Source organism: Excalfactoria chinensis, chromosome 15, assembly GCF_039878825.1.
Source record: "Excalfactoria chinensis isolate bCotChi1 chromosome 15, bCotChi1.hap2, whole genome shotgun sequence".
NCBI classification, from domain to species: domain Eukaryota; kingdom Metazoa; phylum Chordata; class Aves; order Galliformes; family Phasianidae; genus Excalfactoria; species Excalfactoria chinensis.
The window spans coordinates 12,807,329-12,877,198 of NC_092839.1; the positions used below are offsets into that span (position 1 = coordinate 12,807,329).

General features: G+C 49.4%; 3 protein-coding genes across 5 annotated transcripts in view; 2 read left to right on the plus strand and 1 right to left on the minus strand.

The window, feature by feature from the left end:
- The first annotated feature begins 4,267 nt into the window (after nucleotides 1-4,267).
- On the plus strand, nucleotides 4,268-19,929 carry PEDS1 (plasmanylethanolamine desaturase 1). The gene is made up of 6 exons (XM_072350450.1): nucleotides 4,268-5,046; nucleotides 7,873-7,992; nucleotides 14,633-14,724; nucleotides 15,353-15,497; nucleotides 16,097-16,309; nucleotides 18,286-19,929. The coding sequence occupies exons 1-6, from the start codon at nucleotides 4,467-4,469 to the stop codon at nucleotides 18,405-18,407; spliced, it is 1,272 nt and encodes a 423-aa protein (XP_072206551.1). The 5' UTR covers nucleotides 4,268-4,466; the 3' UTR covers nucleotides 18,408-19,929.
- A 2,995-nt stretch (nucleotides 19,930-22,924) lies between these two features.
- Nucleotides 22,925-34,330, plus strand: UBE2V1 (ubiquitin conjugating enzyme E2 V1). 3 transcript variants are annotated; one of them, XM_072350452.1, is made up of 4 exons: nucleotides 22,925-23,032; nucleotides 27,015-27,163; nucleotides 30,287-30,412; nucleotides 30,789-34,330. In XM_072350452.1, the coding sequence occupies exons 1-4, from the start codon at nucleotides 23,011-23,013 to the stop codon at nucleotides 30,933-30,935; spliced, it is 444 nt and encodes a 147-aa protein (XP_072206553.1). In that variant the 5' UTR covers nucleotides 22,925-23,010; the 3' UTR covers nucleotides 30,936-34,330. The 3 variants fall into 3 exon arrangements, with proteins under 3 accessions (XP_072206553.1, XP_072206554.1, XP_072206556.1); XM_072350453.1 differs by having other exon boundaries at nucleotides 22,971-23,026; XM_072350455.1 differs by lacking the exon at nucleotides 22,925-23,032 and adding an exon at nucleotides 26,256-26,382.
- Nucleotides 34,331-69,587: 35,257 nt separating this feature from the next.
- The window catches only part of SNAI1 (snail family transcriptional repressor 1), a 3,345-nt gene continuing 3,062 nt past the window's right edge, over nucleotides 69,588-69,870 (minus strand). The window contains exon 3 of the mRNA XM_072350288.1: nucleotides 69,588-69,870. This exon is cut by the window's right edge and continues 807 nt beyond it. The gene's annotated coding sequence lies outside the window, so the exon portion shown is untranslated.

Sequence of the window (69,870 nt, forward strand, 5' to 3'; positions counted from 1 at the left end):
CCACCTCCCTGCTCTGCTGAGATCTCTTTAAACTTCCTCCAGTTCACCTCAGATCCCAGCATCCACAATCATGGAGCTCTCAGCTTCTCATGGGAATCTTGTTGGCGGGACTAACCACTTATCCAAAGCCCTACCATTCAGCAAGCAGGTTTTGAGCTAACTCTGGTCTCTTTTAAATTGTTTCTGCACTTGTCAAAACAAATGCATGGCCAGAAATGGGGCTTTTGAAATGGAAACGGGTGTAGAGCAAAGCTGGCAGCACAGAGAGTTGGGTGGAGGTCTTGGCACACAGAGCACCATCCCTGTCAGTGCCACAGCTCAGCCCAGCCTGGCCTGATGTGCAGAGGCTGCAAATAGTCCTGGAGAGTCTTCTCCATAGAGAGATAGGAAAAGAAATGCGGGTGTTCCTGGTGAAGGGATCACTCAATGGAAAACTCGGGGGCATCAGCAATTGGTCCCGTAACAGTTCTCCTGGCAGCACGTTTCAGCAGAAAGGCAGCGTTTCTCTGGAAAGCACCTTCTTTGTGGTGATTTCATGACTTAATTTTTCAGCTGGGGAAGGAGACAGCATTGTTCACAAATTACTTAGTGAGAACATCTACATTCCCCCCAAAATCCAACGCAACAAAATCCAGATTCCTCTTTCTTCATGTGTGAAAGAATACAGATAGTGGAGGGGTAAGACAAGGATGTGGGAAGGGGGAAAAAGCGGAGGGAAGAATCTCATCTTCACCACTCTTTTCTGTCATGAATTAAATTCTGCTCTCCATTTTTCTTTATATCTTGTAGAAAGACACAGTTTTCCAGCTGCAGGCTCAGACCTATGATAAGACATTGCAGAGACATATTATTCCTGAAAATTATCTTCTTATCTTATTTTCCAGTCTTTCTAGCAGGCTCTCCAGTTCCCATGCTGCAGGTCTATAGCAGCTGTCCTGGAAGGACACTAGCTTTGGGGAGATGCTATTAATGTAGTGGTCACAGATCAAACACTGAAGCTTTTTTAAGAAGATCTGTGGGCTGAGGGTTTGTACTGTAGGAAAAGGCTGCCTATAATTTTAGATGCTTCTTGCTGAAGACTTGTCTTACGTGTTGTTTGTCTTGCAGTATCTCCTGGCAGATCAGTGAGATCAGAGGTGCATCATGCTAAACACTATGTGGACACAGCTCCTCACTGCAGCCCAATGCAAAGCGTGGAAAGGCAGAAGAGGGGCAAAGATTAAAGAAGATAATGCCAGAAGTCAACAGTTGCATCAGTGAATAAGGCGCTGCTGGTAGTGTGCTGGAGGTGAGTTGGGGAGGAGAATGAGAGCAGTGGTGTCCGTGAGTGCGGACAGGCTGGGGGAGCACAGGGCTGCTATGGGGGACCTTGGGGTGAGATGTGACTTTACCTGAACATTTGACGTAAGTGGAGCAATGTTGCAATGAAGGCTGTGAAATAGAGAAGTAAAATTGAAATTTATTTCTGAGCATGTTTCTGTGCTCTGTTTTCTCCTTGTTTCCAGCCCCAGGTCCCTCTTCCTACAGCTGTGCACCTTACACAAGCACCAACTCGTGAGTTGTACCTGGCAGAGGTTAGATTCCGATCTACTTTCCACGTGCTGTTCTTCACTGTTAGAAATAAGTAAATAATAAAAGACACAGAATTCATGAAATGTCAGGCAGGGACAGAGCGAGGTTGACCGGGACAGTGTTCAACTCAGAGACTGACTCTCCTTCCATCTCTCCCAGCTCTTAGACCAGACTAGAGACTTTGCCTCATTTTAACATTAAAATAATAATAATAATAAAAAGAAACCAAACTATTGCCACACTATTTCCTCTCTTAAGCTGCAGTTGTGAGACTCTGCATCTCAGTCCCCTGTGTCAGAGACCTCCCATGCAAGTTGCAGGCCGACTCCTGGCCTCCTTGGGTTCTTTTGTTACAGAGCAGAGCCCTCCCCCTCCCACAGGGCTCCCTCACCCCTCATTCCCTTGTGACATGGGGATGCTCGGGTGGTTGTTGGTTGTCTGCTGATTTTCTGCTCACCTCTGACCTAGCACGCTTAGCCTTTGCAGTGCCAGGTTGCTCAATCCCCGCTTTATCTCCGTGTTGCTCTTTGCCCTACCCAGCGCTGCAGAGGCGACACCTGGAGATGGCACCCCTGCCTCCAGCCAGTGGGGGCTGCGTGAACAAAATACCTTCCCCTGCTGCGCAGAAAATTTTCCAGAGTGAATTAGAGGTCAGAGCAAATTGAAATGGAGCAATGTTGCAATGAAGGCTACCAAAGAAAGAAAAGGAGAGAGTGTCTGGGTGCACATAGATGCTGGTGGAAAAGCAGAAGCTGTAGGCTCCAGCCCCATGTCGCAATGTGCACGCTGAAGCCATCTGACCAGGAAGATGTGGGCTTTATTTTTGGGCAGTTTTATGAGTATCCTGTTGAAAAACAGAGAGAGAAGTTGCTGTCCACTGGCTTTCCAGAAGTTCTCCGCAGTCATCTGACATTTCCTACGTAACTGTATATCCTAGCTTGATGAACTTGTTACAAGTGCTCTAACTTAGGGTTGGGAGAACAGGAATCCGACCCTTTCAAGGAACCCAGACAAGTGCCAAGAGTTCCCAGGAACAGACTTATTAAGGTTTTAAAGGTTATTGATTTTGGAAATTTATGGACAAGAAGAACTCTTCATCGGTCCTGAAGCTGGGGCCAGAGAGCTGGAACTTACTGCTGTGTACTGCCAGGGATAACAGAAACTGAAGGCTGCCCTAGAGAGGTTGGCAGAATGGGCCATGGTGAAGAATTACAAGATTCTTCATTAGAAGCTTTAAAAGCCGCGTGCTTGGCTTTACAGTTAGTTTTTATTCAGCTGCTCTCATCCTGCACTGAGCACCATGGGAAGCAGTTAGGACATGTTGGTGGTGAGCACTGGCATGTGAGCACAGCTCCTGAGTCTGTGTCATCCGGCAGCCAGCTGTGATGGCCCTGGCACCGGGTGGGATGGGCATGGTGTGCTGTCCTCCCCACACACCACTTCTGGTCCCATCATCTCCCTGTCTCTGTGTATGGCTTTGGAAGGAGCCCTTGGAGTGGCTGTTCCAGCTCTCCCACCCACTGATACTTTCCCATGCCAGACAGAGTCCAGTGAAGGAACTGCAGCCAGTTCTGCTTCTTGCCTCGCAGATCAGGAAGATTGCACAAGAATGGGTAAGAGGCGAGATGAGCGACTCCGGCTTCTGGATGTCCTGAACTGCGAGCCTTGTGCAGTGCTGCACAAAGGAGCTGCCGTAGCACGGACCTGTGTTCAAAAACGTCTCCAAATCCTTCTGTAGGCTTCCCTCAGGTGCAGATGGGGAAGTGCATAGAGAGGAGGCAAAATGGTCGTTGTGTCACCGCAGGGCAGTGTGGCAGCGGGACCTCTAGGTGGTACGTGCAATGAATTCATGGCCATCCCTTAACCGCAGTGGAGAGGACAGTCCGCTCCGTCCCTGCTGAGTGAAGCCGTGCTGTGAAGGTGACGTTCTGCCGCAGCCAGGGGGCAAACTGCCGCCCCGCTGCCCTTCTGCGCCAGCGCCGCCAGGCGGTGCTACGGGCGGCTCCGGCCGTGCCCGGGTTCGTGGCGCCACCTGCTGGCGGTGCCGGCATCGCGGCGGGCGCAGCCCCTCCGTGCGGGGGGACGGCGATAAGGGCTGCTGAATTGAGCGTGCGAGTCCACTTAGTTATTAATCATCCTGTGATCCCCCGAGCGGGAGGGCAGACTGTGGAAGATACACGGCATGTCTTTGGCTTAAGAAGCGCGCTAATTTCGGCGCGCTGTTATGGAGAGCCGTCCCGATCGGTGGGTTTGTACGGACTGTGCGGCTCAGGGCTCGGTGCGGGGGGCGCCTCCAGCGCTCTGCAGGGGGCTCAGGTGTCCCGAAGGAACAGAACGGCGTTTTGCACGTGATTTGCTGTCACGGCCTCAGGTCTGGGTTGTGCTTCCCCATCGCTTCGTTCCCCACCGTGCTGTGTTTGCAATTTACTCATTTTTAGCACTTCTAATTTCAGTGCCATTTTATTTGACCTTGAAAAATGTTCACAACATAATTAATAGACGTTCATTATCTCGGCTGGGGCTTTTTCCCTTATTTTCTGTGCCGGAGCGGGCGGCCCGGGGCGCAGCTCTTAAACGGGGCCGTCGCGGAGCCGAACGAAACGCTGCGGGAATCCGACGAGCCCGGCACGGCCGCCGCGGGGAGCGGAGGGATTCCAGAGGCGCAGGGCGGGAAGGCGCCGCCAGGGGGCGGGCGATACCCGGCAGGGAACGGCGGAGCGCGGACTGCGGGGCGGCTCCCACCGCGCGGCCGGCTGCCACGGCCCGGTCTGCGGCGCGGACGGAGCCCACGTGGGGGCGCGGCGGGGGGCTGCGCGGCCGGCGGACCCGGATGGGCCTCGGAGCAGCGGGACACGAGGGCGACGGGAAGAGCGCGGCCGGACACGGGACTGAGGATGCGGGGACTAAAGAAACACGCGGGGACTAAAGAAACACGCGGGGCTGAGGACGCGGGCACGGCGGCGTGGAGGTCACATGGAGGCGGCGCGCTCCCGGCGGCAGCTGTGCTGGCGGCGCGCCTCCAGCTGTGGCCCCGCCCCTCCCGCCCCGCCATTGGCCGCGCCGCCGCCTCTCCCCATTGGCCGGAGGTCGCGCGGCCGTGCCGACGAGGGGCGCGTAGCGCTGGGGGCGCGTCCAGCCGCGCCCGCGTCCCCGCCTTCCTGCTCCTTCCTCCTCCTTCCTCCTCCTCCACCGCCCGGCCCGGCCCGGCCCGGCCCCGTTTCTCGATGCTGCCGCGGGCCGCGGAGCTGCCGCCGGGCGCCTCGGCGGGCCCCGGGCGCCCCTCGTCGCCGCCCGCGGGCACGGAGGAGGAGCGGCCGGGCCCGGAGCCGCGCGGCCGGGCCATGGAGAGCCTCCCGCCGCGGGAGGAGGCTGCGGGGCCGGACGGCGAGGCCTCGGAAGAGCCCGAGAGCGGCGGCCGGCGCTGGGGAGCGCAGCACGCCGGGGCCCGCGAGTTGGCCGAGCTCTACTCGCCAGGTGGGGGCCGTGAGGGCGGCGGCGGCTCCTCGGGACGGGAGGGGGGGGCTCTGCGTGGCGCCGCTCGGTGCTCCTCCGGGGCGGACCGGGCCCACGCGCGGCGCTGAGCGGCGCGGCCCCGCCCGGTGTCGGCTCTTGCAGCCCCGCTCTCAGCGCGCCGTGCTGGCTGCAGGGGCTGCCGGTGGCTGGAGGTGTCTGTGCGCCGCGGCTCAGCGCGGTGCCTCCGCCCGGGCGGTGCTGCCGGACGGCGCTGCGCTGCCGGTGCGCTCGGCGGGTCTTGGCGCGGTCCCTGCGGGTAACGCTGTGTTAAGTCACGGCCGCCCCCGCTGTGCGCGATGCCGCCCCGCAGGGCTCCGGCGGTGCCGAGATCCGTGTTCGGTGCCGTGACCCGCACGCGGAGACTCGGTGACGTTCGTAGGGCGCTTTGAGCCCAGCCTCGGCCGTCGGGGAGGTGTCGGTATGAAGCGCAGCTGTTTTCCGCACTGCTGAGCGCCGGTTCTGCTCCTGGGGAGGCTCCATAGCGGAATCTGCCCAGCTTCCTGGAGAAAACCTTTCTGTCTAGAAGCAGATACAGGACTTTGCTCACTAAGTGGGCTGCTGTACGGCAGCGTTTGGTGAACTGCCGCTAGATGCCCAACCCCTCAGGAAGGTGAGCGGGGCGGGCAGGCTGTTTTGCTCTGCTCATCCTCACAAGTCTTGCTGTGTGTCAGCGGCCGATGAAGCGACAACAGACAGTGTGCAGCTCTTTGCAGCTTGCAGCCTGAGCAGCACAAGGTGTTCCTGTGCTTCACGGTGACTTCGTGCGCATGTGAAGGCTCACAAAGGGGCAGACGTGTAACAGCAATCCGTGCTATGTTCTTGCAGTTTCTAGGATCTCAGCGTGGCATTCAGGGCCCTACATGGAGATGTTCCTGCTTGCACAGGGCCAGGTTGTGGTTTAAAAAAACACAACAAAAGACACTCACGGGCCTGTCGATTTCCTATAGTGTTTGGGCACGTCTGTGCTTATTACAGCTTGTGTTGGTCATCTCAACGTGTCAGGGAAGAAGAAGCTGTTGGGAGTGAAGGATTCCTGTACTTCACAGGAAAACAGTTGTCAACGTGTTACCTGTGCTATCACTTACATAGAGAAGGTTTTCCTCCAAGTCCAGCTTTCTGTCCTTATCTGCAGACAGGTGCTCCTGGGAGGTCTGCACAGCAATGTGTCTGTCTGGCAGCAGTGAGTTGCAGTGATGTTTTAGACATGCAGATTTCTCTTGTCATTACATAATTAACACATAAGTAGCATCAGAATGTGTTTTGGTATAAGCATGCTATGCTGGACTGCTGAATTCTTAATGACGTGAGGTACAGCTGTATAGAGCGAATGTGACCCTCCAGTACTTCCTCAGTTTCTTTAAGTGAATCCCTATCTTTCCATGTGTATTGAAACGTGCTTTTCAAACATGAGCTCTTGGTATTGGCTTCCTGTCCTTCAGCTGCTTGCTCTCCTGATCTGCCCAGCGCTGGACCTGGGGGTCCCTAGGGCAGCCCTGGGGGTCCCTAGGGCAGCCCTGGGGGTCCCTAGGGCAGCCCTGGGGGTCCCTAGGGCAGCCCTGGGGGTCCCTAGAGCAGCCCTGGGGGTCCCTAGAGCAGCCCTGGGGGTCCCTAGAGCAGCCCTGGGGTCCCGCACTCAGAGTGGCAGCAGCATTTACACAGGCTGAGCACGTGGAGCTCCCTGGTTGCTAATTGATCCACGAGGACCTACCTATTTAGGCCCTCTAATCAGGGTGTGGCTTTCTTAAACAGGGAACAAGCGTTAATTAACACTTACTTTTGTTACTCCAGGGATCTCTTTATAGAATCTCCCATGTTGTGATCTGGTGCTATATTGAAATACGCTTGTTCTTGTGTCTTAATTTAATGTTAGGGCTGAGGCAGTTGTGCTGGGCCTGGAGGAGGTGAGGGCTGACCTGGCTGGGTTGGGGTGGCGACCCAGATCTGCCTCTGGCAATTACTTATTAAAGTTCCTGATGCCTTAATCCATGTGATCTCGCTTTGAGCATTGCCTTCCTTGCAGCATCAGTGCCCTGTGAGAGTCTAGCAGTGATTAGCAGCAGAAAGCCTCTCAGCCCCAGTGTAAAAAAGGTTACTGTAACCTGGTGTCTGTGTGAGTGGGTTTTTTCTTTTGGGGTTACTGTGGAGGCACTAAGTAGTACAGATAGGTACAAAAGAGAGTTTATGCTCACGTTTCTCTTTCCTTATTCAGCCTCTTGCCATATCGGGGTGGCTGGGAGGTTACGGCTTTCTGCTTGGGAGCAGGAAGACAAAGATAAAGCTGCAGCAGTTGTGCGTTCAATAAATAAGCCCCAGACTTACCACGTTCAGAAAGCAACTCTGGGGCCACCAACAAGCAGGATGGTGCTTTTTCCTGTTTACAAGCTCTGAGGCTGTTACGGCTCAAAAGGTGGCTTAACTGTGGGACATCTGAGGCCAGGCATTTGTTCCCAGATTCAGCTGTACCTGCAGCACTGAATATTGAGTGCTGTGCAGATTTGACATGAAATAAAAAGGCATTCCCATGGGGAAGAGGAAAGCAGGACAATATGAGCTGATGTCTGCTCTGCGTCTGTTACTCTGGCTGTGGGAGAGGGAAGGGTCAGTAATGGCTCAGGGAGGAGCAGCGTCATTTCACAAAATATGCATGCGGCCATGAATAAGTTTCTGTTTCACTTTCCTGTCAGACAAATGAAGCAGTCATCCGGGCAGCAGAATAGTCTGTATTATTTCAGGCTTCTTTTTGTCCTCTGGGATAAAAGTAAAATGTTTTTCTTTCTTTTCCAACAGGAAAGAGACTACAGGAGTGGATCTCTGTCATCTTATGCTTCTCTCTGATCTGTTTCAATTTTTACAATCTTCTCTTCTACTTGCGACTTGAACACACGCCCTCCATTATTGTTGGGATATGTAAGTAAGAAGTGTTTGCTGACAAGAACAAGGCAAGACTGTCTCTTGTAATGCTGGAAACAAATGTGCTGTCTTTTACTCTTGGCATTGTTACTAAGAAGGGAGAAAAATGGCACGTGTGTAACTGCCTTAGTGACTCTGAAACCGATACGGTCTGCGAAAGCTGCAGATTGAGTGATCTCATTTACTTCCATTTTCATATCTTTGCCTCAGATGTGCAGAAGTATTTACATTTGCTGCACCTTGGCAGTATGGAGCTGGTCTTTCTTGAGTAACCCTTCAAATACGGTGTGAGTTGCAAATGCTTGGCTTTCTTGCAATGAGCAGAGGAGTTTTGGTACGATGAAATGTTGCTGTTCTTTGGTTTTTAGTTGGTGGGTAGAGTTGCACTTTGCTTTTTGACTTGAGGTGAAAAGATTGGAAGTCAGTTCCACAGTGCTTCTCTGGTTATTTTCTGGTAAACTTCCAGTTTATTCCAAAGGAAGGAGAAGAATAATAGTTAGGCATTGCACTGCACTTCTTGTGTGTTGCTGGTGCATAACCAATGCCCAATTCATTTCTGGTTGGGGGTGTATGGTGTTTACATGATTTTTTGAGTTACGTCATTGAAAAGATGGTTCAGTCTCTATAAGCAGCCTGACCCACTGATCGGGTATCTGGGGAAAGGACCTGGTCAGCCCTGGAAGCACAGGTGAAGGCAGTTCAGCTGTGTGACTGGAAGGGGTGGAACCTGGCTACACCTCTCTTAGACCCTTTTTAAGGGCTGACTGCACTGGGGAAGGACCTCTGGTTGAAGATCCTTCCCTTGTGGAGGCTTTCCTGTGAGCTGAGATCTTTGAGGCAGGTGAGAACCTTTACTTTTCCTTCAGAATGCCATCATATCTGTGCTGGTCCCTTTGCTGTTACGCTCCTATATTGCCCTTCCACTGCATTAATCTTCCTGACTGTAACAGCTGCTTACATGTGTTTGGCTTCTGTACTTTGTGATTAAAGCATTTTTCTTAATGAACTGTGAGGTGTTTTATGTCTCAGAAGAATTATACCTGTTCATCACAGTTGTGAATCACCACTGATTCAAAAAACCCAGCAAACTCAGTGATAAGTAATATCATCATTACCAGCCTTGTAAGCCATTGACAGTGCCATGAATTTTTGCAGAAGTACCTTCTGTCTGTTGTGGGGTTGCTGTCTTTTTGGGTAGCAGTGTCCTCCTGCTGGGAGTCCTACCGGCTCCCTTCCTGCTCTCAGCCAACAGGGCAGCAGTGCTGAAAGGAAGGAGGAGGAACTGCTCTGCAGTGATTGGAGCAGATACAGGAGGGAATCGGTAATGATCCGAGCCTGTAGGGCAATCTGTTTGCAACTGGCTTTCATCTCAAAATTAATACTGATAAAAGCTTAAGTTCTCTGATATCCTGGTTACCGGTTTAACTGATAAAGCAGCCAATTCACTGATAATGTTATTTAAGTAGTAGTGAATGATTAAAGAGGCAGAATCTGGATTCTGTGCAAATAAAGTAGTGTGGAAATTACTGATAGCATGCACAAAAATGGGTGCAATAAAATAATAAGTATGTGTTATCTTGTATTTGTTCAAGTAAGATGTGGGCAGTGTCTGACAGCAGTAATTAGTTTTTGTGAAGTTTGGTAAAACCCATCTGCCTGAATGTGCTGTTTCCTAAATTCTAGATGCAGTACAGCAGGCAAGATAAGGGAAGGTGGTCGCAAACTTTGTCTAACGTGTCCCTGTCCAAAGCTTTCTTGACGCTTAGATTAGAATATTGACCTTTGAGTTGAGCTCATGGAACAAACGTTCTGCTAGTAAAGGCGTTCGAAGTTGCTCTGTACTGAGTTCGCATCAGGTCATTGTATTTGAAAGTGATGGTGGTGGAAGAAACCCCAAAGCAGTTGGTGAATCCCTGGGCTGGATCTGATACACTACCTGGGCCATCAGGAAAGGTTTTCGGATACCCTGCATGCTGTTAGGTAAATACTTCCCTTCTTTAAATAGAACATACAAAAAAAGCAGGGAGTGGTTTGAACCTTCTGCATCACTTTACCTGGCTCAGGCTCTGCGTGTATGGTTAAAGGCTGTGCTATAGGTTTGGTTTGTTTTGTTGTTTTTTCTTTTTAAATGCCTTTAAAAGCACACAACTGCAATGTGGATTACACTGTGAGTAACTTAATCTAGAAATCAATGGGACAGAAGGTCTGGCCCTCCTCCCTCTCTGAGAGCACCAACTCCTGTGCTGGGAGCAGGCAGGCTGCTCAGGGCACTCACAGCTTGCTGTGCATCGCCGTGCTGCTGAGTGTGAGAAAGCAGGCAAGATGTTACAGTGCTGTTCCAGAACAGCTTTTGGAGCAGGCCATGCAGTGCTGAGTAAAGCTTGTCTTGAAGAGCAGGAGGAGGAACTCACGTGATTGCCTTGTGTTATGTGCTGGATTTAGCTGATGTGGGACATCTCCCTTCTCCACAAGGTCAGAAGAAGAGCGTAGGCAGAGGATGGATGTCTTTTCTTGTCTGTCAAATCCAGTCGTGTTCTGTTCTGATTGCCTTCACCTGCTGATGAGCTGTGAAAGTTACCCTCTTTGTGCAAGCTGACAGCTGTGTAGATTGGTATTCAGTATTTTTTGCACATTTGTGCATAGATAGCCTCCAGTAGGTAGCTAGGGAAGCAGGCTGCAAAGGAGGGTTTAATATTCCAGTTTTTCCAGATGCAGCTGAGCTGTTTCCCTGCAGTGGGTCATCACTGTAGTAGAATGGCCTCGGCCACTTCATTAAAGCTCACTGATTCCAGGGGACAAGGCTGGCTTGTGTGTTATTTGTGTTAATGCCCTCCTCAGATGCAAGCCTGAGATAGGCTCAGCAGTGGGAGTACAGAAATGAATATGCACAGAGCAGTATTTCCCTGGTGCTTCACAGGTCTGTCTTCTAACAGTGTGTGAACCTGCTGAGTGCAGTCCGTACACGTACGCTGCTGTAGTATCCTGCATGTCTGACCTTACAGTTAAATCTTAACTAATGCTCAGGGCTGCTGGGCTGTCCTGCCTTGCCCTGCCAGCCTTAATGACAGAGCAACAAGATCAGTTCTGTAAGAGGGAAGTAACTGAACACCCATGCCTTGGTTTTCCCAAGGCACACCTTCGTTTTTTATAACTGGGGACAATGCCTAGTGTTAGAGATTAACTCTTTGGCGCCTGATGAGCCTTCTGAGTCTGCGGGCAGGATGCAGGTATGACCTGTGGTACTGTTTTTTTTGTGTGTTTTGTTTTTTCCTCTTTATACAACTATTCATACTCTGTTTCTGTACTACAGCTGAGATGAACGTTATGCTAGATAGATTTTTTTCAGGCTGCCGTAGTGTAATTCAATTTTAGCTTTCTACTATTTGCCATCTATTTACCATATGAGCTGTCAGCTGAGTGGTCTGTGTTTTGCCTCTATTTTAGCTGTTTTTCCTGCTGTTATTGCATGCTCTGAGAATGCAGTATTCTGGAGGCACTGGGGGGTTAATAGGGTGATTACCTCAGCAAGAATGGTGTTCACTTGTTTTAAAGTAAAGCGTTGTTTGGATATCTTCACCCCCAAATCAAGGCTGGTTGCTCTTTCAGTTGCTGGATGCAGATCCCCAAGCCATTGTGCTGCTCATGTCTCACTGTAGCTTTTGTGTTTCGTCTGATATAAAATGAGCTTACAGAACTTATAAGGCACAGGCTGTATTCAGTGCAGAAAGATGGTCCATAAACACAGTGGCAGGTGCTTCTTCCTTTAAGAATTTGGGCTGCTTGGGTTGAATCCATATGGATCCAGTTGTGGGTATCTATAATGTAGAAAGAAAGCATTGTGGTGAGGTAGGTGCTGTCTTATCCTGCTCCTGTTTTCTCCCTTTTTGTAACAAGAAGGAGGGAGACGGAGTGTAGAGGTGAAGGATAAGCTCAGCAAAATGTGACCACAAGAAGGCTGTATGTGAAATACACTGTGCAGTGTGTACCGGGGGAAAGCGCTGCGCCCTGAAGCCTAAGAGCACTTGATTAATAGTAACAGAACAATCTGGTCCTCCTTTATTTCTAAAAAAACAAAACCTGTTCTTTAGCAATCCTGCTTGTGTCAAAAGAACTTCATAAAATGGACTCTTGAGGCAGCTGACCACATTGCCCTGGTTGGAGGGTAAGAAGATCAGGTGAGGTCCAGGTCAGGGCTGGTGTAAGTTGTGTGACTTACAGGGAGGTTCACATTGGTTGTTTTTAACTCCTGGCAAATCTCCTGCCAGCATTTGTCACTGATGCCTTGAGTTTGTGAGAGTGAAAGCAGTAACAGGATGGCTAAAGCAAGAGGAACTGTTGTACCGATGCTTATAGCTTTTGATTTGGATTACAGGTGAGTTGGAATTGCCTTGTCTAAGTTCTTGGCAAGGAGAGGCGTACCTGCCTGCCACAGAAAGCTGCGCTCCATGATGGAGAAGCTGTGCTTGAGGGAGGTTTTCAGACAGAGAAACAAATGCTGGCTAGTGAAGAAGAAAGCCAGGAGTTCTGCTCTGAAGAGAAGTCGATAATGCAGTCAGAGCACAAATAAGTCTTCTGCTTTATGGATATTTTCACACCTCTGCTGTTCCATCCGCAGTGGCTGTTACAGCGGGCAGTTCCATCGAATCGCAGAACCATAGAATGGCCTGTGCTGAAAGGGACCATCTGGTATCACCCACCCGCTACGTGCAGCCACTAGACCAGGCTGCCCAGGCAAACTGTTTTCTCTAAATATCACTAGGGGATACTGAGGATACTGCCCCGGCCCTGTGGCTGCTTTGGTGTGGGCAGGCAGGCGGGTAACAGGCGCTTTCCTGGGCTCCCAGGCGTATCAGGAGTAACTGGCTGTGCTTTATGCTCTGAGCATCAAATGAGAGACAGGAATTGCTATCTAAGATGCTTGAAACTCATGCTCTGAGCACTCGGTCTTTGTATTTCTGCTACTGTGTCTCATGTAACTGCAGACTGCAAGCTCTGTATGTAGCACCTCAACTGGCATGAGCTTTTTGTGTGATTCTTGAGGGTTTTGCACTGAGGTCGGACTGTGTTCCTAGGCGTATAGGTAACAAAGTAGCTGCTTAGAAATCTGGGTAGCACTTCTACTTAACCAGAGCTGCAGGTAGCAGGTGTGTTCTGCCTTTTTCCTGTCAGGTTTAATGCTCCACAGAGAACTGCCAGGTGTGTGCGCACGCCCTGAACAGTTGGTCTCAGAATAATTGAGCAGGCAGAGATCAATTATCAAATCAGGACTCTGATTCTTAATCTGGTTTGTTCTTTCAAATCTGGATTCGATTCAGACAGTTCATCTGGCTAATCTCTGTAACAAACTGCTCAGAGCGAGGCATGCAGGCTACAACTGGTACCTCTGGATGTGTTCTTTGATGGGCAGCATCTGACCATCTTAAATCCCTCGAGTACACAGGTCCTGAGGCAGTGTTCCTTCGCTATGCTGTGCTGCTGCCGCCGTATTGCTGTATGTATGTTACGTTCCCCCAGCCTCCAAGTTACAAACAAAGGCAATCTTTGAATTTTCTTCCTCAAAAGTGAAAAGCCCGGCAGTCGCACTTACTAGTAGCAGGAGGGCATCTCAGACTGTGCTGGAGACTTTACTTCTCAAGGTCTTAAGAACCTGGCAGTAGGATTTCTTCTACAGTTGAAGAGCAGTTGTTGTCTATGAACACCATCAGACAGATCTGTGACTGACTGGAAGATGTAATTTCATCAGAACAGCAGTACATCTCTTGTATCCTTACTCTTAAGTGTCAGGATTGCCCCAAAACTTGAATAGTAGGTCCAAGATTATCCAGAGAAGGAAGGCAGAACTGTGGCTTTATATGCAAGAACTGAAAATTACCTTTACTTGGTCACTGTTTTAAAAATCTCGCCATTGGCATCTAGAAAAATCCTATTGTAGCAAAGTGTGTTTAATGGTGTACTTGAAGTGGTGTGGAAGTATGATGGGTGTAGGCTGTTCCATAGAGCAAATCGTGAACCTGGGCCTCAGCCTGAAGCACTGCAGCTGATAAAGTCACAGAGTTGTTTGACATTCCATTCTTATTTAGTCAGCAGTCTTCATGTGCCGGGAAGTGATCTCTTAATTGGTGCTTACATGGAATCTTGTAGTTCTGTGTTCCTTGCATGCAGATACAAGGGACCAAGGGAGAAGAGGAAGGGTCTGCTGGTAGTAGCATTTTTGGTGTAGCTATGGCAGTTAAAATTTCAGCAAATAATCTGTTAAACACTGTGAATGAAGAAAGGCCAGTAGATCCAGGGAGAAGGTGCATTTGAGAATGATCGAAATTACATGGCTTGGATGTATTAATCTTTGTATGCCAGCAATTGCAAAGATTAACAAGCTCTTCTCTAGAAGATGGTCAGACACAGATTGCAGTGTTTATAGTGGAAAAACTGTCCATGCAATACCTTGTTAAACATTGTTCCTTGCTATTAGCCTTAGATATAGTTAGGTTGGGTAGTTCTCGTAGCTGTAAACATCTGATTTAGAAGTAGATAAGCAAATACGTCTGTGGAACAAGTAGATGGTGTGGATGTGTCGGTAAAATAAATATATATATATATGATTTTTGCATATCTAACTGTATGTCTCTCTTCATTCAAGTTGCAGGAGTAATTACAGCAGACTTTCTATCAGGATTATTTCACTGGGGAGCAGATACCTGGGGATCTGTGGAGTTACCCATTGTTGGAAAGGTTTGAGATTCTTATCCTTAAACTTGGGAGAGAGGGGGGAAAAAAAAAAAAAAAAAAAAAAAGAAATCCTGTTCTGAAACACTGCCAGTATTCTCAGCTGTATTGGACAGGTACCTTCCTTGCAGCTTGCAGATGTAACCAACTCCTCTGCTTTGTACTCCCTTCTTGAGAGCACAGAGTATTGCTGGTACGGTGCTCCAAGCACCCTGTTTACATGTGGTCCCAGTGACATGTATGAGGTGATGCTGTTCCAATTTATCAACCTGACTAGCTTTGCACAGGGTTCTGCAGTGCCAGTGTTCACGAGCCTTCCCAAGTGGCAGCAAAATAGTTTGTGGCACACAAGTGTAGAAACCTGACTAGACTTGTATAGAGTTTCAAAAGGTAGAAGTACAGAATTTCTGTCCTGCTTCACCAAGAGTCATATTCCTGCAGCTGAACTCTTTAGCACACAAATGATGTGTGTGTTGGAGGAAAATAAGTATCCTTGTTTTACTGTCCCTCTCCTACTTACTATGTTTGTGCACTCTCTTCCCTGAGATTGTATATTCAGATGCCATTTCTGGTTTTTCTGTTTTTTCTTTCCATGATAAATCGTGGGACACGTTTTCTCAACTTGTTTTCTCAGGCTTTCATCAGACCCTTTAGGGAACATCATATTGATCCAACAGCAATTACCAGGCATGATTTCATAGAGACCAACGGAGACAACTGCTTCATGACATTGGTCCCATTGGCAAACATGGCATACAAATTTGTTTCCTTTTCCCCAGGTAAGCTGATAGCCGTGACTTACGTGGATTTGGCATTTTTGTTGATGAGGACAGAAGAAATCAATGAATGTGAGATTACAAGTAATTGCTGTTGGAAACACAGTCCTCCCTAGAGGAGGAGTAGAGGGAAACTGTTTTTCTTGAAGGGGAAGTAAATGTTTTCTCTAGCCCAATAACAAATCTCTGAGGAGTCTTCTAAGGAAGTATTAGAAGTAAACTTCTCCTACAAGAGGAAATCAAGCTACACAAGAAAACTCTTTGCTCTTAACCAAATAAAAATGCTTAATCTATGTGTACTTTAACTGAACACTAGATGAGCAAGAATTAAAGATTATTAACTTAATTATATAGATAAAAAAACAGGGTTTAACTTCCTGTTTACTGCAGCTTGGCAGATGCTGACACATCCCAGCCTTTCGTGTGACATGGAAGCTATTTATGGCTCTTTGGCTCTTATGACTCTTGCTGAAACAACTTTTTTGAGCCCCTTGTTATTTTCTGCAGTTCCAGTCAGGTCTGGCTGAGCAAGACCACACTTTACTAGGAGAGATTCACCTTCTTATGAAAAACCATTTAAAGATACAAATCTTGTTTTGCAGAAGCATTGTATGAAACATGTCCTTGGGAGTGCTATGTCTTTGCCCTTATCATCTTCATAACCATGACGAACCAGATTCACAAGTGGTCTCACACGTATTTTGGTCTTCCACGCTGGGTCATCTTTCTCCAGGACTGGCATGTTATCCTGCCTCGGAAACATCACAGGATTCACCATGTGTCTCCACACGAGACATACTTCTGCATTACAACTGGTACTGTCATGTGGTTCATACTGCCAAGTGTTGGGTTGGTTGGTTGTTTTTTTGGTTTGTTTTTTTTTGTGTTGTTTTCTTTTGGTTTTTTTGTAGTCTCACATAACTCTCCTGGCAAGATGTAATTTAGTGTCAGTCTATTAAATACAGAAAAGGGCATGTTGAAGCTGACTGTGCTGTAAGTTTTGGCAAGAGCTCCTGCAGCCATAGTCTAACATTAAAAAAAATGAGTAAAATTCGTGATTGGATAAAAGGTAACTTTCAGTGAGGTAGGCAGTCGTACTGAGATCTAATTGCCTAGTATCTTGGGAACCTCATCCTAGCAATGCATTTTGCTCACTGAAATGCTAAAGCTGCTGATACTTCCTGCTCAAAGAGCATTGCTTTATCTGCCAATGCAACTTGCCTTGAATTTTCATTTCTAAAGCAAAGCTTCTGGATTTTCATCATTTATTCTTTCTCATTTGAGGCAGAGGAGAGGACAGGCCTGGAAGAAACTGTCTGTAGGTTCCTGTGTCTGTATTGAGTGTTATGCCTCCTGTAGAGATTGGAATACTTGCTCACTGGTGTTGCACAGTCTTGAGCAAGCTATCAAGTTAATCAGATGACTGGAAATAAGCTATTGTTCTTAATTCTGTTGTTGACTTTGATAAGCAGTTTCTGTCGGTTTTGAAATCTGTCAGGAAATAAATCTAGTTCTCATGACCAGAATTACAGTTTCTAAGAAACTTGACTAAACAGATGATCATAAAAATCTTGGCACCCCATGAGTTTTTTCAGTCCCACTATGTCCTGAAATGATACGGTAGCAACACTGAAAGTTGGAGCTGGACTGTTCGTTGTTCTTGAGCTAGTTACTTCTGTGTTCTTATTTAAAATTAAAACAAAAAAAGTCTTTATGTAAGTGTTCACACCATATTGCTCCAATGGGAGCCAGTGTGATAGACTGTATATTTGCTCTTTTTTTTTTCCTCTGGTGGAGCAGTGTTTCTGTAGCCCTAACTGTTTTTCTTCTAGGACATGAATGATGGAAAGGACAGAAATAAGCAATCAATGTGCTATTTAAAGTGAACCTTCACTGTGTAAAATATGACTAGTTACTGTAATGCACTTGTTAGTTAATAAGTGCAGAGCACATTTAAGAGAAGGCAGCCACATCCAAGGAGAATGCTTTCAGAGCTGACTTGTACAATTCTGCTGTCTCTTTCCACTAGCAGAAGTGCTGCTAGCTCACTGTTCCCACTGTGGCTTCTTCATTCTGCCTTCCTTTGCTGTTGTTTTCTTTTGTTTTTGTTTTCTTTTTCCAGAAATACACATCAAGTATTTATAATGTACTTACAGAATAGCTCAAAGTGTGGGATAACGGATGGAACCCTGTGTGAATCTGTCTTTTCCTGTTTGTAGGAAAACAATACTTCACAGTGCTGAGACTTGTTGTGTTTTTTCGGGGTTTTTTCTTTTTTCTTTTTCAAGTTACTGGAATACTTAATAAAGCAGAGGCCTATAATTACTATATAATACACTGTAATGGAAGCCTATTGAAGTTGCCTCTTTGTGAACTCTACAGTCAGTTGTCAGCTTCAAAATACAGTATCAGAAAAACAAGTTAGCTAATGTACTAATTAACATCCAGAAAGTAAGATAAAGCCCTTTTGAATTCATTGTGAGGCGTATTAAACCTGCATGAATTCAGTCTCACAATCTATGATATTCCTACTCAGCACTTAAACTACTCTAAATTTGCAAGCTAGGAAAGATACGTTAAACTTTTGTTGCATTATGCTATTTACTGCCATTTTTACATAAGTGCTCTTAACACAGACCAGTTAAACTTGGTGACCTCTTTCTGACAGCTTTACAATGGCTATAGTCTACCTCTTTGCTCTATGCATTTCCTTTGTGTTTAAATTAAAGACTATCACTAAATACTGCTGTACTTTGGGTGCTATGATAGACTTGTTTTTCCTTCCATTTAGGTTGGCTGAACTATCCGTTGGAGAAGATTGGATTCTGGAGGTGTTTGGAAAATGTGATCCAAGGACTTACTGGGGAGAAGCCAAGAGCAGACGACATGAAATGGGCTCAGAAAATCAAATAACTTTTGCCAGCCGTCTGCAGTCCTTACCATTGTTGCCAATTTTTATTTTTTTTTAAAAGAAGCCATCAGCCAAATTCAAGACCTGCAAAGAAATAACAGACTCTAAAGCACAAACTAAGAAGTGCTAACAGACTGTAATTTAAAGAACTAATTCTTAAAACAATACTTGAAGATGATTACTCTTACTGAGCACCTTTTGTTTAGCCATGTCGCTTACATCTTAGAAAGTACTTCATCACTGTATTTTGTAAAGCTGTCAGGCAAGCCAGAAGGCAGGACAGTTACTTCATTGGTACGTGGTGGCTTTGTAAACGTGTTGTATCAACATTATTTAACACTTCAAAAATAGCTTGTTGCCAGAGACCTCCGGGGGGAATGGTGACTGCAGTTTGTCACTTCATGTTTGAGTCCAAATAATACTGCATGAAAACTGTATCAGTACTGGAAGCCTATAAAATCATCACTGTTCAATGCACTCTTTGGTAAACTTGCAGCTCCACCTTTGCTATCATGTTAAATCTAAAGGATGTAACGTGGAACAGAACTTTGAGAATCCCACTCCACTGGTGGGTCACGAATCCTTAAGTGTCTTCAGTTTCCCTTAACATAAAATTGTTCTACTCTCTATGTGGAATTGGGCAAACCATTTTTGTATAAGCCTTCAGTTGTACCTTAACAGCTGCCTGAGGAGAGGGAAGGCACAGCACATGCTTGCATTTGTTTGTATGGAGCGGTCACTGATGGGCATTCTATTGAGCATTTCCTACCCTGACAATAAATGTCTGAAATAGTTATAGCATTGGGCACACTGCAAATAGCTGTATTCAAGAGCTCAAGGTATCAAACTTGTAATGTTAGAAGGGAAACGTCAATGACTGATGTTTTGTTCATATTTTTTTTAAGGTGCTTGCTTGTTTCTGTAAATAATATAAGGCCTTAATCTCTTCTGGTGTAACTGAATAATATTTTAATGTGATGTTTGAATGTATATAATATATTTATAACAGAGCAATTGGATAATACTAATCACATTTGCTATGACTTGTTGCTGTTCTTCATTCATACGTTCTCAGTGTTTAGTCCAGACTTGATCACTTGGTTGCAAAATACGGTTCCAGACACCTGAGTATTTTGCAGCCTGTTAAGCCTTGTTTAGGTTGAAGGGGTTGCTTGTTCTTCAACTTTGTTAGAAGCTCAACACTACATTAGACCAGACTTCAGCACCTTTCCGGTAGTGCAATTAACTGCAGTGGCATTGGATGCTAAGTATAAGATTGGTGGAAAAAAATTCCCTTAGCACAATATTAAGTGTGTACATCCAGCAGGCAGTGAATTGAGTAAATGTGGCTTGCTTCTTGTTTAATTCTCTTCTAAATGAAATCTTACTGAAGGCCAAAAAACTGGAGGTTCTCTTCACTAGTTGTAAACTGTCTTGAGTTCATAGTGTACTTTCCTGAAGTACATGGTAAGGGGCTTTTAAGACATAGGTTATGGATGACCTTGATCTTGCTGTGTAAGCTTTGAAGTACCAATTTTCAGTGATGGACAACACATTAAAGGATTGGGACTTGCCTTCTCTCCTTCAGTAAGAACTGATGAATGCTGAAGTCTGAGCTGGCTTCTACAAATAAAGTCACAGTTGGTACTATAGGTACCAAGTGTTTAATGTACTTGAAGGATTCAGATCCTTAAGGACAACATTTTACTGTTATGTTAAATTGTCTTCTCCAATTGTCATCATCAATGCTGGGGTCTCTGTAGTTTGGGCAGTAAAGAATACTTTGGTAAGCGTTTAGTTGAAACTGAGGAAAAGGGAGGAGTACTCCTTTTATACTGCTATTGAAGAAAATAACTGATCTTGTGTTGCCCTTGTTGAAAAAGGCAGCTCTCACCCAAGGTCTCCAACACTAGCCTTGGTGAAGAAGGCCGTGCACAGGAACATGCAGTGCTGGGGGCAGCAGCCAGAGACTGCCTGCTTGGTTAGGGGAGGTTGTTACAGGATGTCAAGCTCTTTGTTAATTAATGCTGCTTCTCTCCAATCCAGGTATTTATGAAGCTTGATTCTGTTGGGTCAAAGTAGTTCCTACAACATGTAGCGATAAAACTAGTTCTAATTTCCAGGTACTGACTGTTGTATATCACAAACTTATAGATGAATATAAATTTTTGTGGGAAGAATGGTAGGTTCCTCTACTGGGCAAGTTGATATGTCGTTCATTGCTTTGAATCAGTGAAGTTAGATCCAGTAACATGCACAAGTTGTGGCTAAAACTTATTTTAAATTTCTTTGGTGTAACAGGTGTGACAGAAGTTGAACTAAAGCGCGATGAATACAGCTGTGGTGGGGATGCAGACAATCATGTGTCCAGAACAAAGAACGCTTCTCCCTCCCCTTCCAGTGTGCAAGTTCCCTGCAGTTCTAGAAGTGTAGAGTACAAAGCTGTGAGTACAAAGAGCAGTAACAGTTACCTCTTCCATCTTGACAAAAATCTAAATTCATGTCTCCTTCTGTCCTCAGGCTCCCGTAATTCATGTTCTAACAGCTTTGTAGTCCTCAGTTTTCTCTCTCTCCTGTCCTACTCCCTTCCCTTCTTCTCAGCTCACTGGAGTTGAGTAAAGCAGAATCCCTAGCAGAGTGTTAATGAATGCTGGCTTGGTTCTGGTCTTTCTGCTGGATTCCAGGAACTCCTTCGTCTTCTTAAAGCTGTGGGTGCTTCTGTCAAATCCACGTAGTGATTCTGGAGCAAAAAGATACGTGGATCCTTTTCAACAGATGTAAATCTGGCTTAAGATGAATTTGCCTTAAGTTGATTAGGAACAGATTAGAGCTAAAATGGAACCAGCCCCTCTTAAGCTCCAGCATGAGCCTGTGTTTCAGTGTGACTGACACTTGCAGAGGTCGCTTAGTTTCACTCTGTCCCTTCTCTAAAAGATGCAGATGGCTCTCTGCTCCCTGGGGCTCCAGGGCAGTGTTTTGCCAGGCTGATGGCTTCCCTGGCTTTGTGGCTATTGCACCATGCTGCTCATGGCATTGCAAGGACCAAGCGGGAGCAGATTCCTCACTTTTGCATCTCTAGTGCTGCAGAGCAACTCTACAAGCCCAGCTCTCCGAGCCTTGTCTACAAGGGGAAGCATTGCACTCTGTGAAATTGATAAACGTTGCTGCATGGTGCTACACGAGTAGCTCCCAAAACAGCAGCAGGAGGTTCACAACAGCCTCCAGCAGCAGCAAAACGCTGCCTCTGTCCCGCATGGAGCGGTTCCAAAATAGGAGGTTTGGGCTGTCATGAGGTGCCCAGACCTGTTATCCCCTCCCAAACCTGGTGCAGAGGGGAAGGGAGCTACAACAGTGGGGTTGCACTGAGCACCCACCTTGCCCCAGAACTGCAGCAGTTCCAACGGGAGCACCTGGCATCTGCACCCCCAGCTCCTGGTCACGTTTGCCGAGCAATTGTGCCACCTAGCTTCTGCCCTGTTCGTTTCCCCTGCTGCTCTCAGCTGCCTCTGAAATGCAGCGTTAGGCTTCAATTGTAGTCTGACCAGCAGCAAAACTGGTGTTTCTGTTTTTAAAGCAGCATCAGTGAATAACTGGCAGAAGTGGTGCCGTGGCTGTGCGCTTTGGAGTTGATATAGCAGGATAAGGGTTTGAATGGCAGTCATGAGCCTCTAAATCTCTTCTAATAATTTCTGTGAAATTTCCATGTGATGTCTCAGGACAAAATTTTGCAAATATGTAGTGCAAGACAAAGCAGAATTTATTAATTCATTTCCTCCCAGGTTTGTTTGTTTTTTACTGTACTGGCTAGACAGAGGCAAAGAGAAATGATGCTGATGAAGCACAGCACTCTAGGTCTGCCTGCTGTCATGTCTCATCTGGCAATGCCTTTTTTAGACTCCATATCTGCATAGTCCCAACCTTTAGGAGCAAAGTGGGGACACCCATCTGTGCTGTGTCTTTTCTGCTGCATTAGGGAGGGCATTGCGTGCTGTTGCCTGCTTACTTCGGCTGTGGTCACTATGGGTTCTGCACAGAACACATGCTGTTTGCAGCACAGCTTGCTGTCAATGTTTCATGGTAACAAGAGAATGGCAGCAAACTAAATGAAATGTTGCACCACTCTGATATTTTCCTTAGCTGAAGAAGTTTGGGAAGCAAATACATAAACAACATCAGATTATTACCAAGTGGCTGGATAATTTAAGAGCATTGGGAGCTAAATGCTGCTTGTGTTCTGGCCATAAGGAACGTAGTTTGGCCATTATTAATTGCATTGGAGTTTTATAGGACGTTAAATGCTTGAAAGCACGCCCGTGTTTCAGGCGTCCCTGGAGGAGCTGGGGCTCTGCCTTCCCGGAGACAAGCCGGCTGCCGACCTCCGGGGTGCACGAACAGCCCGGACACCCCCCGGCCAAACAGAAAACGCGGCTAAACTCGTGTGCGCCCGCCCGCGCGACGAAGTTCGGGAGGCTTCCCGCGTGCACCACAGAGCTCTCGCCTTCCGTCGCCTCGTCTTTAGCGCGCCCGCCCGCACCGCGAGGCCTCACTTCCCGCGTTGCGTTGACGCGGCGGCAGGGGGCGGGGCTCCGGCGGCAGCGGCGCAAGATGGCGGCCACCACGGGTGCGGGTGAGCGGGCGGCGGGGCCGGGCTGGGCCGGGGGGCGCTGGGAGGGGCCGCCTCTCTCCGCGGGGCAGCAGGCGGCGGGGCCGAGCCGGAAGGCGGCTGACGGAGGGGCGAGGGCTGCGGCGAAGGGAAGAGAGGAAGGGGGCGGCAGCGGGGACTGGGCCGAGGGGCGCGGCGCGGTGCCCGGCCAGGGGGCGGCTGGGCCGGGCCGGGCTCCTTCCTCTCGGCGGAGGCCGGGCCGGGTGGGCTGGGGGCCGGGGGTTGCGGCTGGGCGTGACTCGGCGAAGGGAGCCGCGGAACGTCCCAGGCGGAGGCCCCGCCGAGCCTAGGCCGCTCCCTGCCGCCCCCAGCCCGCAGTGAGTCCCGCTCCGGGGCTGCGGGCGGAACGCGGAGCGCTCGGCGAGTGGGCGGCGGCGGTCGGGGAGTCGAGGCCGAGGGTGCCGCTTCCGAAGGGCTCAGGAAGTTGAATGGTGATTTCCTGCCTCGTTCTGCACCTGCTATGAATGGTTAAACGGCCCCCATCTGGTTTTCATTTTCACGTTAAACTAAATAGCAGTAACCAGACCTCAGTGTATCTTTTCTTGCTGATCCTTTCTGGCTGACCTATGCAGAACAAATAATGTGGTTTCATTCCTGTTTGCCAGTCTCACCTACCTGCTCTCGTAAGCAGTGCCCAGTGTGCCCCAGCAGCGCCATGCTCAGATCGCATCCTCTGGGGATGAATGTGGGAACATCCAAGGGCTGCACTGTGAGGCACAGCGGAAATATCTAGAGGTACTTTCCTTAAAGACAGGTTTCTGCTGGTGGCGTTCCGGCCTTCAAGAAGAAATGTCACAGTGCAGTTAATTAAGTTAATTAATGCAGTTAATAAGTAGTTACCAACTTCATAAAAAGGTTCTCTGCTGGAAGCAGGTGGCTGTGAGGTGTGGAGCACCTGGCTAAAGCCTACGGACAGCGCATATTTCCACTGCCACATTATCTCACTTCTCTGCTCCTGTAATCCTGTCAGTCTGCTCACTTTCTATTTCCTGTGTGTCTGGAAGAGCAAGGCCAGTGACTGTTGCTTTTAAGCCAGTGCAGCTTCATGAGTTATTGTCTGTGTGGTCCTGGGGAGGGGCAGGAAGATGGAGATCCAAACTGCAGTGACTGAGTCTGGAGCCAGCCCTGCACAGCTCCTCTGTGCTTTTGGGATGAGCTGTATGTCGGTAGCCACTGTCCATCAGCCACACTATGCCTCTGGATTGCTGTATTACCTCATATTCTCCTGAGCTGTCCTCGGCCTTCAGTGTTGGAAGCAGTACAGAGTCATGGAGATGGCAAGCAGGTACTCAGCTCCTTGCCTCTAAAACATGAGCATCAAACAAGCACTGCACTTAGCTGCTCTTGAGGAGGTGTATTAAAGGCTGAATAACAAAAGCATGAATGTAAACAGCAGAAAGAATTTTGATGTATGTGAGCAACAAAGGCGGTTCAAGTTAATGGGTTTTTAAGATCCCCTGGCAAGTTGTCTTAGTTTCAGCTGGGACAGAATTGTTCCCTTCAGAATGTCGGGTATGATGCCATGTTTTGGTTCTAGGAGAAGAAAAACGTTGATAGCACAGTGATGTTGATAATCGCTGCTAAGCAGTGCTGTGCAGAGCCAAGGCTCCAAGGAGCTGGGAGGGAATAGAATCAGGACAGCTGACTTACACCTACCAAAGGGATATTCCATACCATACAACATCAAGCAGAAGGAGTTTAGAAGGGGCTGGGAGTTCATCATGCTTTCTTCTGCTGCCTGTCTTTTTCTCAGTAAATAGTTTTATCTTAACCCACAAGTTCTACTGCATTTTCTCCTCATTTTCTCCCCCATCCTACTGGGGTGGAGGTCGGCCTCTTCTCTCGTGTCATTAGTGATAGGACCAGAGGGAATGGTTTCAAGCTACGGCAGGGGAGATTCAGGCTGGACATTAGGAAGTATGACTTCTCAGAAAGGGTGGCCAGGCACTGGAATGGACTGCCCAGGGAGGTGGTGGAGTCACCCACCCTGAGGGTGTTCAAGGAAAGACTGGATGTTGTGTTGAGGGTCATGGTTTAATGGGAGCTATTGGTAATAGGGGAACGGTTGGACTGGATGATCTTTAAGGTCTTTTCCAGTCTTGGTGATTGTATGATTCTGTGACAGGGAGAGGCTCAGATCACATTTGCTGGGCATCACAGTAGTGTTGCCCAGGGAAATGTGGTTTGGTGGCATGATATGCTCAGTGAAAGTCCTGCAGAGCAGCAGCATGTGCGGGTGGTGATGGCATCTGTCTCCATGGATTCCAATTAGGATGGGATGCCTGATCTGCCTAGCCCAGTTGTGAGGAGCACACTTGGACCTTCCCATGCTGAAGGCCTGCAAGCTGCATCATAATTTGGAGGTTTCGTGCTAGAGAGATGGCAGCCGTCTCAGAGAGGTCCCATTCCTGCTCAGGGTTTGGGATCAGCCTCATGGCGATGGCTTCACAGCCTCACTGACTCATTTCCTTTCACAGCCAAAGGTTTGTATTGCTCAGCAGTCATAGTCACAGCATGATCTAGCGTGGAGCTGCACTGCACTGTGCCTTGCAGCCCCTCCTGCATTTGGAGCTGCTCTGATAGGACCGGTAGATACCTCTCAGCTGGCTCTGGGCTCCTCTCTACAGCTGTGTCACTAAATCCCATTTACCTGGAGTATTCTGAAACTTGATTATTGGAGATGTGGTACCAAACTGGCCAATAAACTAATTCCTTCTGTAATTTGCTTGTAGTGAATCAAATTGTGGCAGCTATAATTCTGGGAGCAAGAGTGACTTCAACGTTTAGTTTTTGTAGGCCATTAATATACTTCGAAGGAATGTTAAGAACACCAGAGCCACCAGACTTTAAGAACCGCTGCATTGTACAGAGCTTTAGGCCCTCTGCTATGGCTGCCCATGTTTTCAGGGAGCTCTGGAGATGGTTCTCAGAGCTCTGTATTGGTTTCTTTCTGATGTCCTCTGCATGCAATGTGCTGTGAACGCTGGATGAGGTGACGTTTTAGGAGAGGTCTACTGGGTTCACTTTGGATGCCTCAACGCAGGTTGCTCATTCTTTTGCTGATGTGCTGCATCAGTGATGATGAAGAGCATTTGTTAGGATTTTCCACTATTGCACTTTGGTGCATAGTTCATTTTGGACTATTGGGGCGAAAAAATAATCTAAATCCCAAATTTCTCGTTTGTCAGGTGAAAATAAGTCCATCAAAGGTATCCTGGCAATAATTTTTTTTCCACTGGAAAGACATGTGCTCTGCCTGGATATCTGAGGTAGAAGCAGCGGCCTGGAGTGTGCATCTGTTTGTGGTAGCTGAGGTATGAGCACCCTGAGAGGGAACAAATAGTCCCATGTGGCATGGGATCAAGGTCCTTCACCATGGATGCAGCATTGTGACTGCGAGTGTCTCACTGAGCCCTTGTGCCATTATTTGTCATTAATGCAGTGGGAATAAGAAAATTTCCCTGTTTTACCTTGTATGTTTTGAGGAATAATGTGCCAGCAGTTCAGAAGTGCTGAAATGCTGTGGTGATAAGGGGTCGGGGGTAGTAAGGACAGCATTGCTACTGACAAAGCCCGCTGAACTTCAGATTAACCTATTAACATTGTGACAGTGTTCTAGTTGGTTGTAGTGAGATTTTTAAAAGCTGTTAGAGACTTGACTCCATGAGGGACTTGACCCTGCTCGCTTTGTAGAATCTGGTACATTTTCATGCTGCACATCATTTAAACCAGTGCTAATAGAGCTCCGTAATGCTCTGTATGTCTCTGAGTGGATGGAGAAGTTTCCTTTCGTTTTGCTGCCTGCCTAACATCTGGCCTGTCAGACTTTCAGCATATTTGGTATCCCTTGAAATCTCCATTCTACGCAGAAGGCTATCTGTATGCTGTTGAGAAATGGTGGTATTTTACATTTTGTATTTAAAATATTGTTCTGATTGTTTTTTAGGAGTAAAAGTTCCTCGTAATTTTCGTCTGTTGGAAGAACTTGAAGAAGGTCAAAAAGGAGTAGGTGATGGAACAGTTAGTTGGGGCCTTGAAGATGACGAAGACATGACGCTCACAAGATGGACGGGAATGATTATTGGGCCTCCAAGAGTAAGCATCCACTTGAATATTAAAATACCAATGTTACTTCTTTTTTTTCTTCCTCTTCTCTTAATCTAAACACTGAAATAAAAAACAAACAAAACACAAATGAGTGGAAAAACTCTTCAGTAAACGACTTAAGTTGAAAGATCAACTTATGTATACTAATGGACTTCATGCATCTCTGTGTCTTTTTGCTTACGATCTGGAATACTGTCAGTACCCATCTCTGGTTAGTCCTGTCACGTGTCTGCTTTGTATTTACAGATTCACTAAGACCTAACTTTTGAGATTCCAGGATTCTAGTATTCTCTGCTCTTGAATACAGTAAGGTTTAAAATCCTTCAGCTAGTGAGATTACACACGGAGCTGATCTAGGTAAAATGTGGATGTCCTGTCAGTACTGCTGGTCTTTCTGCTGTGTCCTGTTGAGTTTATGGGTTTGTTTTGATTGCAGAAATACTGGCATGCTCTATTACAGTTTCAGCTAACTCAGAAAACTTGAATTTTAATGAATTCAGTTACTTTTCTGAATGTTCTCTCCCAAAGTTGCTTCTTGTAATGCTGTTAACAGTATTATATATATATACATATAACAGTATGCTTTTTGATAGCACTGATGTGTATTCTATGTCTCCTTTCCTTCCAAAAACCTTACTCAGCTGAGGGTCTGTGGCAGTGAATATTAGGGCTTGACTGTGCATTCTATGTATGCATGTATTCTAAAAACAGGTGTCTGTTGCCCCCAGTTCTGCTGTGTATCTCTTTTTGGTTCCCTTGCTATCTCTGCCATGAAGTGCAGATAGGTGATGTTCCTTCCTGCAGTAGTCTGTGTTGTCTTCTGTGTCTGGCTTCATTATCACTTCTCAAAAATTCCAGTGCCATCAATATGGAAACCTTTACAATCCACCATTCATGCTACCGCCTGATGTGTTTCCATTTTGTCAGTTACCTCTTCTGACTCAAGATGATGATGTACAGGAATTAATAGCACTTTACACATGCAGTACTTCTCTATCTTGTCCAGGAATGTTCTCTTTTTGCCATTGCTAACATCTCCCCTTATATGATCATTTCATTCATTTATGATATACCCAAATTGTTTCCCAGAATGACATTTGATTTTAGAACATTAGAAGAGCCTTAATGAACCTACGTTAGGATTATGAGGAAGGCTCACTGTGCACCTACACGTTATGCAAAATGTAAACAACCTTGAAATCTAATCTAGAAATTTAAATAGAAGCTGAAATGTGCAAATAGGCCTATGTTGACTTGTCAGCAATGATAGAAATCTGCAGCTCCTGTCCTACTGCTAACCAAGGCTAGAGGACTATCACAAAAGAATTATTCAGCTGTGCCTCTTTAGTCTTTCTGACACACTTAGGAATTCCAATTTTTATTTTTATTTTTACCATTCGTGAGTTGAGGTAATTGTTTGGAAGCCGCAGCCTGCTGTGATATTCTTATTTGTGAGGAGGTTCCTCTGCTTTTAGCTCTGTTTCACGCAGTCATGTTATTACCTTTTTTTTTTAATAGTATGTGAGAAATACTGTCTTTGGAAAAAAGTCAAAAAATCCTGTTTTCCTCTGAGTAGAAAACAGTCGTGCTTGTGTCAGGTGGAGGAATCTGGTGCTGGGCATCCTGCAGGGAAAAATGAACTGTTGTGCTGAGCTGGGTCCAGGCTGCTGCTCTGGAGTGTCCCTGCTACCTTACATGGAAGCATACTGCTCCTCCCCAGGCTCGGTGCAGATGGTTTTGCAACCAGTCATTCCTCTTGCTTATACAAGCTATTCACTAACGGTGGTGCTGTCAGAACTTAATCTATTTTATACTGGCTGTAGGCCTGTGCATGGTGAAGACTTTCTGTTCACTAGTCTTAATGTGATGTGGTTATATGCAAGGGCCATAAAAAACTGCAGACTTTGGTGAGTTAATTGCTCTGTGCATAGAGCTCACGTGGTTCTGTCAGGAGACTGGGACAGTCCAGGCTGAGTCAGGTAACTGTCCTCCAGTCTCTGGAACAGTGTTGTTGCTGTTTGCAATCAGGATGCAGACGGGCTGCTCCAAAAGTAGTGCCTTCTATTTTGTGATGTTGGCCAGTGATGTCAGAGGTGGATGTTGGTGGTGTAGCAGTAGGGACTGAACCTTCCCACCAATTGCATTCCATTTTGTTGCTGTGTGACAGCTGGCAGCAGAGGGGCAGTCTGACAGTGGTGTCTGACATAGAAGTATGGAACAAAGGGGCGGAATCAAATTCCTGCGTGCAGAAAAAATGGCACCCATTGACATTCATTGATGATTGCTGAACATATATGGAGACCAGCCAGTGGATATTGGTGCAGTCATGCTGGTGCCTTTCTGCATTGTCAGTAGCAGTGTGAAGGACAAGCCGTGTTCCACGTGACCTTGCACAGCTGTCGTACAAGAAAATGAAGAGTGCCTTGATCGGCTCATCTGCATGAATCAGCTAATGGTGGGGACTATGTTGAAAAACAATGTTTTATAGCTGAGAATTTGCTCTATCAAATAATGTTATTGTGCTCTATGTATCTGTGGTAGATTCTATGGAAATAAATAGGAGACATTACTTTCGGAGCAACCTGTGTACTTTAAATGTACTAGATTTTGGAGCATTCACTTTTCAGGGAGCTCACGCATTGGGTTGACGATTGACCAAAGAAAGTATTTAAGTGCAGCTTTAGGACCAGCCAATTTCAGATAGCTCCCTGCACTAGAGCCATAGTTTTGACTTCAAGATCATGCCTGTGATTAGTGAATTGATAAAAACAGAACTGATTTATAAAGATGGTTGAAAAGTCCATAACTAAACTGTATGGTGATAAGAAAAAGCTTTTCAGGGAGTGAACAGGAAGCAACACCAACTTCATTCTTCATGTGAAAATTCAATGTGTGCTTAAAAAAAAAAAGTAGAATTTAATATGCAGAAGAGCAGCATTTAGTGCTCCAAATATTGTAAACTGAACCCAAAACAGAGGGAGGCAGCATAGAATGCAAGCAACTGACCTTCTGTTTAGTGGTTTGTGTCCCTGAAATAACCACTGTTTTAACCAAGTGATTGTTGAACTGCCTGATATAATTGTTCCCCCTTCCTGCTTTTTTTTCCCCCAGACAATTTATGAAAACAGAATATACAGCCTTAAAATAGAATGTGGGCCTAAGTATCCAGAAGCGCCTCCATTTGTAAGATTTGTAACAAAAATTAATATGAATGGAGTAAATAGTTCTAATGGAGTGGTAAGTTTTTGTTTTTTACTATTTTACATGGTTTTCATGTGCAGCTTCTAATGAATGCTTTTTATTTGCAGTTTGCTTTAATACTTTTTGTTTGCTCGTACCATTTCTTAGAGTAGAAGGAAAGAGGGGAGTAGGAGGGAACTGTACAAACTGAGAGAATTCTGGAATCAAAATGTACTATTCTTGTACATTTGCAGCTTGCAAATAGTTAAGCATGGATTAATTATGCTTTCAGGAAAGCCACTCGCTTGCTTTTGCATTCTTTGGTTTCTTCCACTCAGACTTCTTAAAAGATCCTTGGCTGGAGGGTGTGTGTGGGAGTTTTCCGTATCGACGTTACTGATTGTGACAGGAATGGTGTTTTTGTCTGTTCTAGGTGGACCCCAGAGCCATATCAGTCCTAGCAAAATGGCAGAATTCTTTTAGCATCAAAGTTGTTCTGCAAGAGCTTCGGCGTCTAATGATGTCTAAAGAAAATATGAAACTTCCTCAGCCACCCGAAGGACAATGTTACAGCAATTAATTAAAAAAATAATCATGCCCCCTTATTCAATTTAAGCTGTCTTCATTTTCCACAGTAGTAAATTTTCTAGATGCATCTTGTAGACCTCAAAATACTGGAAAGGAAGTTCCCATTCAGAGGAGATTTTTCTTGAGATACTGTAAATGATACTAATTTTTTTTCATTTGAAATATAAGTTGTGCTATAACAAATAATCCTGTCGTGTAACCACTGTCCACATAGCTGAACTTCTGGTATCAGGAAAAGTTGATTTAAATTTATTACTGTCGAGACCAGTGTGGCACATCTAACTTAACTGTGAAGCATACATCCCACAATCACCTTGCTGTGTGTCTGGCCTGGATTGTTTTGTTGTTTATTTTCTTTTTCTGTCTTTTGCAATAGAGTTGAAGCTCAGGGCTGTTTATTAGAATAGGCACAAAGGTTTTTCTTTCCAGTATGACACTGGGCTTTATGGACTACTAATGGGGATGTGTGCTAACCTCCGTCATCCCTCCCTTTGTGCTATCTCTAGTAAAGGCTGAATGTGACTGTAGTCTTTTTTGGTTTTATATTTTTTTTTCCATGCCATGGTAATCTGGGGCAAGCTTTCCTCCTTTCCTCTGGCCAAGGCATAGATTGTATTTCTCTTCCTGATCTTCCTCACCAGTGATGTGAGCACTGGGTGAGGGATTCAGGGTTCTTTTAATCTCTTCCCTCTTCCCCTCTTTTTAGCAGGGATGCTGCTTTCTTTTTGCCCCTCTCTGTGTCTCTTCTCACCCTTGGATGGCAGGGGTAAGCACTGGGGCAATAACTTGACCTATTCCCTCCTGCTTATCGTTTTGGTTTTGCAACAAATTTAGTCTTCACCAGCCTGGGAATCAAGAGTATCCGTTCTGATCACAAACGTGGATTTTCCCCGTCCCTCTGGCATTGCTGCCACACCACCAAGCTGGCTGCGGCTGATGTTAGGCTTTTGACGTGGTGAAAAGAGCAGTAATCTACCAGGATGACCAAAACCTGCTGCCAGGCTGCACGTAGGTTCAAAACACACACTCCAATTCGAGTAGCTGTATTTTGGTGCTTTGGAATGACCCGGGAACGTTGACTAACTGAGTGCAGCACCCAGGCTGGTGCTTCTAAGGGTCTGACAGACAAATTGAGTCAGCGTAGATTCCATTAGGATTCTGAGTCTTGGAAGAGGAAACGCCCTGGCGAAGATCCGGGGAAGTGGTGCATAGAGCAGAGTAAGGACCGGTATTGGCTTTGCATCCTGGCAAATTGCTGCTTTTTCTGTTTTACTCTTTTGGACCACTAACTGCAGTGTGGATGGATGCAAGCTTACATGCAACCAACCCAGTGTGTCTGGAATTTTATGAAACGATCAAGTGTTTGTGTAAAAAAAGAAAAAAAGAAAAAGAAAAAAAGAAAAATCCATTTTAAAGCAGCAGCTATCAAGTCAGTGAACAACAATGTTTCCATTAACTCTTTTGAGGAAAATATTAGTTGTAAGGATTTAACATCCTCTGTAATTAAGGTTTAACATAACAGTATTCCATAAGCAGCCTTTTTATTGTATCAGACCATTGCCTGATTTTAATATAATAAAAAGTGTGCATTAATATTAGAAGGCTTTAATTGTATTTATGTTTAGATTTTGATCCCCTATGGAATTTTTGATTTGTTGGGAGTATCTTCCTACAGATCACACTTAGTTAACAGCACGGAAACTGGTGGTGAAAGGCAATTGTCTTTATCCAGCTGCTGCTGCTGCTGTGCCAAGGAGAAGCTTTAGTTTTAATTCAGCCCTCGGACAGACCTGTGTAGAGCTGTCGGTGGCAATGCCAGTGGTGCTGAGGAGCTGCCTGAACTGCTGCTGCTGCAGTGCCGTAATCCTGAGGAAGGCAAATCCACGTGTGGTTGCGTGCAGCACTGTCGAGTTAATGAGGAACTTCACAGCCTGCAGCTTTACCTGGTTCTTCTCAGCTGGTGAACTGTGAAAAGCAGACTCTGTAAACCCGGATAAAGCTGGAGTTGCACAGTTTGGGCTTTTTTGGGTGCAAATTGTCTCCACTAACGAAGATTGCCGAAGGACCCAGTTGTGCGTTCAGTATTGTGATGAAGCGCGGATTTCTGCGTTTGGGGACAGAAAAAGGGATGAGCTGCATGTGTGGAACTTCTGCTGTCCTCTGGTCCTTGCTGGTCATAACTCGGAGGGCATCTGTGAAGAGAGGGAGACTAATACTGTGTCAGCATTGTGTGTGTTTGAAGTAGCTCTGTATCTGAAGGTGTTAAATGGGAACAGAAAATGCTTGGTCGTTGCGGAGTGGTTCTTGTATGGCTCTGTTTTACTCAGCTGCTGTGAGAATGCCCACGTGCTGCTCAGGAAGGTGCGGTTGGTGTGTGGTCGGTGCTTCCCCCGCCTTCAAACTACAGGTACTGGTTTGAAAACTCCAAAATGGTCAGATCTGCGTTGCCGGTTGCACAGGTTGGTGTGTTCTGCTTTGACCCGAGCCACCTTCACTGGGATCTGTGCTAGCCATAGGCCTCGTGATACAGTGTTGGGGGATGCTTTAAAAAAGAAAGAAAAAGTGTTTCACTGTTCATTGTCTTATGCAGGAGGTGCACTCGGGAACACTTTGGTGCTCTGTGCACTGCTATTCCACGCTAAGTATAAGCAGCATGGAAAAACAGCTCGCTAGGACTCAGATGCCGTAGAATCTGCATGCTGCGCCACTGAATCCACTGCTTTGGCTCTGTCAGATGTGTGCGACCTCAAAGCTCCGTGGGGGCTGAGACGGATCATCCCTGCCAGCACGTGCCCCGGGCTTGTTCGTGCTGCACACGTGGAGTTGGGCAGCGAACCTGCGTCCTCCCGCGTGTATTGCTCTTCTGGCAATGCCGGGCAGGGTGCTCCGCTGTCCCTGCTGACCTCGGTTTGCACTCCGACCTGGTGTCTCTTGAAGTAAAGGTGCGAGATAATAAATACTCCTGTGGCCACGAAATAGCTGCTGCTCCTGGGGGCTTGTGCTGGAGGTGTCCGCTCGGGGTGAGGCCGCGCAGAGCAAACCCCGCCGCCCGTCCCCTCGGGGGCTCACGGGGCGCCGCCCGCGGCCCGGCCGCGCTCCATCTGTGCGCAGTGCCGGCTCGGCCGGTAGGGGGCGCCGTAGCGCCGCGCAGTGCCGCGTGCGGCGAGGGAGGTTCGCTCCTCGCGTGGGGAGCTCTTCCCGTTTATCCTCAATCAATTTCTAGTTTAAAAGGCCGTGGAACGCGGTTTTGTTTTGTTTTGTTTTGTTTTGTTTTGTTTTGTTTTGTTTGTTTTGTTTTGTTTTGTTTATTGTGCCATGAGGGGAAGGCCACCAGTGTAGTGAGATTTGAGTTGCTAATAAAGACAGCTTATTTGCTTCTTGCTCTGATGTAATTAAGCTCAGTGTGTTTGTATGGGGAGAATATGCTTAAATATGTTTTTTCTGTCCTTTTAGCCTTTAACCTAGAGCTTAGGGTTTAGAATTTAAGTTTCTTCCATCACTGTTAGTGGAACAACTTTTAAGCCAAAAGGTGCCATTAGATGCCATGTGTGACGCAATTGATGGAGCTTCAGCCCACGTTTGGACTGGGATGAGGGGCAGGATGCGGCCGTGCCCCTACTTGTTGGGCACACAGCCTGGCCAGGAATGGGCCCCAGCGTTTTATCTTAGTGGTGCTAAACAATGTGACACAGAGCTCCCTCTGAAAGCGGCAGACGATGTGATTAGAGGAGCAGTGTTGCTATGCCAGTTTTAAAAGGGAAGCAAAGTCGGACTTTTTCAGGTTTTCCTGGCGATGTGCAGACGTGCTCTGCTCCTCCAAACAGCAGCCTTTGCAGTGCCTTGCCCACAGCTGTCGTGCTGTTTGTGGCTCACCTTGGATTTGTGGTACTTGGCTGCTGGGCACTTGAGGTTGTGCTTCATCGCCAGGACAATGTTTCCTACGTCAAGGAAAAGCACAGTGAATTCACTACTTTATTTTAAGCTGGCATTGCCTTACATTGAAACAAGGAAGTTGCAGTTCTGCATGTCCCTGTAAACGTGTCTGCTTCAAGCTCTATCTTGAGCTGAAAGGAGTTGAAGAAAGCTTGATGATGATATTCTTAGTATATAAGCTTTTCTACGTGTTAATTTGAATGTAAGAAACCTTCCCTGGTGGCTTAGAGTTTTCCTAAGTGAGTGGAAACTGACACATTGCGTGAATCTTTGCTAAGATGCTGTTCAAAGGCAAGCTGACCTCGCTGTTGACCAAGAGTCACTTTTCCTAATAGTTTCTCAGTTTCTCTAGTCTTGCCGTAGCAAACTGCCAACACAGCTTAACTTTCAAGCTTGTGAAGAGCCCTGTGAAGTCAAATGTATATTAGGGACATGCTTAAGTGCTTTGCTGGACCAGAGCAAGTGTGCTGGGAGGGGGACTTCTGTGGCCACTAATGAGTATCTTCTTCCCAGCCCTCCCCTCGCAGTTCCATTGTCCTTGGTGTTGATGCCTTTATGTTTCCCTAATGTCTCCCATGTTTCTTGCTGCAAAAACAAAGAAAGAAAACAACAACAAATACCACGAAAGAAAGAGAAGAAGACAAGGTGGAAGATAAGAAGATAAGGTGGTTTCTCATCATTTTATATCTGTCAAACAGCTTGTTGCTTTTTTCATCCTTATCTCTTTTTCAATAAAGCCTACAAAGGGTTTTCAGAAATGTGGGTTCTGTCCTAATTTTCTGCCTCTCAAGCTGGGCTGTCGGTGGCTTTGCCCTGAGATGCCTCGAAGGCCTTGTGGTATATTATGGGTAGTAAAAAGGAAGAATAAGCGTCAAATGATCTTTCTAGAAGTCCTTCCCTGACTCGGTTGCTGAAAATGTGTTCGTTTGTGTTGTCCTGTCCCACTTGCTCTCCGCTCTGTGAAGGCAGTCTTAGAATAGGCAAAGCTGAAATTGCCTTTGAGGGAGATGAAAACCAAGAATTCTAGAAAGAGAAAGGAAGCAAAATTCTGAGCCAGAATGAGTCCATTTTACCTTGTCCCTGCTCTCTTTGTAGGTCTGTGTGTTCATAGGTTTCCTCATCCTGGTCTCCAGATCTGCAGAGGTTTGTGGACTCAAGATGAAGGACCCCGGGGAAGGTTCCTGCATGTCTGTGTCCGTGCGGTGTGAGTGCTGGGGCTGGATGGGCCGGGGACAGGCAGGGCTGGCAGCACCGGTGTGAGCGCACTGGGAGAGCAGCACGGCTGTGAATGGACAAACAGCTGCTTTCTCTCCATGGAGCAGCAGGGAGCATGTGTCAGAGGAACGCACACAGTCCCACACCTTCAGAAGTGTTCCTGGAAATTGGGATTAATGCTTAATTACAGCTTTTTGTAATCACTGAGGCTTGGATGCTGTGTAAATAGGGTCTTGATGAAGAACAACTGTCTGACACTGCGGCAGTGACTGAGACTTGAGAAACAACTGTGGAAGATATTTGCCAAACTTCTTTCCCTCCGAAGAGACCTCTTAAATCCCTGGGCTACCAGATTATGCCTTGTCCGGGGTTAGCAACCAGATGTTTTTCAGCTGCTTGGACTGCTTTCCAGCTGAGACTCAATGAGTGGCTGTCCAACGTGTAAGTATTAATATAAACATTTTAGAGGCCTTGCCTGGAGCAAGCCATTAAAAACTTCCCACAGTACCGAGAGTGATGCTGGCTTCCTGGGATCAGCATCAGGAGCAGGGCAGGCAGGCTGCCACCTGCTGCAGCATGGGGCCGCCCCTTGCTGCAGTGGCGCCAGAGCAGTGTGGTCCCTGGAATTTGATTATTTACGTTAGCAGATAATTTAGGCCAGAAGGCTTAGAGTGTTCCTCCTGTGGATGTCGTCATGCTTCCCAGCAGAACACAATCCCGGGTCCTGTGTCTCTTCCCCTCACCCCACAAGTACACCAGAAATGCTTTCAACTTTCCTTCTTCTGAAAGGCCCCTGTCCGCTAGGTTTAAGCTTGTTTGCAGCTTGCTTGGGCCTGTCAGAAGGGGAGGACTGCATTAAACCCAGTGTTTAGAGCCATGTTTTTAGTTATTAGATATCTTTCAAAAAAATAAAGAAAAGTTCCTAACAGGGAGTTCTTCTGGGATATTTTCTGTTCCGTCTGTGAATTCAAACACGAGCTCTGAAAGATGCTGCTGTCCTGTCGAGGTGCAAGGAATAGCTCCCAGTGTCCTCACTGCTTCCATCCCGTTTCAGGGCTTCACTTCTCCAAGACCCGGACTGCTCTCAAACCCGTTGGCTTTTTGCAACAAGCTGTCATGGTTTTGTGCTGTCAATATTCTACATCATGACATCATGTGCGGTATGAATCAGGTCCCGTCAGCCCCAGGGGACATGTCTGTGTGGCAGGGCAGTACCGTGGGCTGGAACTGGGTCACAAGTTGGTCCACATTCTTTCTGCAGTGAGTGCCACAGTTGCCCATGGTTCCCTTCCTTCTAGAGTTCTGTCACCGAATGGAAGGTGCCACATCCCTGCCAAGCTGCCTGTCCACGAGAGCTGGATGATGACTGCTGGCTTCAGTCAGCACCTCTGCTAAGTGCTCGCTGCCCACCTCGTTCTGCCTATTCAAAAGGCACATCGGTGTGTGGTCCTGCAAGGTTTTGTGTTGCTTACATGGGCTTTGCCAGCCCCACATGCCAGATCCATCTGTCTGGTGGCCTCATGATGCTCTTACATGGGGTGAGTACTTCCTGTTGTGTAACTACTTGTAATAGTAATAATAATAATAATAATTAGGATTTGGAAATGAGAATTTTAAAGCAGCTTCTCAGAGCGAAGTTGCACCCAAGTAGTTTTCATGCTGTGGTTTAGATCAGTTCTCTCTGTTTACAAGCAGTGAAATTTTGCAGGGCAGAAGTATGCTCTTTCAGCCTTCCCAGCGTTCCCATGTTTTGGAGCAGAATGACTGAGACGAGCCCCATGTGTGCTGACAGTGTGTGCCCACAGCTCCTCTGCTCCTCCTTTACAGTCCAGGAGGTGTTTGCCATCGGCCCTTGGATCCCCCGGCCACGTCCCCATCTCACACTGCTGTGCTGTGTGCTGCCATTACAGCACGGAGCAAGGACAGCACAGAAGGCAGCTCACTGATGTGAGATACGGCCAGAGGGGGCGATTAGCACAAGGGTTCTTGTACACCTCTGTCTCACTTGGGCTGAGCAGTGCCTGTTTTCCTGGATCTGTGGACTGTCTGCCCACAGTGCAGCCAAGCTGGGGACATTTTTCTTCTTGTGCAGCAGTGAGAATTCAGCCATGGCCCCAAGGCCTTTCAAAGGGCAAATGTGTATCAGCTGTGGAGCCAACAGCACCTGCAGAACTCTCAGAGTTGGGAAGCCCCTGGCCTGATGTGGACAACGTGCCTGGGGCGAGGAGGCACGATGTGGATTTATGGCAGGGGGATGCTGCTGAGCTACGTCTTAATGAGATGACTGGCTCAGCAGTACTGGTGCAGTGTGCCGGCACTCATGCAGTTCCTTGTACGCCCTAGCAGTGGGCTGAGACCTGGCTCAGCAGCAGCCTCAGCTCTTCCCAGTGGGGGAAGGCATCCCTGTAATTCACATGCATGTCTTCTCATGGGGTGGTTGGAGTCGTGCTTTTGGGAACAGTTTGGACATTTAACTTCACTAGGACATGCTTTTTAGCACTTGTGTAGAATGGCACCTGTAGTTTTGATGTGACCTGGAGTGAATGTGTTTGTTCATTTTTGTTATTTTTTTAAAAACACTTTTAGTAATGTTAATTAATGGAGATGTGCTTACCAGAGGGATGTGAGGAGCAGCCCATCCCCAGCCATTTACCTTCCAGGTTAACTCTGTCTCCTGCCATGAGGAAAAGCAAATCCTGAGTCCTGGGGCGGCTTCTAATCCCTACAACACCGCATGCATGCAGTCTGTCCACGGTGGGATGAATGTGGGGTTTGTAGGCTGCCTGTCATTGCTCAGCCAGATTCTGAATCTTTGGGACAGGAGGTTCTTGCTGGTGGCTCCTGGTGTCTGTCAGGTCAACTTGAGACCAGCGATGTCTGCAAGGAAAATCCTGACAAATCCCATTCCTGTGGCAGCAGCGAGTGCACACAGGCACAGAGCTGCCCAGCCCAGACGGGGACCTGGCTCTGTCTGTTTCCATTCCCTGCATCCCTGTGTGGGAGGAGGAGGTTGAAAAGGAAGCAGAGGAGTTTTTCCTCTTTGTCTCACAAGCTAAGGCATCGTTCCAAGAGGGAGCTTTCTGCCCTAGAACTGAGTGTTTTCAGTCATTCAGGTTCCTTGTACTTCTCACTCGTTTTTTACTCGTTCCAATTTATTTTTAATGACCCTCAAGACACTTGTTTGTAATAATAAACAGCAAATGCATGGACACAAATGAAACCATTTCAGGTCTGAGTGTTTTTAATAACCTTGCTGTGAGAAACAGACCCAAGCCTAAATGTGAAGAAACACTATGAAGGCTCCCTCCCACTGCACTGACAAGTGATTTCAGAGCAGCTGTTGCACACGCAGCCCAAGACAGCTATCACAGCACCATGCTGACTCCCCACCAGCCCTTCAGACAAGACTCCCCTTGGTGCCACTGCAAGCCATTTCCATGCAGTGCTTTTGTCTTCCAAATGTAACCTGGTTTAAGCAAGCAAAAGACAGGGTGTCAGGTAAATATATTTTATTAATATGATAGGTTTAAGTTAGAGAAAAGCATAAAAAGCTGGAGATGACAGAGAGCAAGCAGAATGGGGCTTTGGGGGGCTGAAGGTAGGGGTGAAGCTCTGGCTTGAGGCTCTGCTTACCCTTCCCATGGGAAGTGCCTGTGCTGCAAGCTGTGGTTCATTGGCTCTGCAAGTGGGGAGACGCCGAGCTGAGGCTGATGTTTACACGGGGCTGCGGCTTTGCATTCACAGTCCTCACAAGCACACATGGCCCCATCTGGGGGATGGACGCAAAATTCCCATCTGGGTTGCTGTAGCAATACAATGCAAGGGAAAAAGTGACAATCTACATTGTTAGGCCTTGCACTGTTTAATTAAGTAAAATGTTATTAGCTATTTTCAGTCGTGTAACAACTCGGAGGGAATCATTGTTTGCCAAGAAAAATAATCTTTCGGGTCACCCAGAATCCTAAGCAGGCCCATGGCTGCAGTTCAAGGCAGATATCCAGGGCCAGCTGAGAACAACATTACCCTGTGCCTGACACTGTGGGTCTGACTTTCAGGGAAAAAAGCATTGGCTGCCCGCTGCCACCTCAGCTTTGCCACCCTAACACAGCTCTGTCCCTTCTGGTGGCTGTCCCTGTGTGCTCCCTCGGCTCCTGGCCGTGCACAGAGCAGGAGTGCAGAGCTCCGTGCACCCAGGGCTGTGGATTTATGGCCATGTGTCTTTGCCCTCTGCCAGGTTTATCTTCCCACAGTGATGTTCCCCCTCCCTGTTCCTCACAACACCCCTGAAAAATAATAAATGGCAGCAGCCTCTGTAAACAGAGCCTATCTCCATCGCTGCCTGAGATGTGGACAGGCTCAAGTGAATGAGCAGAGCACAGACTTTAATTGCCATCCTGTCAGCGTGTGGCACTGAGCGTTAGCAGGGGAATACCAGGGCACGGGAGATGGATAAGGGCTGGGCTGGGGTCAGCACTACAGAAGCCACGTCTCTGCTTGACCCCCACCAAGATAAGCGCTTCCTCCTGCCAGCAGAACGTGGGTTCCTTCCAACCTGAGAAGGAACGATCTGACCTACTCTGCCCACCTGTACTGACAAGCCCTATGCCTACGTCTGGAGGGCAGTGGGCCCAGTGGGGCTCAGAGCTGTGAGCTGCAGCTTGGTGGCCCCTCACAACCCATGGCCTGGTCCAGTGCGGGCCTGCAGGAGAGTTCTGGGGCATTCTGCATCAAGCAGGGAGAAAGAGAAGCAAAATAGGAGTCCCCCATTCCCTCCCCTGTGCGCAGAGTACTGTATCGTTTGTGCATTACAGAATGATCCTGCAAATCCCAGGTAATCCCTGGGATGAAGGCCCTGCAAGGACCAGATGCACCACTTTGGGATGTGGGGAGGTCAGTGCAGCTGGAAACACCCAGTCTGCAGAGCCCTGCTTAGGGCTGTCACAGTGCAGGGATGGCTTTGGGGTGGAAACAAGGGGATGAGGGTCCCCCACCTCAGTGATGTGGTGTGGGTCAGGGGCAGCCCCGTCGGCATGACCTGGGCTGTGCCCACCCTCCCACCCTGTGAGTAGAGCCCGGTGTGTGGTTAAAAGGAAGAGGAGAAAAAAACAAAGACCAGTGAGCCCCAGTCCTCAGATTGCTGTTTACCCCTCAAGGAGCACAGAAGCATATTGTCCATTTAATAGAAGCCTGTAAATCATTGAAAAACATTTATAAAATAATTGAAGGTAATGGGAACCATTTGTTTAAATAACATCACATTCATGCCCCAGAGGTGCAATAAAAGTTAGATTAATTGATAGGATTTTATATCTCACTGTGAAAAATCAAGTTTCCCAGTTTGGGAAAGCTGCAAATTCATCAGGCACCCAGCTTCTATCAAAATAGTCTTTTCCATGCAAAGAGGCACTATCAAAATAGTCTCTTCCATGCGAAGAGGCACATTTATGTGACCCTGAAGGGTTTGGGGATGAGAATTATTTACTTAAACTGTGAAGTGAACTAGCCAGTGTGAGATTCTGACCCAGATTGAATTTTTTTTCTTCATCTCCTGTCTGCTGTTTCATTTTGTTCCCATTACAATAAAAGGCAAATAAATATCTCTAAGCCAAAGGCTCATTCCTAATCCAGGGCTAAGGTTTCCTGCATCTGTCTGTGCCCATAAGAATGACCCCCCAAAGCAGTGGGACCAAAAGCCGGCAGCACTCTGTGGGGCTGTGCGCGGAAACCTGCCAGGTGCCTCCCAGCCTCTGCTCTCTGTAATTGCTCTGTGTGGTTTAAAGGGCATAAAAGTGGAACAAAGTGTGGTTTTAGTAACAGGGCAGCTCACATGGTGATGACACCTCGCTGCTCTGCCAGGACCTGCATTCAGCCACAGCCATGCCGAATTTTTCCCCAAGCACACTCTGATTTTGGTTCTCTCCTCTCCATTTATAGACTTGAGAACTGGAGTGAAGCCAGCAGTATGTGGCCTCTATGAGGCATGATGGCGGAACTTGGGACCGTCACTCCCCAGCTACCCCATCGTCTAGGGCACCTGAGTGATCCCCATCAATGTTACAACATTTGTTCTATCAGATCACCTCCCTTGTGGTCCAGCCGTGGGTGCTGACGCCTGGAGCTTGCAGAGCAGAGTGGCACAAAGCACACTGCCCCACAGAGCCCACACTGATCTGTCTGCAGAGCCTGGCTGAGCTGCAGCCAGAGCACGCCACGCAGCCTGGATTCACATGAGCTTTTGATAAAGGCACCCTGTCAAACAAGGACTGAATAAATCATGATGTGTTACCAAGAACGCATTACAGCTTTTAAAACAACCACCGTGGCATTCTACCCCACGGACTGATGAGTCTGGGGATGCCAGATCCCTGGCGCTCCGCAGCCTTGCTGGAGCCAGCTCACATCTGGAGTGCAGTAAACGTACCCAGAAGCAAGAAAGCAGCTCTGTAAGGGTCAGGAGTACAGAGAGCGGCTGCTGACTCCAGGCGCCACCCCAAAACCCACATGCATTTCCTTGTGTAAACACATGTGGCCAAAAGGCAGCCACGGTCACCTTTCTCCAACGTGAGCCCAATAAAACCACCAGCAAAGTGAGGAACAATGTCACTATTATTGTTTTAGAGGAATTCCTCCAAAGCAGAAAAGCATAGCCAGGCTGCCTACAAGAGTGTCTTTAAAAGCAGGGCTGACAATTGACTCCAGAGCTGAGAGGAGGAAAAAATCCCCCTGGGATTGATGGTTTGCAGTTGTTGAGGCTTACTGAGCCTGTCAACCTGCAGGGCCTGAGATGGGTACAGGGTCCCCATGGTGCTGGGAGTGGGGCTGAGGGTGTCAGGGGTCCCTTTGCTGTTGTTGTTTGAGGTGATATCTTTGCATTCCTGGGCAAGAGAAATGTCAGTGCCTTAAAGGGGGGCAGACGGAGCCTGGAGTGGATTTTGAGCAGCTGGATCATGCCCTGCAGCTGCTCCTTGGTGCAGCATTGCTCAGGGCATGGCCAAGCACATGCAGGCAGAAGCAGCAGAGCTGTAAGTGGGGCTGGGTCCTGCCCATGCACAGGTGTATGTCAGGGCATGCTGGCAGCTGTATCTGGGGCCAGCAGCGGGGCAGCAGGTTGTTGGGGGCTGCTGGAGATGTTGTCCAGCTGCTGGGCTTGACACTGCACCCGTCCAAGCTGAGCAGGACAGCACTGCTGGCATGGGCAGGGCCTCTAACTGGAAACATATGGGAAAGGAGAAGCGACACTAATATGAGGCTTTGCTGATTGCATCTTCCACGGGCAAAGCACAGAGGGTCTCCTGCAGCAGAGAAATAAAACCGAGCCCCATCCACCAAGCATGAGGGTTTTCCTGTACGGGGAGGCTGTGGCACAGTGACATCCCCTGAGCTGGGGACATGGCAGGGGCAGCGGGGCTGCCTTCTTCGAAGGGGCACCAAGAGTTCTTTGCTTGGGGTGTCAGGCACAAAGGAGTCTTCATGGAGTAAGGTGAGGCTGACACTACAGGTGGTGAGAGCTGGGTTTGTGCTGCCATCAGGAAGGGTTTTGTGGTGGCCAGGTGGGTTCACTTCCCCACCATCACCTTCATCGCTGCCAGAAGGTCTTGAGGCAGGAGCAGGGGTAATCATGAATCCACAGCTGGGCTGAAGGCGTGGAGGTGGAGATGATAGGGAGATTCTCCATGCTTAGCACCTGATTGAGATGACCTTGCTCCTAGATAAGGGACTGTCCTCCTATGGGACGAGAAGGATGCTCAGTGATAAGCTCATCAAATAGTTAAGTATGTTATAGGCCGTATGACTGCTCCACAGAAAAAAAATCTCCAGTGAGTCAGGGTCCCAAAAATCCTCCTTTAAGGAGCTTATCTTATCAGATAGAGAATACAGCTCTTGGCAAGGAAACAAGGCTAGCTCAGCCTGAATAATGGCCTGAGCAAAAGCATTGCAAAATGGAAGGTGCATTTGAAGGAGTCTTGACATTGTAGACAAAGGGGTGAGGTGAGGGGAAGAGGATTAGTCATGTGGGCCACAACCCACAGATGTGGTGCTTCTCCAGGGCAAGCTCTGCGATGTCCTTCCTAGGAGGACTCTACATTTGCCTTCCAACATTTCCCTGTGAGAGCAATTTGGGAGCTGCTCCCAGCCAAGTCTGCTCACTAATTCCTTCCATCAGAGCTGGGGCCAGCAAGAGAGGGGAGAGTGAAACTGGGAAACCCTGTTCTCTCTGGGCCACTGAACAGCAGAACTGCAGCACTGGGCTTCCAAGGGGACCTCAGCAACAACAACGGTGACTGCCCATGGCTGATTTCTCCTTCACAACCTCAGAAGGCTTCTCTGTTCCTCTGGTCCCTTTGTCCACATGAGCTGGGTTGTATGGGAATGCAGAAATCACTCTGAATAATATGCAAATGGTGACCAGGATGTTTACAACATTCAAATTCCTGGGCAATGTCAGCATCTGGGGAATAGCATCTGAAACCATTCCCAATTGTAGGAATATTAACACTGAGATCTATGCATTCCCTGCTCCTTGTTTCTCCCCATACTGATCGGGATGAGCAGTTTCCCCCTACTTAGAAAATTCTTCCCAGGGCAGTTGCTGATGCTAAATTAAAACCTCCCTGGAGACTTCTTAAAAGCTACTGCACATCAGTAAACATCTGAAAGTGCCCGTGTGTGGTGGAATGCGTGGGATGCATTGTGTGGTCCCCGTGATCTGGTGCTTGATAAATTCCTCCCGGCTGACAGGACAAAGGGAAGCATCTAATCCACAAGAAGCCATTGGTTTCTGCATTTGCGTATAGCCTGGGACGCCCCCTCACTGGCAGTTTCTTGTGCTGGTCTCTTCTCAAGGGGAGGAAGTGGGGAGAGAAACAGTGATTCGATGCCTTGAGATGGTGTGAAATGGAGGGCCATGCCACATCCACAGCCCTTTTACTGGGCTGTCATCCCAGGGCAGGTGGCCAGGTCCCACTGGGTAGGATGTGTCCCTGGTGCTGGCGTTGCTGGAGGGCTCCAGGGTAGGCATCTGTAGTGATGGGGGCTTCACAGGAAGTAGCCAAGGGATGAATGTTGTGGTTCTCATCCCCTTCATTTTTTTGCATTTCACAATGTGGCTGCCCTTAGGAAGGAGTTTAGAAGAGGTCATGCAGGAGCCTGCAGGCTTTGCAGGCTGGGTCTCTGGAAGGATGGAATAAATGTGAGGTTTTCATGTGGTTTTTTTGGTACTGAAACAAAAAGGCAGCACTCCTCAGTCACAGGGGAAGGAAGTGTCACAGGTGATCGATGGTGTTCTGCACTGCCAGAACCATGGTTCAAACGGTCGAGTGGAAAATGCCTGGGGCCCACTCTGCTGGCTGGGGCTGCCCCAGGGACGTGGAGGGACAGCATCCCTGCTCCCAGGTGTCACACGGGTTCCCTTGTCTCATCCAGTGTCAGTCTGGGTGCCAGGTTACCCTGATGGGCATGGAAACAGGCACAGGGGACATAGAGAGCAGCTTCTGGGGACTCCAAAAGGGTCGGCAGGAACTGGGCTGCCCCCTGGTACTGCCAGCATCTACCAGCATCACCAACGTCCAGCAGCACCACCACCAGCATCCACCAGCACTGCCAGCAGCACCACCACCAGCAGCATCACCAGCATCCACCATCATCACCGGTACCACCATCCACCAGCACCAGCATCCACCAGCACCAGCACCGCCAGCAACACCAGCACCAGCACTAGCATCCACCAGCATCCAGCAGCTGCCCTTTGTAATGCTATTTTTAAACCACCAAAGGAGAGCTCCCCTGCGTCTGTGAGAAATATGTCTGTGTCCCCTCCTGGTTCCTGGGGCAGCCAAGAGTCCTGTTCAGTGTCAGACCAGCTGGAGTTAGCTTTAGATATTAAACTAAACAAACAAACAGAGAGGGGCTTGTTGTGTAAAAAAGTTCCTCCAAATTAGTTGTATCTGGATCGTGATCCCTTTATGATTGAATGTTTAATAGCAGCCAGGTGCAGCCAATAAGGGATGCTTGCCTGCACTCTGGAAGCAGCATGGGAACGTGCAAGGGACGACATGAGCATCACTCAGTGTGTGGGCTGCTCCAGCCCTTCCTCTGCTCCCTTTCATCTGCAGCCCTCAGCCTTTGTTTCCTCCCTGCCTCACTCAGAGAGGGAAGTGCACACGTGGCTCTCAAGGTTTGCATGTGCATCAACTCAGTGCTGTTTGTGCATGCAGAAACATGCACATGCTATTACACATGTATCATGCAGGGTGTGAGTTGTATACACACAGTTCCATCCGTGCAGGTATGTGCCACGGCTGTGTGGTCAGAGCCAGGACTTCTCCAGGCACTCGCGGCGCCGTTCATATGCTTCTCCGAGACGTTTTTCTGTCCTGGCACTTCCAAACACGTCTGCCAGTGATTAAACCCATTTCCATCCCCCAGTATATACGTGTGGAGTTTCACTGCATTAATTTTAGAAGCACACTGTCTTCTGAGATGATAATAAAAAACTGGTGTGGGGAAGAGAGACTGTCCAGAAAGAAGGCATCGCTCTCCTGGAGCATGCTTCATGTCTGCAGCAGCAACAGTGCTGAGCCCTCCAAAGATTCTGATTTCACATGACCAATGCCTTCATGCTTGAAAGCAGAGCATTTGCCAGATAATGTTCTGGGGGGGGGGGAGGGGGAGAATTTGTTATGGGCTCCTGAAATCAGGGGCAGATGCTGTGTGCAGATGAGGTGCACCCAGGTGCATCAGCAGGTGGGTTCTGGGCTGACACTGAGCTCTGCAGGATGCATTCCACAGTGTCAGCACTTGGTATCACATGGTGACAGCACTTGGGAAGCACGGAAACCACATTTCTTCCAGTCTGTATGCACAGCTCTAGCGATTCCACATGTGGGTTGAGGATGGTCACGCTTCCAAACTCTAAAAGGTTGATAAGATGGCAGGTGCAATAGTGCTGTATCAGAGCCAAAGCCATTCTTCGTTATTCCAAGGGTTCGGGTGCACACAGTGCTGCACAGAAAAACTAGTGAAAGGCTCATTACTTTTTCTGGAGGAGTGTTTTTAGGATTAGAGCCCATTTAGACATGGCATAAATGGGATTCTTCAACAAAGGGCCAGGGGAAGGAGGGGCTTGGTGCAGCCTGTGCTGTTTCCCAGACCTGAGAGCATTTCCAGCTTTGCTCTGCTACCTGCCTATGTGGGTAAAGTTGTCCAGACCCCGGCACCCAGCACTCATAATTTCCATTTTAGGAGGTTGTGAAAACGGAGGCGGGTGCTGCAGCTCCTGCCCCTCCTTCCACAGTGGCAAGGTGGGCTTAGGACTGAGTGTCTGCTGCGGAGTCCAGCTGGGGCTGGCGCGCTGTGCGTGGTGCTGTGCATGATGCCATGGATGGTGCTGTGCACAATGCTATGGATGGTGCTGTGCACAGTGCTGAATGTGATGCAGCTGTACTAGCCCGTGCAGTCTCCCAGGATGGGGGGTCCTTGCCTGCCAGCAACTTTTATTAGTCACAGGGGGAAGTCTCTTTTCCATTAATCAATAGAAAATAAATTGAACTTAAACGCTAAATTGCAGCATTCTGAGCAATTTATACAAATTGCAGGCAGGGACAGGGATATATTTACTTTGGGACTGTGTAATTAATAGCAGGGGCTATGCAGTTCTCTGAAAGTTGGCATGCTCAGAGCAAAAGGGTCCAGAAACTACGAAAGAAATTAAGATGTCATTGTTGGGGCGGAGAACAGCCACATGCTGGGGCTGATTCAGCTTTGGCTCAGGTCTAGAAATAAAGGTGTGTGTTGGCAGCCTGCCCTTGCCCCTGGCACACCATGGGGGCCACTCAGGGCATGATGGGGGCAGTGGCAGAATGGGTGATGTCCCAGCTGTTCCCTGGGATACCCATACCCGTCCACCTTCCCTTGGCCCTTGGCAGTGTATCAGGGAGCAGAAGATCCCTGGGAGCTTCCCTGACCTCAACTTGTGCCAGCTGGAGCACAGGGCCATGTGCGGGTCCCTGTGTGCTGGCGGGGCATGCACTGACCTTGGCAGCAGCAGTGCTAAATATGCCATTTTTTATTTACACCCGCAATCAGTTTGTAATGTCTGGCCAAGATTTCATCTCCTGTACGTGGAGATTTGGCCTGTGCTGGAATTTGAACTCAAAGGCAAATGGGAAATATGAAAAGGCATCTGTGTGGGATACACTGCAACCCACCTCCAACACAGTGCAGTGTTTTTTCCATCCTTTCGGTTTGTGCAAGGAGATGACTCCCAACCACGAGCACTGCCTGCAGCTGGCGGCACTGACACTGAGTCAGGATGGCCCCAGTTCAATGTAGTTTGCTCTTCTTTTAGATACAAGTGTCTATGGCTTCCCATTTTCACTGGGTTTTGTGTTTGGGCAGCACAAGGGCACTGCTGCAGTGTGGAGCCACGGCTCTGCCAAGCACAGTGGGTTCCTGCCCTTCATCCTGGAGTGCTGTAATGCAACATGCCTGCAGTCATGGAGCTGTGGGAGGGACCTCCCAGGCTGCATTGTGCATCGTGTCTCAGCACAGCTGCAAGCCTTGGGTGGGGGCATGGAGCGGGGACAGAATGCAGCAGTTCTGCTCTCACGCAGCAGTGAAGGTGTGGAGCCTCAGCCCCTGCACCTTTCCCTGATCCTGTGCAAGTTTTCTGCAAAGGAAAAAAAAAAAAATCATTTGGGGAGTAGATGGAAAAAGGAGATAGCGTCAGGCAGCCATGGCCTGTTCTCCACCTGTTGTTATTTCGGTCTGGCCCAATCAACCTGCTAGCCAGGCTGGAGCCAGAGACCATCTGGAAAAACTGCTGTGTTTATAAAACTGACATGGAGCAGCACCCCAGGGCCCTGACCTCCCACACAAATCTGGAAATGATTAAAATGGCCCTGGTTGTCTTCGCTGCTGAGCTCTGCCTGCAGAGAGCAGCCCACCAAAGACATTTGGAGTTCTCATTAGCTGGGCTGGAAACATAGTGCTGTCCTCCAGGGGTGCCCCTGCCCTGCACGGAAACTTGGAGCCGAGGATGGGAATGGCAGCAGGCAGAGCTGGGAAGCTCTTCTGGGAGAGGGATGATGCTGAGGGATGCAATGTGTGCAGGCCGGATGTGGAGTGGGAACTGCCCCATGCAGCAGCCCCAGAAAGCCATGACCGTGCCCCTGTACTGGGTACTTCTTAGGTCTCTGCTGCCCTGGGCATCCACACTGTCAGTGTGGTTTGCAGTAAGCTGGCATGAAACAGTAAAATTATGCCAGAGTTAGTGAAATCATGCTGGTGAGGCAGATTTCAGTGGGAATTAGATACCAAAGGTGCAGAGTGAAGACTAACCACCAGAAAGCTGGCCACAGTGTCTGGATGAGGAGCTCCAAGATATGGTTTAGTGGTTTGCTGTAGCCACGGTAATGGGAGGACGGTTGGACTAGATGATCTTGTAGGTCCTTTCCAACCTTGTGATTCTATGATTCTAAGCTCCTTCCATGGGTGTGTTTTGAAATAAATGCACTGTGAGGCTTCACAGCTCTGCTGCGGGGTCACAGCTCATCCAGATGCTCACCTTGAGCAGAAAGGATCTGACCATGCTTTGCATCGGCCCTGATTTTGGAGGAGTCCCCCCCAGCACTGCCCTTACCCCAGGGTGGCGACCTGGCACCATGCCCGTGCAGAAACTGGCTGACCTGCACAGCCAATGGAGACTCGCTCAGCCGCTGGGCTCAGTATTTAATGAGAGAATTGTGAATAATGAATTATCTGTGACTCCAAGACATCCATGGAAAGATCACATCAACCTGCTTCTTGTTTGCAAGACGTCAGTGAGCTGTGTGCCAAAGGGAAGGGGGAAGGAGCCAGGCTGCACTGTGCCAGGTGCATTGCTGGAGCCACAGTCCCATGGTCATGGACACATTTTAGGGTGCACACAGACCTTTCTGCCAATGGGGCTGCTGAGGTTTGTAGCGGCAGCTTCAGTAAACATTCGCTTCATCCAGCACAAAGGGACTAAATCCCTGAAAGGGCCCTGTCCTTGAGCTGGGAGGATCCGCTTCTATGGTGTTTGTCTTTGCCGCCCTGCTCTACTGCCCTGTTACCTGCCCTGCCCTACCTACTCTGCTCTGCCTGCCTTGCTCTACTGCTCTGCTCTACCTACCCTGCTCTACAGCCCTGCTCTACCTGTCCAGGTTCTAACTGCCCCGGTGCACTGAGCAATGCCCTAATTGTTCCCTGTTTTGTCAGGGGAAGACAAGCAAATGATGGGGATGGGGAACAGGAGGGAATGGCTGGACTGCAAGGAGCCTGCATTCAACAGCTTGAATGTGGTATGGGTGCCCTAGGCACAGCTGGCAGGGGATGACCAGGCCAAGGCTTCGTCTCTACAGTTTTACCACCAGCATTCTCACTGTCCCCTCCATGATAAAGAACTCTGATGGAAGAGCGTGCTAAAATGTTTAGTCTGAATTTTAGGTTCTTCAGTTGGCTACTGATAAGGTTGGGGAGCCCTGTGTTGCTGCTCAGACTGAAGGCTTTGAAATGGGCAGAAAACAGACCTGTCAATGCTCTGTCCATTGATCTCCCTATCTGATCAGTAAACCAATACATATTAACCCAGAGCCAAAGCAAACACATAGTGAGTGTTGAAGAATTTCAGATAAGTCCCCCTCCTGGGAATCCAAAGCCAAAGCCCTGGGCAGAGCCAACTAGTCCCTGATGCTGTAATGTGCCAGGGGAAGATGGGCACGTGGTCAGCCAACCTGAGACCTCAGGTGAGTCTGTGTGTGTGTGAGCACAGTGCCATGACATGCTCTGCGTGGCCAGGTTGTTAAATTAAAACTCCACCGTTGTGAAAGGAAGGGCCAGTGATAAACTCAGGGACAGAAAAACAGACAGGGAGCTTCAGCACACAGCCCTGCAGTGTCAGCAGCCTACTGTACTAATTAAGTACAACCTGGGGCATTTCCATGCCACTGCCCTATGCAAATGCCACCTCAGCATGCTCCAGGTTTCCCGTAGCCCTGCCCTGCAGGTGCTGCTGGAAGCAGCCACTCAGGGAGCTCAGAACACTTGGATGTGGCCATTCTGATGATGTTCCCTGGGAGAAAGCCCATGTGGTTCGTGTTGGGGATTTTTGCTGTAATGATGCTGGTGCCTGATTTTTTTAGTAAGTTAGAAGTTTCATTTCCACATGATTGTCTCATTAAGTTTTGTTCAGTTTTTCCAGTAAACACAGTGATATATACTTTTGTCTTACATCATTTTAGCCCAGGCACCACGTGGCTCCCTCCAATCTAAGTGTCCATGCTACTCTGCACAGAGCTCCTCATCCCTTATGCTACCCAGCGTCTAGCCCCATCTCACAGTGCAAAGGAAATGGTGATGGTGGCAGGGATTCACTGCCAAACAGAAAGCAGGGAGAGGGACGGTGTCAGCGCCAGGCGGCAGAGATGGTGACAGCAAAGCCATTCTCCCCATCCTGCTGCTCCACTTCCTGCAGGATTATCTCTGCTCTCCGGCTGCCAGGAACTTGCTTCCAGCCGGGACGAATCCTCAGGACAGGATATAAACAGGAAAAGTCACTGGTGTGACGCCAGAATGCTGGGCAGTGTGTCTTCCTGAGCAAGTCCCCAGCAGCACTCCACAGAGCAGGCACAAACAGGGGTCACCTGCAGACCCCTCACCTAAGCATATTCCTCACACGGGCAAGCAGAGAGGCCCATGGAGTTGGCCCACATCAGACTGCAATTCTTAGGATGTTTCTTCCCTCTGTGGAGTGGGGAAGGAACACTTGCACGTCTGCTGCATGCGTTGCACAGAATGAGGGGATGCAAAAGGGGATGTTCCTGGCTTAGCTATGCTTCCACTGAGTATTTCCCTCCGGGGGGACAGGAGTGTTCTGCTGGAGGAACAGCAGTGTTCTCATGCGAGGGGAGCAGGTGGGTGCCCACAATGGGTCTTGGTTTGCACCTTGCAAAGACTGGACAGGAACTGGAGGAAACCACAGCTGCCGATAAGCAGTGCTGGGCGCAGGGAAGGAAGTGGGGACAGCCCCAGCTCCTCAGCGCAACCTTTCCTCCCCTGGTGAACATGCTGCCTCAGCAGGAAGTGAGCCCTGTTCCAAGCTCAGCTGAGTGGGATGGGGGGACCCAACAAGTCCTGGGGACCCAGAAGGACATGGGGACCACACGGGATGTGGGAAACCAGCAGAATGTGGGGACCCAGCACACCCCCAGAACCAGCTGTGCATGATGCCAAATATGTCCCTGTGCCCAGCCCCCCCCCAGGACCCCCACACTGCTGAGGTGTATCTAGTGGGCATCTGTAGGTCTGACTTCTCCCCTGCAGGGTGGCTCACAGCCCCATTGCTTAGTTTCTCACTTGAGGTGAAACAAAAGGGATCTCTGAGAGCAGCATCTCCCTGCTGGTTGTGCTGGCTTTCACATCCCACAAAGGGACTTTCTGGATTGTAGGTCATGTTGGTGGGCATTCAACCTCTTGCTGGGGTAAGAGAGCCCTGTGGGAAATCAAGGCAAAGGCTGGGAAAGGCCACTATGGTGCTGACACTGCTGCTGCAGACATGAGTAGCTCAGGCAGCTCCATGGCTGCATGTCAGCCTCTGTATGTGAAGCACCATGAGGTGTGCTGCAGCACAAGGAGTGAAATCTGCCCTGCCTGGGAAGCAGGAGCCCACAGCAGCAAGGAAATGGTGAGAACACTGCCAGTCTGCAGAGCTGTGTTGTCATGAGCTGTGGTGTGAGTTGGGCTCTTCTTGCCAACATCCCAGTACGGTGGTGCAGGAACATGCTGCAGGTGCTCATGGGCTGCAGTACAGCATGTTGCTCTTAGCAGTGCCAAGGAGAGGGGGAAAGTACAGCAGTGGTGGCACAACAATGGAATGTGGGGGCTGCAGTGGGCCCTCCTAGAGGGATTTGGGCCTATGGGGGCCACAGGCACACTGAAGCCCACTGCAGTGCTTGGGGCATGCAGGGTGGGTGCAGTTCCTTGCTTGTGTCTGGTGGGATCCAAGCACCGCGCCCTTCTGCAGTGCTTGGTGCCAGGCCCATCTGAACAAAAGAACAGCAAAGCCTCTGAGCAGACTGTGCTGAAGTTCTCACTTTGCCCTTCTCCTAAAAGCACTGAGACACCCACCATATATTGCACCCTGAGACATCTGTGACTGAAAACAGCATCAAGAAATGGGCGGACTGCAGGCCTGCTGCAGATGAAGGCTTTTGAGTGCTGCCCATGACCTGCTGAGTCGCTGGGGCCAAACGGCCACAGGCAGGAAGGAAGCAGGTGGAATAAATGTTTGTGCAAAACAGGAGTTTCCCTTGAAGAACGGCAGTGTGTTTCCCTGGCTGTGGCTGTTGATGGGGAGGAGTGGGCTGGAGCCTGGCAGGTGCTGCACAGCACAGCAGGACCCACTTGGAGCACACCCAGTGTGCGCGTGGCGAGCACAGGGCTGGACCCCACCCAGGGCCACTGGCAGAAGGAAGCAAGTGCCGCCACCGCCGCAGGGACAGATGTCCCCCCATTTCCTGCCTGTGCGGATGCTGGGGGTGGCAGGGCACAAGAGGCCGGTGCCAGCCAGGGGAAGGACGTGCTGGTGGGGCTGGGGCAGGTACCGGGGTCAGGGTCTGAGTGCTGATGTCAATAGGAGGAAGGGTGAAAAATGCATTGCAGAGCTGCTGCTCCTGGCTCCCGGAGAGTATCTTCAGCTGGAATTAAAGCGGAACAAACCTGAGACACCATACAGTTTCCTGTGACTCACTGCTCGACTAAGCAGTGAGAAGAAATGGGAATTTTCTGTCTATATCAGCGGGGTGAGGAGGGAAATCAGAGGATACAGGCATTTGTGAGCCAGCACACACTCATTGCAGCCCTGACATCTGCTTTCTGACCTCTGGAGCTCCTACTGCTGACAAACCAGCCACACTCCCCACCTGGTTTTCCTCCTCCTCCTCCCGCCTGGAGCAGGAAGGAGCAGTAACATTGGGGTGCCTGCAGCAGCTCCACAACTCCTGCCAAGCCCAGCCCCAAGCTCTGGGATTTGGGGCTGCAGTGTTTATTTAAGGTCAGGATCCTTGCTCCCTGCCCCCCAGGAGAAGCCCTAGTGATGCTGTGAGGTTTTGGGGCCCTGTGTCCAGCTGGGTTGATCCTACCTCAACATGGCGCTGCTCTGTACAGCCAGCCCTGCGGTCATTGCACTCTCCCCCTTTTCTCCTCTTTCCTCTCTCCCCTTCCCCCCTACGCTCTTTGTCTCGTGGCTCCGTGGAGGAAACAGACCTTCTGAAAATAAACTCTTTCTGCTTTGATGTGCTTTATGGGCACACACTGTTTATAGCCCCGCACATATGACTTGACACCTTCCCACCTGCAGCCCCTGCAACTGCTTCTTATCACAGTCACGCTGGATATTAAGGGGCCGACGGGGAGGGTGACGAGGAGGTCCCTGCAGACCCCACATCTCCACAATGCTACATCAGGTGTGAGAGAGATGGGCTGCTGTCCCTCCCACAATAAATGCATCAGCCTGTGCTTATTGTGATGTTGATTTAGGCTGATGATAACAAGAGGGTCTATGGTGGCTGGATGTGGTCGTTGACCATAAGAATGAGCGCATGGGGACCTATGGCCTCAGCACGGCCCAGCCCTGTGTCAATGTACGGGGTCAGGACCAGGCCTTGTTCCCACATCTCCTGTTGCCATGCCTAAAAGCTGAAATATTTCATTGCAATGGAGGCGGGGATAGTTGGGATCCTAGGGGCAGGATACTAGGGGCTAAGCACTTGGGGGTCGCCCCCTTCACACCATGAGCCAGGCCCCAACATTGTCATCCCCAGCGCCAGCCACAGTATCCCCAGGGGCTTTGTTACCTCCCCAGGGACAGACAGGTGCTGAGCCTGCACCAGCAGCAGATGCTGGTGGTCCTGTGCCACACCAATGGGAGCCCATCTTGGGGTGCCAGCTGCACGCTTTGCACCATGGATGTAATACCGCAGCACTCAGGGGATGGCCTGCTCATGCCCACGCTTCTCTTCCTTCACTTTCTGCCTTCTCTGGCCACAATACTGGCCTGAGAGCACTCATCACCAAGCTGTATCTGCAGTGCCTCCAGCAGACCTGAGAGAACCAGGCCCCACAGCCACATGGCTGCCTGTCCTTGGGCATTACTGATCTGGGGAAATGCCTGGAGCAGCTGCGGGACATGCACTCAAGTTCCTCCAACAGGACACGTTCCCACATGACCTAAGCTGCTGGCATGCTGTGCCTACCTGCCTACAGTGTAAACTGTAATCCCTCATGTGGCTGCAGGATAACGGGGTGGCAATGTCCTTGCTACAGAGGCATGGTTTGCCCTTCCCACAGCCCTGCAGTCTGCTGCCTATCCCTGCATTGGGCCCTTCCCCCACCCTCTGTGCTGGGCATGTTGTCGCATCGCCTCAGGTGGCTGCATCCCCCTGGGAGGAGTGGACATATCCCTGGGGGGACATTTTGGGGTGAATACTGCAGGAAATGGCACCAACATGAGTCCAGAATAGGGCTCTCCTACCATTCTGTCACAGCCCAGCTACATGCTGGGGGCTCAGCCTCGTCCCCCAAGTCTCCAACCCAATTCTGCTGCTGGCATGGGGTCCTCGTAGGCTGCAGTGCCCGGCCAGCAGTTACACACATGCCATGCGTCAGCGCTGGGCTGCACTGTGCCTCCTCACACAGAGACCTTCTTGAAAGAACCTCCTAATTTTCAACACCTACTTAAGGCCCTTCAGGCCACACCACTCCCCACAGACATGAGCTCATGCTGACTGCCGGCATGTGCTGCCCCACTCCAACTCTTTACGCCCACAGCCAAACATCTTCCTCAGCACCCCTGCAGCACGGGCAGGCACCAGGTGAAGTTTATCCTAAAAGCAAGAACTAGACCATGGGCAAAGCCCTTCAGCTACACTTTTAAATGGGAAGTTATGAATGGAGCCAGTTCCTTTGTGCTCACCTAAGCACACTTCATTACCTACTAAAAGGGGTGCAAGTGCCACTGCCCTGCAGGCACCATGCCTGTAGACAGCTTCCTGGTTTGTCACCAGTCCTTGGATGCCACTGATGTTTTCTTCTGGTGAACTAGTCCCAGCATATGAGAGGGAACAACTACAGGGATTTACCACGGTGCTCCTGCAGGCTGGACACCAGCACTGGATGCCAGGAGCACAGTGGCAGTGCACACAGCTGGAGCTCAGAAGCACTCACAGCCACTGCCCAGCGCCTGCACACACCAGTCAGATGTGAGGGCACGGGAAAAGCCTCCAGAAGTGCTTTGCACCCTGGCAGTGTGCCATGTCTCCAAGCCAAAACAACACACCGAGAGATGCTAAGTGGTCCTTAAGCATTCAGGCAGGAGATACCCTGCATGGCTGAATCACCTCAGCACAACGCTTTGAGATTTTTATGGCAAAATCTCTTCATCTGCTTCCCTCCCAACTGAACTAGTCCCATGGGCACCTCCTCCTAGTGACGGCAAGGCTGAGAATCCTCAGGGAACAGGGACCAACATTTGAGTCTTTTTTGGAGGAATTCTGGGGGTTCTGTGGAGGGTTCTGCGGGGTTCTTTTTTTGGAGGGGTTCTGTGGGGAACTCTGTTCCCATTGTGACACCTTCAGCCTCCTGCCCACGCGTGCAAGCAGCCCGAGGGGGCGGCGCACCACGAACTGTCCACAGCCCCTTTCCCCTCCAGCGCAGCTCCCCCAGCCCCACGTCCCCCCGCCCCCCCAGCCGCCGTGTCCACGTTCCTCCCGCAGCCCCCGCACTCCCAGCACCCTCAGCCCGCGGCAGTGGCACGGCGCGGGGCTGCAGACTTTCTGTCTGCACGGGGACTTCCTGTCCCTGCGCTGCGCTGCCGGTGAGAAACCAAAGGCAGCTTGTTTGGCTGCCGGAGCCGCTCCTCGCTGACTGCCCCTTTCTGTTCCTGTTAGGAATAATATACCGAGAGGTCTGAGTGTAAATTGAGTTTCCCAGAGCCAGACTGGTGGGGAAACCTTAATGGGAAGGAAAATAAACAGTGTATTCGGCATTTGGGGAGAGGTGTGGTGCTGGCAGAGGGGTGCAGGGAAACAGCTTCTCTTGATTCCATTTTTTTAAATTTTTTTTTTTTTATTTATTTTTTAACTGTTTGCTGAAAGAGCACACATATACATACCCTCGCGTAGGATCTGTTTGCTTCCCGAGATGGCAGGGAAAAGAGAGGCATTCTGAAGGAGCTGTCAAACAGCTCTTGGGCTCTGATGTGCCGGAGCGGAGCGGTGTCCTATCCTGGCCTTGCTGTGCAGTGCTGCGGCTGCAGGGACTTCGCGCTGTTGTAGCGCTGCCCCTGCACGTTCATGACTTCTCAGCACAATGCAGTGATTCAGGAACTCCAGAAGGGCGCGTGAGTCATGCTGCAAATTTCCCCGGACAAGTTAGAACCGTAAAACACTCACATGTGCTAAGCCACACTAAAAATTCCTTTTGCTCAGGAGCAATCCCTGTTGCCTCTCCCCATCTCTTGCAGTGGCTCCAGCTCTGTCTTGGGATCACTGGGGGGGATCTGACTGCTTCAAGTGCCCAGTGGCTCCCTGCAGGAGTGCTGGGATTTGCTGGGTGCGCTATATGTTTGGGTTCGGATGGAGAGGATTTGGGATGCAGGAGGACAGAAGTGCCATATTTTCCCACTTGCTCATGCATGATGAGCACAAGCAACCCTGTTGTTCCATAGCCTGTGCCCACCTGATGGACCCTGCCCACATGTGGCCCCAAGTTCCCCCAGAGCACCAGCGGCTCGCTTGACTCAGTGCTGTGCTTCATCTGTTTGTATTTATGGAGCCTTTGAAGTCCTTGGGCAGGCCGTGGGGCTTGGGGGCATATCTCTGTGTCAGGGAAATCTCCCTGGCAGCTCATGCAACCCTGGGCTGGGGGCCATGGACTTCCCCGCCACTGGCACTGAGCAAAGCCTGCAGCTTTGGGAAAGTCTTGGTCTTTGAGAATGCTCACTGACAGCCTTTGTAAAACATCAGAGATGGGAAGTGAAATTGTATATTTATAAAAATATTTGCTCTGACATGTAAGAAGTCTTTTTAAGGGAAAGGGGGCACTGTTACTGAGTTTCCTTACAGCATGCTGATCCACTGTCCAGCTCCCTGCTACTGCTCACTCCCCATTCCTCTGAAATGCCAACACACACATCCCAGCAAACAGCTGCCTGTTTCCCAGCACGGCCCATGTCTGCGTGTGGGGTGCTGCTGGAGCAGGTCTGTTCCCAGCCGCTTCTTCCAAGTTGCTGGGTCCCTGAGCACAACTGCAGCCCCAGTTCTCCGTCTGTGCCGTATCCTGCTGAGTAACACCGGTACACATCCATACATGGGAAGAGCCGGGTGCAAGGCTTTCTGTCCTGTCACAACTCTTCGGTGCTCAGCAAATAACATTCCTGCTAATTCTGGTATGTGGAATGCTTCCCTGACACGCTGACTAATGCCTGAGTCACAGCTATAGGGCTTCAGGCTGCCCCAAGGCAAGGGCTAGGGCACATGAGGAGCCCTGCAGGGATGGGGATGCACCCCAGGAGAGACTGCACTCTTGGGTTATCTGGATACAGGCTAAATCCTCAAGGCTGTCCTGGCCCTGGCTCAGCAGCTCCAGGGCACATTAAGGAGGTGGTGATCGGAGCAGGATGTGTCCCTGACAGCCTTGTGCATCCCAGGACTGACTCAGAGTGGTTCCCTCCACACTGCCAAATCTGAGCTCAGGCTTATTCACAAATCACTTCCTTTGTGCTAGTGTGAGCATGGGAAGGGACTCCCATGACATCCCCAAAGCCTTCTCCCTGCAGAGACCCCCAGCCCAGGAAGCACTGCTGCCGTGCTGGGGTGTGCAGCACAGTGGCAGGCACCAGGAGGGCTCTGCTGGAGAGCCCCACTCTCACTGTTTTCACATCTGGGCTCACCCCTGCCTGTGATGCAAACGTGCATAACAGCAGAGCTTTGGACCATCTCCAGTCACCCTTGCACTGTGCATCTAGAGGAGGCCATGGGGGGAATTTCTGGATCTGTTCCTCTCCAGATGTGACTTTCTCTCTGAGCAGGTTGTGCTGGATGCACCCAGCTCTGTGGGCTGCACGCACCTACTGCCATGGGAGCAATATCCTGCTGCCATGCAGCTTCCAGTCCCCAGCTGGGAACACTTCTGCTCAGCCATGTCCCTGCTAAGCACCTGACAGACCTGACACTGACATCTGCCTTGGGCAGGGAGGAGTCAGAAGTGGGATGTTCCCAATAACAAAGAAGTTACTACCCCAAACTGATGCAGTAAGGCTCCCAGCTTGTTTTGTGGCCTTAAAGGTAACTTCAGACTACAAGAGCTGAGGGGACAAGTCTGTATGCTGTTGCATCACAGCTCTTGGAAGGGGGGGCCTAGCTGCATTATCCTGCTGCTGGGGGAGGCCAAAGGGAGCACCAGGAGCTGCCATACTTCAGTCACTTCCACTACCAAGGAAATGTGGTGTGGGATCCCCTTGGGCAAGGGATGTTGCCCTGCATCCCTGCAACACCCCCACAGCATCCCAGAAGCATCCCTGCAGCATGCTGCCCAAGCTCTGCACTTGATCCTGGCTCTGTTCTTCCCACTCCAGGACTCATCTAGATCCTGGTGTATTGGCCACTGACTCCCTCCAGAGCGCCCTTGCAGAGCCAGAGTGCTTCCCAGTGGAAAACTCTCTGCACTTCTCTCTGCCAGGTTCTCCATGAGTAATGACACAAACGTGCTTCTCACCTTGTCCCCAGCACTGTGCTGCTGGCTGAGCCATTCTCAGTTTTCCCTCTCACTTCCCCATTTCTACTTTACATTAGAGCCATTCCCATCTTCCTGTCTGCTCTTCTGCCCCAGTGCATCTTCCAAACTGTGTGAGTGCTCCAGACAAAAAAGCAGCCCTGTGCCATATCCTCACCAAGGAGACAGCTGGGACACGTGGTGCCTGTGAGGTGCTAAGTCCTGCCCCAGTGCCACGATGAGTGCCCATGGGCTCACGCTTTTGGAGGAGCAGCTCAGGGATTGAGTTTAGGACTGTAGCAATGCTGGGCATGTGTGCACCATGGTCAGGTGCAGCTGAGAAGCACAGATCCAGGGAAGTGAAATGAAAATAAATTATGGTCTTTCCAGCTGGTTCCTGGTGAGAGTGAAAGTCTGGTGGGATGGCAGCCACAGTCTGCACTCTTCAGGACTGCCACAGGTGACACAGATAAGGACAGGAGTGGAATGGCACAAGAAGGGAGCATGGCAGGGAGGTGAGAGGAGAGACATCTGTCTGGGGCTGCATCACAGAGCAGGGGATGGAAGCAGGGAATGAGTGCTCGGCTGGGTCAAGAGTGTCTTAACTGCCAGCAGACATATCAGTTGTGCAAGATACATGCTCATAAAGTGCCTTTTCTAGCTGGATAGCAACAGAAAGCAGTTTTGCAACAGCCCTGAATGATCCAGAGAGTCGTGCACTTTGGACAACAATCTGGATGATCTTCAGGTGGGGGAAGCGGGGGCTGCTTCCCTTGACAATCTGTTGCATATGAGCCAGAGCTAGGGTCATCTCCAGAGATGACATCATTTACAGCTGTCCATCCAGAAACATCAGAACCTTGTCAGGAAGGGAGAGGGGATGGCTGATAGCACCAGCTGGTGCGGGGACATAGGACATGGGACACGGGATATGGGATATGGGATATGCACATGGATGTGGGACCAAGGCCATGGGACACAAGGACTCTACTTTCCCACAGCCCCTTCAGGATGCAGGTTGTCTGGTGATGCCCATCAGTATCATCCCCTCCTTCCAGCCTGGGGATGTGCTTGGACTGATGGTGTTTTAGGGCTCTGCTGGCACAGCAGTAGCAGAGCTGAGCTCAGTGCTCATATGCCTCTCCCGGATCTGGATCTCCCAGGTTGCATTTCAGAAGTTCTCTTAAGTGCTGCTGCAACCTGGGAGTGAAGAGACAGATGAGGCTGAGGAGTCTGGGGATGCCAATGAGATAATGTGGGGGAATGTTAAGCATTACTGCATTCACAGGATTATTTTATCTGTCACAAACAGGGGCAGCCAGGAATCCTCCAGGGTGTGTAGCTCAATTTAGACCCTATTAAATTTCCTTTTATTCCCTGTGTTTTGGCTGACATTAAAACAGCGTCTGAATTGCTCCTGTGGGAGCTGGCTTCCAGGAATGGAGTCAGGGCTGCTGCTGGCAGCCGAGTTGCCCCACTCCACCTGCAGCCCCACATCCCTCCTGAGCTCCCTGGGTCCCCCTGGGGCAGTGCTGTGCAGGGGGTATGTTGCAGGGCCAGGACAGGAGGCAGGGAGAGAGGATGGAACCGAGTGCTCTGCTGGCACCTGCTTGGGCTGCCAAATATTCTTGGGATTTCTTTTTCTATTCCAAAATAGGACAAAAATTGTAAAGCCCTGCAAAGATAGTGCACTGCACTATCTGGTCTGTGACTCCAGGCAGGAACAGTGCAGACTGAGAAAAAAATCCTGATTTCATCACTCCAAAATATTTTCTCTCAGTGTTGCCTAGCTTTCCTGGTTTTGGAGAACTTTCATTTCTAAGGAAAGCCTGCTGTGAGCTCACAGTGCACTTAGTTTGGGGGGAACGTGACAAAATTAGACAATTCTCAAAGTTTCCAGCCTTCTTTCCCAAACCTGTGCAGCAGTGGAGTGCGTACCCACAGCTGTGCCAAGGTGACGCTGTCAGAAAGGAAAAAGCACGGGTGAGTTGAGCCAGGGGTGTCCCCAAGCAGTGACGGGACAGGGGACAGTGGGAATTATGGCGCAGAAGTGGAACAGACAATTTATAATCACTGCACAGCAACGAGTCGGGGCTGCTTCAAAAGGAATCGGCTTTAAATGGATCAAGCCCTGAGCCAAAAGTGTAAACACTGAGAGGAAGTTTGGCTGAGGTTAAATCATGTTTTATTTTAAAATCTTCCTATCCCCGTTGTAAGATGGAAAGTCTTCATCTGAAAAAGCGAAACTAAGATTGGAAACAGTCTACAGTCATTATGTTTAAGCAGCTTTTTTTTTCCCCCTCTTTCCAGCTTCTCAAGTAAAATATCAACTGGCTCCACTGTCAGGGACAGGAAACATTAGTAATAAGTTCATAGATTTACATTTTCCCCAGGGAAACACAGGAATATCAGAGATCAAAAGTTGAAGAAAGGAGTCATTTTTACACAAAATGATTTGCAACCAGCATTCATTGGGGAGAGTAAATAAATTATAGGCCCTTCGCTTTGGGGTTGTTTAAGTTCTTTTCCTTTAATGCTGTTCCTTTTAACTACTGTAAAGAGTCTGTCAGGACTTACACTGAGTAACAGAGATTTCCCCACCTGCAGAAAGGGCCTTTTCCTGCAAAAAAAAAAACAACAAAACAAAACAAAACAAAAAAAACTGCAAGAGCCATTCATAGTCATCCCCAAGAGCCATGTGGCAGGGGCTGCAGGTGGGCCAGGATGGGATGGGGACACGGGCATGGAACTCAATTAGGATACAGTACATGGAGCATGGGGCATGCATAGGACATGAGGCATGTGGTGTGGGACATAGGGCATGGAGCACGGGACACAGGTTTGTTTGCTGAGCCACCTCAGATCTCAGAGAAATGCCTCTGCTGACCAAAAAGACATTTCCAGTCAAATGCACCCCGGCACTCTGCATTGGCTGGGAAGTGTTGCAGGATGTTCCCACCCATGCTGTGAAACTCATGATTGATTCAATCAGAGCACAGTGATTGCCACCAATGCCCTGTCCTTGGGCAAGCAGGATGTCTTCAATGGCCCTGATGGCCAGGAGCCACCACCTGGCTCCATCAACTCAGCCCCAGACAGTGTCACCTTGAGCAGTGGCTGCACATCATGGCAGAACCACAGCAGTGCAAAGCCAGCCCCACCAGGGCAGAAGCACCAGAAACTCTGAGCTGGGCCCTGTGTCATCCATTAATGGCAAGGTGCCCACTGGCCAGGCAGGATAACGAATGACAGTTTTAGGTACAATTGGAAAAACAATAAAATACTCAATTAGGATGACACAGTGGTGAACCATGGCTGTGAAGCACCAGCACAGCCAGCAGAGTGGCTGCAGCCACACTCCCAGCTGGTGTGTGATGGATTCCTGCCTGGAATATGGCTCACAGAGACATTCCCACCCCGCTAAGGCTGAGAACTGTGCTGTCCTTCTCCTGCTTAAAAATACATGCCCATAAAACGTGCTTTAAGAATCCCTTAAGGTTCATTAATGTCACAAGCAGAGGAGGAAGAGAGAGCTGGAAGGCCTTGAAGTGCGTGTCAGAAACACTCCAGAGAAAACCGTAAATGCTGCCGGGATGAACTGCAGGCTCTGGAGGATCAGTTGTGCTGGAGGACTATTTATTTTCCAGTCTATTTTAAACACTAGACTGTTTCAGATAAGAGCTGCCTGTGGTGGCAGACAGGATCGTGGGACTGGTGTGCAGGAACTCATGCCAGATTCATTTCTGGGGAGTATTTCCTCTCTGCCTTGATAAATCTGACTTGTCTGCTATACCAAGTTACTTCCTTTGGAGTTCTCTCTCTTTATTATTACTTATTAAAATTGCCTACAAATAGCACTTGGGCTTCATGCAACATCCTGTGCTAACCATTCATTCTCCTCGTTATCTCAGAGCTGACAATTCCCACCAGGGCCAGAAAGAGTGGGTGGAAAATTGCTTTGAGAAGAAACAGAAATGACCATCCTTTATGGCGAAGTTTGAGAAATCACATTTGTGGGGCTGGAGAGGGCAGGAGATAAGTGGGGACTTCCCTCTTTCAAATGCACACAACATCCCTGTCCCTGGGCTGGGCACCACTGCTGAGCATTCCCACCACCACATGTGGGCTCAATCAGTGAGCATCTGCTTCCCATTGCAGCCCCAGGGCCGCTCTCCTCACGCTGCCTCCTGCCATAGTGCTAATTTTACATGCAGGACTGTACTGTGCTGCAGGGTCGCAGCACTCCGGGTGGGAAGAGTGGGTTGGGGGGGGTGGGGAGCAAGAAGCAGGGTGAGCATGGAGCTGCCAGTAGCTGAGAACACATTCCAGGACTGTCTGGTGCAGATGGCACATGGATGGATGGGATGCAAGGGGATATTTTCAGAATGCTCTGCTTATGGTGATGGCTCAGGGACATGTGGAGCCCTGATGGTGACACGGACCTGCAGCCATGCCCAGCACCAGAGAGAGAGACCTGAAGCGTAGGCACCTTTCCTGGATGGCATGTGCGAGAAGGGATGGGGGCTTGAGAGAAAGCAAAGCAGAGCAAGACAACCGAGCCTGCCACAGCTAAAGCATAAGAGCATCCTTGTGTGGCGTGCCTGGTGCACGTGGTGCCTTTTGTCCCTGTTTATTTGGCTCTCTGCTGCTGGAATTCTTTCAGAACATTTTCTGCAGTTACTTGAAGTTTCCTCCATGCAGACTGAGAATAAAAATTAACTGTAGACTCTTGTCATAAAGGCAAGCTGTTAATTTGCCAGCAGCAGAGACAGAGGGAAAATCATAGAATCATGGAATCACAGAATCATAAAATCATGGAATTGCTTGTGTTGGACCTCAAAGATCACCCATTTCCAACCCCTTGCCACAGGCAGGTTTGCCAACAGCTGGACCAAGTACTAGATCAGGCTGCCCAGGGCCCCATTCAGCCTGCCTTGAATGCCTCTAGGGACAAAGCACCACAACTTCTCTGAGTAACCTCTTGGAAAAAGAGAGAATTCATGCGGTAATGGGTCCAGTAAATGGAAGCCCCATTCTGCTGCCCTCCAACCTTGTAAGAAGTAGAGATGAAGATCTACTGCTGTAAATTGAGTTCATTTTGGAAAATTGTGGTGTTTGAATGTCATTGGTCACAAACAGCAGCTGCCGCAAACAGGTTAGTGCATTTTTCTACCCAGGTACTTCTCTTGACCTAAAATAACTCTTGTGCTTAGGCTGCACCTCTCTAAGGTCTGAGCCATGGCTGTTGATTATGTGGAAGAGAAAACCCCCAGCCCCATTCCCCCTGCACAAGACAGCATTTGGCAGATGGATGCCCCAGACTGGGGGATGTGGAATTGACTCAGAATGCTCTGGTACTCATAGCACAGGGCTTGAGGGACCGTGGGGCTCTGAAGGCTGGGGAGCTATGACATGAGATGATCAGGATATGGGATGCTTGGGATGTGGAACACTGAGAATACGGGATGCTTAGGACATGAGGCACTCAGGATGTGGGACACTCAAGGTGATTCCTCAGCCCTGGGGCCATGGCAGCAGCTGAGAGCTCTGTGCTCTTTTGCTGGCCCCAGTGACCACCACGAATCAAAGCAGCTGCCTGCAGTAATAGCAAGCAAAGGGCTCTGCTCTGCTTCCTGCCCCTCTAATCTGCGTATCACCCAAGCAGGGCGGGGGGGCGGGGGGAGGCGGGGGAGTTCCCGTGTTGGGTGCTCACCCCCGGCCATGCTGCCCAATGCTGACATCCTTTCCTGACACACATTGGTTTCCTGCACACCACTCTCATGCTACTTCCTACCCCAGTTAATATCTTCGGTACAGTTTGCTTCACAGAGCAAAATGGAGGGGAAAAAAAAAAGAAAAAAAAAGAGCAAGAGAGCAGGGTTTTCTACAAAGTCAGGCTGGCAGGTGTGTGCTGGTGGTTCCAGCACTGCAGCCCATGTGCTGTGGTGAGAGGCACTACGCAGAAGGCAGAGGGCAAATAAAGCAGCAAAACATGCAGCAGTGTGCTGGGCAAGGCAAGGGGTTCTGCTCTCTGCTGCTGTCCCTGGCAATGTTATATGGTTTCCTCATTTGGGGTGAAACACTGCCATGTCCCCAGCTGCAGTCACCTGTGGTGTGACCCCAAAGCAACACCTCCCCCTGAGTGCAGACAGACAGTGTTGGGGCCAGGGGAGCAGCAGATGCTCTGCTCCCTGTGGGCTGGGCAGCATTTTGGGGTGCAGTGTGCGCCGGGTATCACTGCTGCAGAGGTGTTCCCAGCTGTGCATTGCAGGGCCACAGTCCAAAACCCCCTTCTGCCTCTCCAGCAAAGTGGGAAAAGCTCTCAATGGCTGCTGGACTGCTTTAGAAAGCGGATTAGAGCCAGTGAATAGGAACTGTCTCTCTAATGAAGTGCTATTACCAACAGGCTAATTGAGTAATGACATAATGCAGGCCCTTGAAGCTCTTTATAGCAGCCTGACTCTGTGCCGCAGTGCACCGCCACTTCCTTGCCATGGCCCATAGTGTCTCCTGCTCACTGAGGCCCATGTGCAACACCGCAGCTTCATGGGGGCAACAGACAATGTGTCGCCAGCATAACCCTGCGTGGAAAATGCAGAGGTGGAGGGAAACCCATAGTAATTAGCTCGGGAGACGCCAATCTCTTCACATGTGAAACATGAGACTTTTTATGAAGGAAAGTCAAACAGGCCTCACAGTGCTTTCAGTGAGCCCAGTAAAACAGAGGTGATCCATAAATATGTATGCTGTGATAGGTTTAAAATACTTTCTGATGATTTTCTAGGCAGATCTCCAGTGTGTTACAGCACAGCATCGCTATTGTGGAGCTGCAGTCTCAGGCCAGTAAAGTGCGCACTGATCCCTGTGGGAAGGAGGAGGGCTCTGTGCTTGTGCTTTTCCTCTCATGCTGAGCTAGGAATCCTCAGATGAAGAAATGGCAGATAACCCAATGGGTTTGCTTCCCACTTGGGGCTCTCCTGCTCTCTTTGCATTCACCACACTCTTCGTTTCTCTGGGAAGACCTGCACCTCTCCAGCCCCATGCTATCGGTTGATCATCTCATTAAAGATTAATTTGATAGAATTGCTCATGTCAATAGCCCAAAGCCAGAAAAACAATAACTATGCCTGCAGGTTGCTTATGTACTGCCTCTTCATTGTGAGCAATTAATGGACGGAGGCTGTTAAGCCTCTACATGCTGACATGAGGAGCTGTGATCCACTGACCCTGCACCTGTTGTCCTTCTATGGGCACAGAGCAAGAGCAAAGACCACCCAGCCCTGGAATCACCAGGTACCTGAGGGTACCTGCAGCCCCTCAGCTGTCCTGGCTTCTGCACAGCTCCTGCCATTCATTCCCCAAATTCACACCAGCCACATAGCCACGATTCCACTATTAGCCTTTCCCCAAGTCCTGCCCTACTTCTGGTCTCTCTCTGGCCCCTCCCAGGGCTCCTTTCCTACAACCCCTAACTCAGCACCAGGTCAGAGAGAGGGGAAAACTGGGGAAGCACACACTCTTTTTGAACCTTTGAATGGACTCCAGCAGCCACAGGGTTGTACGTGCTTGTTCAGAGGTCCCCCATGGAAATGAAAAGGAGGAGTTCAGACGTGCGATGGTGGCAGCATGTTGCCCCGCTGGGTGTGTGGAGCCAGCACAGCCAAGCCCTGTGTTCCGGTATGGGGGAGACTGCCTGAATCCCAGCTCTGGAAGCATGGACACCGTAATGCATTGCAGATGGTTGCACAACATAGCCACCAAATGCTGCGTACAGCCAGCTCTACCTGCATGGGGTGCAACTTTACAGAGTGTTTATTTCCTGTGGCACTAGAACAGAGTGGGGAAATAACAGGGGAAAACTGATGAGGCTTTGTCATGAACCCTTTGGCTTTACCACATGCTGCCCAGGTGAGCACACAGGACAGGGGCAGGGACGGAGGGCAGGGATAATGCAGATGCTGCTGCTGCACATCACTGCAGCTGGGGCTGCTGATCAGAGGGCTTCCTCCTGAAAGTGAAATAGAAAATTGCAGCTCATCATAACACCCAGTTCCAGGGACAATTCTTCATCATGAAACCTTGTGATGCAGTGGGGTGACAGATCCAGGCACACCCCTAGGTACATGGGATAGTCCCATGCTGCAGGACCCTGGAGCAGGGGCAGCCTGGCTAAAGTGGACAGACAGAGCAGACACAGCCTCAGCCCAAGTGCCAGCGTGCTTCTCCTTTGTGATTCAGAGCAGGCAGCAGTACATTTTCCCCCCATGTTTTAAGGCTGCATTTATATTTGAAAGCCAGCAGGATTTGCTGGTGGGAGCCCAGGCTGTCCTTCACCTGTTTCATACCCTCCCTCTGAGAGCACTGCATCCCAGCCAGCCTCCAGTCCAAGCAAAACTGGGAGCAGCAAAACTAAGGAGGAGGCTGGCCACAGCCCCATTACCTGCCCAATTCATCACACCCCAATGAAGCAGGACTGGCAGGACTCTCTGCATCCAGCCCCAGTGAGGCACATCTGAGCAGCGACCACAAGGTGTGGCCAGCTGCATGCTGGGAGAACAGAAACCAAAGGATTTGGCCCAGTGAAAGATGTGCAAAGTTCACAGAGTAGCCTTCCTACTGCAGGAAGGGCCCCGTAGCTCCGTGCTCCCTGGTTGTCAGCCCCTGAACCCTCCTTCCCGGCTCCTGCAGGTGGTCTTCACTCCAAATTGGTCTTTTTTAAAACAGTTTAGCTGCTTTTGCGAATCCAAGATTTTATGGATGGAAGGCTGAAAGTAATTAGTGCCCTTCCCCCATTTCCTGTAGGGAAAAGGAAGAAAAAAGCACACATGAGAACAAAACCCAAAACTTCCTGCCCTGCTTAATAATAAAGTAATGAGTAGAGCGTGGCTGGGAAAGTTGGTTTATACTGGGTGAGCTCTTAATTAAAGAAGGGCCAAGCAGCAGTTCTGTTCCATTTTATAGCCCCACGCATCTTCCCACTCCACCACAGCCCCTGGGAGCTGGGCACAAGTACTGTGGGCACTGCCTCCAGCACAAGGAGATGGTTGCTCAGTGCCCCACTGGCAGCCATGTCCTGGAGATGGCACCAAGGCAGTATGAGGTGAAAGGACCAACACTCAACCCCCTGGGGAAGTGAGTGGGTAGGGTGGTGAGACTGTGTGCACCAAATTCTGGGCTCTGGGAGGGGGCTGGAGCACAGGAATGGCTTTGTTGTGGAAAACCACAGACCGGCACCAGGGGTGTCCTTAGTGCACCTCACCCCTCCTGGGACAGCCCCATCCAAAGGCTCTGTGTTGCAACAGGATGTGCCAGCCCCATGGCCACACCACCTGTACTGGGTCAGACAGTCACCTGCCCATGTCCTGGTGGTCCCCAGGGCTGCTCCCATGGGGAGTCTCAAGGCATAGCAGGTACTCCCCACTGCAGCAGCCCTCTACCTGCCCATGTCTCTTCACAGCTGCCTCCTTCCCCCCGCCCCACATGGCTGCAGGAACTGACTCAGCCTACCTTTTCCTTCCCCAAGAAGCAGTTGTGCCACAGCCCCTGCAGTGCAGCAGCACTTGTGGTTCACCTGCAGCCAGTGTAAGGAGCAGGAGAACTGCTGGGGCCTCGCACCCCGCTCCCCAAACACAGCCCCTGCACCATGCTCAGCACAGCTACGTATTCACCCCAAGCACACACAGAAGCAGATTATAAATTAACCATTTTATTGAATATCAATAAACTGTATATAATTATATAAAAGTTTTATCAGTACAAAATCATGGCACAAAAATATAAATACCAGTGTACCTTTGAAATGTAAACATCCTCTTTGTTATGATTCTGTAAAAACAATGTCCAAAGAGAGGCATTCAGGAGGCACCTGTCAATAACCATAAATAGCACTTCTGGCACACACCTGTCGGTGGGCAGCCTTTGGACAGGCCACCATTGTATCAGCTGACAAGTGCCGGCTATTAGTCACAGTCCTCTTTGAAAAGCAGTTGTTA

Excerpts from the sequence above, each read along its gene's own strand:
- PEDS1 (XM_072350450.1), top strand. The coding sequence starts at position 4,467 with ATGCGGGGACTAAAGAAACACGCGGGGACTAAAGAAACACGCGGGGCT. Across the intron at positions 7,993-14,632 it reads CTCCATTATTGTTGGGATAT|TTGCAGGAGTAATTACAGCA; the intron begins GTAAGTAAGAAG and ends TCTTCATTCAAG. Across the intron at positions 15,498-16,096 it reads ATTTGTTTCCTTTTCCCCAG|AAGCATTGTATGAAACATGT; the intron begins GTAAGCTGATAG and ends CTTGTTTTGCAG.
- UBE2V1 (XM_072350452.1), top strand. The coding sequence starts at position 23,011 with ATGGCGGCCACCACGGGTGCGG. Across the intron at positions 23,033-27,014 it reads GGCGGCCACCACGGGTGCGG|GAGTAAAAGTTCCTCGTAAT; the intron begins GTGAGCGGGCGG and ends ATTGTTTTTTAG. Across the intron at positions 27,164-30,286 it reads TGATTATTGGGCCTCCAAGA|ACAATTTATGAAAACAGAAT; the intron begins GTAAGCATCCAC and ends TTTTTCCCCCAG.